General features: G+C 29.2%; 3 protein-coding genes across 3 annotated transcripts; 2 read left to right on the forward strand and 1 right to left on the reverse strand.

Annotated features, from left to right (window-relative positions):
* Positions 1 to 13,000: 13,000 nt before the first annotated feature.
* Positions 13,001 to 15,538, forward strand: LOC150030281 (cyclin-D4-1-like). Its single transcript, XM_090309865.1, has 6 exons — positions 13,001 to 13,511; positions 13,830 to 13,916; positions 14,013 to 14,111; positions 14,195 to 14,396; positions 14,509 to 14,630; positions 14,731 to 15,538. Exons 1-6 carry the CDS (start codon positions 13,218 to 13,220, stop codon positions 15,004 to 15,006), a joined length of 1,080 nt encoding a protein of 359 aa, XP_090165991.1. The 5' UTR covers positions 13,001 to 13,217; the 3' UTR covers positions 15,007 to 15,538.
* Positions 15,539 to 21,375: 5,837 nt separating this feature from the next.
* On the forward strand, positions 21,376 to 23,102 carry LOC150030282 (uncharacterized). The gene is made up of 3 exons (XM_090309866.1): positions 21,376 to 21,615; positions 21,836 to 21,897; positions 22,468 to 23,102. Exons 1-3 carry the CDS (start codon positions 21,576 to 21,578, stop codon positions 22,909 to 22,911), a joined length of 546 nt encoding a protein of 181 aa, XP_090165992.1. The 5' UTR covers positions 21,376 to 21,575; the 3' UTR covers positions 22,912 to 23,102.
* Positions 23,103 to 39,014: 15,912 nt separating this feature from the next.
* LOC120074200 (cyclin-D4-1-like) lies at positions 39,015 to 41,545 on the reverse strand. The gene is made up of 6 exons (XM_039027251.2): positions 41,030 to 41,545; positions 40,632 to 40,718; positions 40,437 to 40,535; positions 40,152 to 40,353; positions 39,918 to 40,039; positions 39,015 to 39,817 (listed from the first exon to the last, which is right to left on the reverse strand). The coding sequence occupies exons 1-6, from the start codon at positions 41,321 to 41,323 to the stop codon at positions 39,542 to 39,544; spliced, it is 1,080 nt and encodes a 359-aa protein (XP_038883179.1). The 5' UTR covers positions 41,324 to 41,545; the 3' UTR covers positions 39,015 to 39,541.
* Positions 41,546 to 54,589: the final 13,044 nt, after the last annotated feature.

A 54,589-nucleotide genomic window follows, 5' to 3' on the forward strand; every position in this document is an offset into this window, starting at 1 on the left:
AAAATTTGGGTTGACCCAACCCAACTCGAATTTTATATATATTTCTCTTTGTTTAAAGTTTGATTACTTTGTATTGATTAATTTGTGAATTTTAATATTTTTTTAAAAAAATGGTCATTATATTTGTATTTGTTGAAAGTTTGTAATAAATATCATAGATATTTGGTATTTAACATTTGAATTTTATGAGACTTTAGTTATTAGTCATGTATTTTATATAAATTACATATTTTTAATTAAAAGAAAAAAAAAAAGTTATAACCCAACAACCCAACCCAACTCAAATTTTAAGAGTTGGGTTGGAGATTTTATTTGGATTATTTGAGTTGTCAACCCAACCAACCTAAGATTTTCTGTTGATCCTAAAATCATCCTCAACCCAACCCAACCCAACCCAACTCATGAACACCCCTAGTTGGACTATGACTTTTTGTTCATTAGAGGGATCAATGGTACTTAAGGAGTTAGATGTAATTATAGGGACCAAGTTGTACTTATGAGCAATTTGTGATGGGTCATTGTGCTATTGACTGGTAATATCCAATGAACACAGAAATATATCTGTAGTGCGAAGAGTGCAGCTGTCAGTCTTTAGTGGAGTGACCGGCAGTTAATGGATGTTGGGTAATTTAATGAAAGAGTTTAGTTAATTATCTAAGTACCATTGGAATTTCAGTCTACAAGTCCATAAGATCCCCTTTGTAGTTTAAAATTAATTTTGGATTAATTTGAATTGTTCAAATTAATTGAGAGAATTAATTATATATAATTAATTAATTAATTAAATATATGTGATATAATGAATATAATGTATTCGATGGATTATAACATAAAGTTTATTTTGAGAGTAATATTTAAATATGGTTCAAATACTAATTATATGGATAAAGTTCATATAATTGAATTTAGTATAAATGTGATTTATATTAAATATCATGCATTATTGAGAGAATAGGTTATGTGTTATATATATATATATTTATTAATTAAATTAAATTAAATTTATTTTTAATTTAATTTTTAAATTAAAGGGAGGGAGTTACAACTCCCACCACTTAATTTTCTCTCCATCAATCATGTTTGCAATATGTTATTATTCAATTATATAATTTTTCATCTTCTCTCATAAGGTTAGGGATTTTCTCTCTGAAAAAAAAAACTACTACCAGAGAAGAAAATAGTTTTCTTGTTCCTCATAAAAGCCTCCCCTCCCTCTTCCAAAAAGAAGTACAGACCATACCTCTTGTCAATTCTATTCCCAAAAGAGAATACAAAAGGCTCCTTTTGGTGGTGTCTTCTTTGAGGAGTTCGTGATCAAATCGAGGGATTACATGAATACTTTTTGCCTTCAAGGATAAGTTAATTTCTTCCTTAATTCCCTCTTTAAAGCATGTCGTAATTTATTGTAATGCATAATTTTTCTTTGTTTTCAGTTATGTAATTCGGGATTTTGTGAAAAAACAAAAAATTGAGAACAATCTCTTTCCTTTATGGAACTTCACCGTTCCTTTCACCACTTTCACAAGGCATCCATGGATCTTATTGATGAAGAAGCTTTAGAGAGACGGAGAAACAAGATGACTTTCGGACTTCACTCAAAGCTTTCATTTCTCACACTAATCTCACTTATAGACAAAGAAAAACTTAAATGAAAGTAAGAGAGTTAACAAAGAAAAATAGGCCAAATTAGTAAGGACCAAGCTCACAACCTAACTTAGCTTCTACATAAGTCTATTGTATATCTGCCAAAAATTCATCACAAAACCAACCAAAACTAAAGCTAATAAAGATTACAACAGCAAAAATCCACCTCAGAAAACGGACGGATCCAAAGTAGAAAATCATCCCACCACATTTGAGATTGAACTTGTTAATTGTCCAAGCAGTCATCTGATCTTTGTGCTAACTCAACCATGATAGTCATCCATTCGAATTACATTTGAGCACACTGCTCATCTAAAGGCTCAACCACAAAAGGATACTCTGAACATGATTAATTGAGGATTTTTACTGATGGGACATGGCTCTAATACAAATTTGTTAGGAACGACGAAACTCCAGATATCTCCACAATGGTATGATATTGTCTATTTTGGGTATAAAGTCTCATGACTTTACTTTTGGAACCCATCCCAAAATGTCTCATACCATTGGAGATAGTTGTCCTCCCTAATAAACTCATGTTAATCCTCTTATTTAATTGATGTGGAACTTTGGTCGCATTCTCATCTAACAATAGATTCATCAAATATTTTTGTGAACAGTTAACGATATTGGATAGAGAACTCAAAGACTATCTCCAAAACAAACCCCATACAAGTTTCAAAGTGTTGCATCCAATAACATAAGTCGATAAAGTGACATTAAGTAAGATCATCAATATGTTGATAATTTGCTAGCCAATCATCATAAAATGGATCCATCAAACTAGTTGAAGAAGACAAAGACAATGTTCTCAAATGGGAGATTTCGGAGGAGAGGCATTCGAATTTTGAACCATCAACAAATCCAAAAAAAATTGTGCACCTTCAACATAGACAAAAATGTAAACTTTCAGAGAATGTAATTAGTAGAAGTCAAACAAATTGAAATTGGGATTACAAATATTAGTGAGGAAAAAATGGAAACGAAAAGCCTTTGGCAAAAGACCTTCATTAGTAGCCATAATGATGAGAAATTAGAAAGAGAACAAGGTTGAAAAAAGGATTATTTTTTATGCATTCCACTATCATCACACACATAGAAAAAATAAATTAAAATATTTGTTTAAAAAAAATGTATTTGTTATAGTATTAAATTATGATTGAATAATTTCGTTAGATACATAATTATAGATATTGTCCAATATTTTCTAAATCTTTTTCTTAAAATTAGTAAAAGTATACTCTCTCCATTAAGTTAGAACCTTGTATAAGGTGAGTATTTTTCTTTTTAGAAAAGATGAATTTTATAACGCCTCAAGGTAAGGATTAAACCAAACATCTTTACACCAATATCAACAACCCATTTAAGGAAACAATTACACCAAATACGAAACAATCTAAATCATCATACTCGAGTAGCAACCTCATGTGCAAAACGATTCAACTTTCTTTTCACACGAACAAGCATGATTTCCTCAAAAGACCATGTTAGGTCCATAATTTTCTCAATTAAATACTCCACTTCACAAATAGGCGAACTATTGACACCATTTAACAAATTGATCGCATCCAAACAATTTGATTCAACTAGAATTGTGTAGAAATCCATCTTCAATGATAAATCCAACGCCTTCAAGGATTGCCTTCATTTCAAACAAAGGAGGATCAAAAGCAAGGTCCAAGCAATCAAGGCCTAATGCTTTAAGTGTGCCATTTGAATCTCGACCAAACAATTCCTAGGCCAAGCTTAATTAACTATATCATAAAATATTTATAATAACTAAAGAAAATTATACCTTAGAAATAACAAACTCAACTGTAAAATATAATATTTATCACATGCACAAATAATACTATATATTATCAGAATTAAAAATTAAATCTATCACTTTAATTATTTAAAAAAAAAAAGTGAATTAAAAGTTAAAAAGAAAGTTGTTTAAGTTTATTAAAAAAAAAGAAAAGAAAAAAAACGACTATAGGTGCATTTTTTTTCAATAGCATGTTTGAACCAATGGGCTCCCAAAAGAATTGGGCCCATCCACGCAAGAAGAAGCCCAACGAAATAAGCCTATCAGCCCTCTAAGATAAGAGTGTCTCTGCACAACCCTTCTTTCATGGATTTCTTCTCTTTTCATCTTGTGTCCTTAAATTATGAGAAATAAATAGAAAAGATACTTTGTAGCTAGATTTTCTAATCACCGTCTAATGTTTATTAACCGCTGTTACATTGTGGTGGCTTTATTTAAAATATTTTTTTCAATTTTTTTTTTTTAAAGGAAATACTTTTTCCAATTATTATGTTAAGAGTTAAGAATCTATATATATATATATATATGATCATTTCAAACTACTAAAAACGGCTTATTTATAAATTTATTTTATTTTTGTATTAAATATATAATAATATATTAATCGATAAAAAAATATATTTTACCATATCTTCGACTATTTGTAGCCCATCAATTGTTAACCACAAACTTATATATACATTTACATACATTAGTTTTAACTCCAAAATACTCTCAGGTACTGCTCTTAATTAAGATTGATGTTCTATTGATGTCTAGTCCATTTTCATACATTATTCAAGTTTTTGGCAAATTTTTATTGTGTGTGTAACCATTTAACTTCAAATACAATTTATTTATTAAAAAAATGTATTGAAAGCGTATGTGGCGGTCAATTTTGAAATTATTGTTTGCTGTAAATCGTTAAATTCCCAAAAAGTTTGATGCATGTTTAAATTAATTATTTGAAAGTTTTACATTTAATCAACAGTAATTTCAACATTTATGTAAAACGAGAAGATTACTCCCTTAGTTAAAAGAAATGTAGGTGAAAAAGTCATACCCTTAGTAACCATTTGGTTTTTAACTTAGTTTTTTAAAATTAACATTCTTTCCATCGAACCAAGTTAAAAGTTTTAAGAATTAAAAGAAAAAAAAAATATATATATATATATAGCTAAAAATTCAATTTTTTTTATTTAAAAAATATGTAAAACATAATAAAAAATTAAACGAAAATAAACTTAATTTTGAAAGATAAAAAATTAAAACTTAAATGATTATCAAAAGTAAATTCAAACTTGAAGACTTTCGACATCAAATTATTCGTTTATTAACATAAAAAATTATTTATTTTTTCTTTTCTTCTTTCTAGTTTCTAACATAGGCAAACTCTATTTTTCCAAAACTTGAAGCCTAAAATATCATACAAAATTGCAATTCAAGACAGTATAGAAAAAAATGTAGGGACCATGAAAGAACACATGTAACATATTGAGTGAGACATCAAAATAAATTATTTAAAAGTATAAACACAAAAACAAAACATAAAATTAAGTTCTTTAACCTAGGAAATAAAAATAACAAACAATAAAACAAGACGCCAGCCATATATGCTATACATATAGTAACATTGATGTTGTTTTCTGTGTTTCTAAATTTGCAGAGTGCGAACAAGAATTTGTCTTGATAGGATATATATAATGACACTTATTAGCAAATCTGAAATAAGCGGATATATATAATGACACTTATTATTTAGCAAATCTGAAAGTCATTAGCCCATAATATATGCAAACAAAATTTTGTGGTCCAAAATACAGTCCCATGTTTCACATCTCTTCCCATCTTTCTCCACATGACTAGATAATGAAACAATAACAATGCTCTTAAAATTATTTATTCATACATAAATATTCAAAAAGAAAAAAAGAAATCAAGTGGGCTTGGAAGAGGGAGACAAAAGCATCCAGTCTGGATCTAAGAAAGAGAGAGAAATGGAGCATTTCATTTGAAAAATAAAAAATTAGTTGCATTCCACGTTATATCTATCTTTATGTATCCCATCATAATTTACATATAGTAAATTATCTTTTACTTTTCTCTTCGAATATTTTATTATTATTTTTAGAAAAATATCAATTATACCCTAAACTTTAAGAAATGTTACAATTTGAACCTTGGACTTTTGTAAGTGAATAAATTTATACCCTTTATTAAATTTTGTTTGAGAAAATCTTATATGAAACTTATGATTTTATCAATTAAGCCTCTAAACTTTTATAAATGCATTAATTTAGACTCTTATTCATAATTTCTTTTGATAATTGACAATACATTTACTCTAATCGTTTTTGTAAAACTAATATTTGAAGAAGTCTATACATGTTTGAGACAATACATGTATGATTTTCAAAAGTAATCATAATAAAGAATCTAAATTAATTGGCTTATGAAAATTTAAAAGTTCAATTGACTCATTATAATTTTCATCGATCAAAATCTGAAGGAGAGTGTAAATTACTTATGAAAATTCAGAGTTCAAATTAGAGTTTAAATTTTTAAAAGTCCAAAATTTAAAGGTGTAAATTGATATTTGATTGTGATAGAGTGAGATGATTTTAAGTGAAGAAGAGAGGAAGCACACAATGTTGAAGGAGAAAGAGCTCGAATCTCAAGTAAGTAAACGACTAGAAGACTGTGTTTTTAAAAATAATAATAATAATAATAAATAAAAAAAGACTTTTTTAAAAAACAATTTTGGGCTAGAGATTGGACCACACAAACAAAGAAAGTTTTATAGTATTATAAATGCAATTCCTTTATCCCTCCGAAAATAATAAACCTTAACAAATGGGTTTTGTGTTTATTATCTATAAGGCAAAAATAAGGCTGCTATTTTGAGTTTTTGAAGTACACGTGATTTGGGAATTGTTGTAGTAAAGTGTTGCAGTGTCGGCCCACCTGAGGTTTTTTTTTTTTCCTTACAAAAATAAAATAAAATTGAAAACCCAAAGGCAAAGGCCATAAAAGAGGTGGATCCCTGTGTAAAGCTGAATCTGATCAGCTTATATATTTGTAATTGCATTATGTATTATACTCTCTCTCTCTCTCTCTCTCTCTCTCATTCACAAATGAGATAATAGAGAAAAAGAGAGAGCATCTCTAGGACAAGAGATAAAAAAAAAGTTGTTTTTATAAAAAGAAAGAATGATAAGAGAAAAAAGGGTTTCTTTTTATGTAAATATATATATTTACAAATGTTATGTCTTTTATTTGAATTTTTGAAAATGTTAAGATTTGGAATCCTAAGTTAGTTTGGTGTTTTAAGTTTGTTATTCTAATTTTGATGCTCATTGTTCACATTTCTCGACAATTTTTTTTTGGGTGTGTGTGTATGTGTCTTTTTCAACCGCTGGTCGTGAGGAATTGTTATTATTATCAGTTTCTTTTCCTTCTGTTTTGGATTTCATTATCATGTTCTAAGACCTTTTTTTAATCTCTTCTCTCTCTCTCTCCCCATATTAATTATATCCAAAGTTTCATTTTAATTCATGGATTAATTTTTATTGATATTTTTATATTTCTCCTTTGACTTGATGCTCTTTCAGATTACCAGCTCATATACAGGGGAAAGGGAATATAAACAATCCGAAGATGGACATCAACTTTTTGATTATCATAGAAATTTGATAATGTTTTTAGTTTTTATTTTGATATCATTGATCTATATTAGTGCATGGTGTTGTCTAAATAATGAGATAAAGATGCATTAAATCACCATCTAGCACAACAATATTGATGGAGTTTAATAATTAAAGAGAAAAGTAGTTGACAAAAAGAAACCAATTATACGATAAAGAGAAGAATAAGGTATAAGATATGTAGCAGTGATAATAATTAATTACTAAGAAATAAATGAAAAAAATTATAAATATTGAAGCATGCTTGTTCTATAAGGTGTTAGCATGCTTCTCACATTAAGTTTATAAGAATATTATCGTTCGAATTTTAGTAGTCAGTATATCAACACAATGTATATCATTAATTAATACTTTAAGATTTAGGGGGGAAAAAAGATAAACCATAAAATAATTGTCTCAGTTAAGACAATGCACGTACATTTGGTTTGAATTTTTAATGACATAAAAGATACAATAGAAACTCATTTGAAAAATATCTCAAGAAAATGACACCACAAATCATGAAATGCTGTGAATTAAAAGATGTGGTTAATAATCTAAGTAGATGAACTTATTTAGACGAAAATGACACTGCAAATCATAAAATATGTTCTCTTTTGACAAAATTCAGCACATATATGTATTTTTGTAATAACTTCAAAAACTGCGATGTCATTTTAATTACATGTTTTAATTTTTATCATGGATGTCAAGAAATGTCAAAATCTAACTTTTATGGAAATGTCAATATAAAAATATCTATAAAATGTGGATGTGAAGAGTAACTTTTAGAAAAAAAAATATTTTAAAATATTTAAATTAATAAATAAACTTTTTGTGAATTTTAAATAAGTGAAAATGTTTATTATATATATATATATATATATATATATTTGGTTGTTTTTTTAATATTTCATAATTATTATTTTTAACTGGTAAAAACGTAAAAAAAATGATGATTTTTATGTTTTTTAGGGTAAACTTGGTAGGGGTAGCTAAAATTTTCATTTTTATTTGGAGAAAAAAGGGGAGTGGGTATTTTGGGAAAAATAATAATGTGAGAGAAGGGAGAGAGAAGGTAATGATGAGAATTGTGAAGGAAACGGTTAGAGTTTCGTCATCTTATTTAGAGAGGAGAAGCATTCGACCCACTGCTAACAAACAAAATCACAAACCCTAACTCTTATTGGTCCTTTTCTTTTTCTTTTGAAATAAACATTTTTTTCATTCTGACGCAAATACCCCTTTCATTTCACCGTATTTTCCGTATCTACCAAACCAACCACTGATTTTTCATTTCATTTTATTATTTTAATAATAATAATAATAATTTCAGGGAAAATCCACACAATTTCTACGGTCTGAGTGAAACATTGAGGACATTGAACAAAATTTTGATCTGCTGATTAGTGCGTGATGCAACTCAAGAATGGACTCTCTTGATGTGTCTCTCGTTGGTCCCTACCATAAAAACTATTTACTTCTCGTGGTTTCTTTTAGGTAAGTTCATTTTTACACCTCTTTAATTACTTATCTGATCAATATAAATTTACACATGACTAGGTATTAGAAAATATCCCAAAAATTAGTATTAGTATGGACTTTAAAATAAAACATTTAGCCTGGTCTACAATCAGCTCTTAAGTCATGCCTACATACGACATAAGAAAATGAGTAAAGAAGCACAATTTTTAAAATTAAAAAATCAATTTTTTATCAAACAGTATCTTCGTTTTTTGTTTTCCGTTATTGAAATTTGTGTTTGTTTTCTTATAACTTTTTCACGATGGTTACTAAACATTTGTATTCTTAATTAAATTTTAAAAATAAAAAATATTTTTTCTAGTTTATAGATTTTGGTTTAATTTTAAAAACTTTATAAGAATTTAATAATAAAATAAAGAAACCGTTAGGTTGAAGTTATGTTTATAAATCACCGACTCAATATGCCTAATCATTTTGGAGATTTGTCTGATTCGAGAGCTAGGAACACAACTACACAAGACGGAATTTACTCCTCCCCTAATATCTAAGTAGATAAATTGCTCTCTTAAGGGTTGATTTTGGGGATTGAACAATGTGGCATCACACCCTCTCTTGGCCCAAAAGGGGTCTGGTCATAGTTGGATTATGACTTATTGTTCATTAAAGGGATCAGTGGTACTTAAGGAGTTAAATGTAACTACAGGAGCAAAACAGTAATTTTGGCCCAGTTGTATTTACGAGCAATTTGTGAGATCATTGCATTTTTACTGGTCATATCCAATGGACACATAAATATATATGCAGTGCGAAGAGTACAGCTATCGGTCTTTAGTAGAGTGACAGATAATTAATGGAAGTTGGGTAATTTAATTAAAGGAGTTTGGTTAATTATCCAAATACTATTAGAGCTTCAATCTACAGGTCCATAAAGTCTTCTCTGTAGCTCAACTAGGATAATTGAGAATCAATTTAATTTTGGATTAATTTGAATTGTTCAAATTAATTGAGGAAATTAATTATACATATGATATAATTAATTTAAATTAATTATATGTGATATAATTAATATAAGGTATGTGATACATTATAAGATAAAGTTTTATTCAATAAGAAATAAATATTTGAATTTGATTGAAATATTATTTATATGAATTTGATTCATATAAAAACTATGGGAGTGTTTGGGGCAAGGATTATCGTCAAAATATAATAACCACATCTTGCTGTAATAAAAACTATTTCCAAATTTCTAATTAGCTACCGTCAACACTATTTCAAAACCTTCATTTGCTATAGTATTTACTATTTACTACCGTTTCTACTATTTTATATCATCATTTTTTATTATTTGCTATTGTGTTTACTATTTTCTTCTCAAACTAAAATAATTTACACCTCAAACACATACTATTACAACTCAAACTAAAATAATCTATACCCCAAACGCAAACTATCATAACCCAACTATAATAACTAACTCATTGTCCCAGATGCCCTCTATGAGTAAAATTTAATATGAATTTGATTCATATTAAATTCTATAGATTTTATGGGAGAAAAATAACCTTATGTTATGATATAATATAAAATTAAATGTCATAACTCTCTCCATCTTCTCTCTCATTATATGTCGTGAAATGGTTCACGATCTATTTAGTTTTTTGGAAGACATTTTTCTTTTTTCTCTTTTTCTAGGTTATCTTCTTCACAGAATTTTTTTCTGAAAAGTGACAGAGATCTCTCTCAAAAAGGTAAAAATAAATTCTCTTCTCTCATCTAAAATAATTCTCTCCCTCCCAAAATTATCAGAGCCCACACACTCTTGAGAATTCTCATACCCTATAAAGAATACAGAAGGCTCTTTTTGGTGTTGTCTATTTGGAGAAATTGCTATATTTTGGAGACCGAGATTCAAAGAGAAGGGTACGTCACCGGATCGAGAGGAATTTTACGTGAATAATTGATTCTTCAAGAGGTTAGTAATCCAAAAACCCAAATCATCTCTGTACTTTATGAAGCATGCTGTAATTTTCTTGGTAGAATGCATAATAGAGTTCTAAATTTCATCTTTCTATGTAAATTAAAATTTGAGAAACAATCTTGCTTCCGTCTAGGTTTTCAAAAACCTTCCGGACAAGTGGTAAACAAACAATTTTTTTAATGCTACGAAAGAAATTGAATTCGAATGAGAATTTTAAAATCAATTGAGCTTATCATTGAAATGTAAACATTTTATGTCTATCTTCATGAAAAAAAAATGGTTAGTTTTGCTCATAAGATTAAATTTTTGATGATATGTTGATACTTTCATCGATATTTTACGTTTTTATGATTTTAATATCGACACGAGTGTGAATCGATATTTCCATCATATCATAGAAAAATCCACAAGACATAATAATTAAGCAACAAACTATATCTAATATAAGTATAATATAAATAATAAACATGTTAACTTGTTTAAAAATTATTAAAAATTTATTTACTATTTTAAATTTATTTTTTGAATTTTTTGTTTTTATAATTTTTCTAGAAATATCTATCGGAATCGAAATTTTATCGATATTTCCACTAAAATTTTCGTAAAATTAAGGCCTCGATATTTCATCAACATTGGTTTTGCTAAAGATTTTATTTATTTTTATTTAGGTAATATATTTTGATCAAATAGTATTTATATTTCTACATTGGGAGGTCTAGACTCAAGTCTATTATCCCACTTATGAGTTGTTTTTTTTTCCTATTTACACTCTATTTTCTAATATGTTTTCAAAATCAAAATTAAGATTTAAAATAATATAATTTTTGAACCATGGTTTCGAAAGAGCCGCTCTAAGAATGGATATTGTGCTCCCAAAATGTAAGAGATCTACAAATCCTTCGTCACGTTGCCTTTTTCTTCTCTTTGAACGATATATTTTGAAAAGCCATTTGTTCCCATATACTAATTTTATTCAAAATTCTCTTTGGGTCTTTGTATCTATAACTTACCTAATTCATCCAAGTTTCTTTCTATATATTTTTATAATGTACTAATTTCTGTATAATTAAATAAAATAACATTCTACTTGCATCGCTAATATTTGGTAGTTTGTTGTGTGTAATTATTAAATGAATTCAATTAAAATAAAATTAATGTTTTTGGATCGAGTATCAATCAATGAATCTTAATAATAGAGATAAAGGATCAATTTTTACTAAGTTTATGATTATTTTTTCAAGATTGTCTGTCTTTTTCTAAATAAGAGGAAGAAAATGTGAAAAAATGAATGGCTAGATGATATTAGAGTATATTATTTCCTTTGAAAGCTTTCTATATATGGATAGTTGAAAAAGGATATGGAATATTTTTTATTTTATTTTATTTTTTTTAGTCTTGATAAAAACTCTAGATTTGATTTCAAAGTATATGATAAACTCTAAAATAGAAAGGATGTACTATGCTTTAAAAGAAGTTTGTTAGTACCAATATCTTTATGAAAAAAATTTCAATATTTATATCTTTTTTTTTTATAGAATATTACATCGTCACACCCGGTTAAGAAGTACAGGTCTTAAACTTCTTTGTCAAAGTAAAGATGCATTAACTTTTTAGTCATATTGCTAATGTGAGTTTCTTGCCTTAATGTGATAAAATTAGTCTAAATTTTCGTAAAACTTTTAATGTTATCAAATTGGACTTTGAACTTGAATAAGTATGGTATTTTCTACTATTTGTTAGGCTTTGATTACATTCACTACAAAACTCAACTAATAAAAATATCATCAAACCAATTTCAAACAAAAATAAGCCCTAAAAAACAAATACATAGAATCAAGTCATAACAAATTCAATATACAAAATTGGTAAATATGGAAAATAAGTCCTTCTAAACTCACCCATTTCAACAAAAGTAGTAGTCCATCAAATTTGATTGTTTTTTAATGACAATTCTTCCAATAAAAGTCGATTAAAAATAAAAGAGTGCAACATTTATACAAATTTACGAATTAATTAGAAGAAATGCAAAAATGAAGCTAAAAATTGACTTTGGAAAAATTTAGAAAATTGTTTTTTAAAACAAATTTATAAACAAACCATAGTCAAAGATTCAAAATTTAGAAACTGAAAAGGTGACTTTTTAATATTAAGTTTAAATATATGAAATTGGATTAGAATTATTTTTTCAAACTTGGAAATGCACTTTTCTTTAGAAGAAAACAAAACAAATAAAAAAAAAATGAAAAAAAACAACTTAAGTCATGAATCACATACGGCCCTTTTCTTTTCTTTTCTTTTCAATTTTTTTTTTTTTTTTTTTTTTTTTTTTTTTTTTTTTTTTCAGATGGAGAAATAAAGATTTTGATTTTGGAATAAGAAATGAAAAAAAAATGGTTTTTGAAATGGAAAATGTTTTGTTGTTGTGTATTTAGGAGTACAGAGCTTTACCCTAAACTTCGTATTCTCTCATCTTCTACATAAACAAACCTCTTCTTCTCTTCTCTTCCTCAAACCCCATTCTCTGTTCTTCCATTCCTTTTCTTTCACTCTCTCTTTTTAACTCATTTCTTAAGAAACATCAAATGCTGTTTTTATTTGTTTGATATTTCTTCTTCATATTTTGCAACATCCTTCAATGGCGGATAGTTTTTACTGTACAGAGAATGCCAATATTTGTTTTGATGATCAATTTGATTGTAATGCTACAAATAATGTGTTTGAACAATGCTCAATTTCTCTGCCCCACCGAAGAACCCGTGACCAGTATGTTGAAACTTTTCTGGGCTCTGCCTTAGAGAGTGAAGAGAGAGTTAGAAGAATGGTAGAGAAAGAGATTGAGCATTTGCCAACTCATGATTATCTTAAGAGAATGCTCTCTGGGGATTTGGATTTCAAGTTCAGAAAAGAGGCTGTTGATTGGATTTGGAAGGTTGGTTTTTTTCTTTTCAATCTTTTTTTGGTTACCTTTATCTCTTTGATTCATTTCTATGACGGGCTTTGATTTTTCTAAGGTCTTTTCCATCAATGGAAGTTTGAGTTCTTATCAAAAACAGGAATTTGGTCTCCCAATGCTTCATTTTTTCTTCTTTTTGTTTGGTTTGATTATTCATAATGATGGGGTCTGTTCTTTTTTTTTTTTTTTTTTTTTTTTTTTTGCTTTTCTTTTCCCAATTTCAACAGTTTATGGTCCCTCAGTACTTGTAATTCCTGGCAATCTTAGTTAGTTCATTATTTGATTCATGAACAGGCTCATGCCCATTACAGCTTTGGACCTCTGAGTCTTTGTTTATCTATGAACTACTTGGATCGTTTCCTCTCAGTGTATCATTTGCCTGTAAGTTCCAGAAATCAAACAAGATTTTTCTTTTTTTCTCTTTCTATATTTCTTGTCATGTTATGAAAATTTTTCTCATAATGTTTTATTATTTAGATGGATAAAAGCTGGACTGTGCAGCTTCTGTCAGTAGCTTGTATGTCTCTAGCAGCAAAAATGGAGGAGACAGAAGTTCCTCTTCCCATAGATTTACAGGTCAAATGAATTTGAATATTATTTTTATTATTTTCAATTTTTTTTTTCCTGTTTTGTTGATGGATTTCAATTTTGAACTACAGGTTGAGGAACCTAAGTTTGTGTTTGAAGCAAAAACTATACAAAGAATGGAGCTTTTAGTTCTAAGCAGGTTGAAATGGAAGATGCAAGCCATAACTCCATTTTCTTTCATTGATTATTTCCTCAGTAAGATCACTGTTGAGCAGCATATACCAAGCCTGTTTTTCTCTAAATCTTCACAACTCATTCTGAGCACAATTAAAGGTGTTTTAAAGCTTTTTCTTTCCATTTACTGACTGAAAAAATCAGTAGCATTCCCCCAGAAATTAATGTGTTTGATACAGTTTTGTGGGTGTGAAAAATTAAATGCATGCAGGCATTGACTTCTTGGAATTCAAGCCCTCTGAAATTGCTTTAGCTGTGGCAATTTCCATTTCAGGAGAATTTCAAGCACCGGATATGAATAAAGCAATCCTTTCTTTTCCATATATGGAGAAAGTAATACAAAAAGAACTTTGCTTTAACTCTTTAAAAAAACACATTTTTGCTAATTGGGTTACTTTATTTTAAACATTTGCTTTATGGGTTTGTTTTGCAGGAAAGAGTGATGAAGTGTATTGAATTGATTAGAGATTTGTCATTGATTAATAATGTGTATGGAAATGAATTGGATGGTAATGTTGTTGGTGGTTCAGTTCCTCAGAGCCCAGTTGGGGTTTTGGATGCAGCTTGTTTGAGTTACAAAACAGAGGAACTATTAACTGCAGGCTCATGTGGTAATTCTTCTTCTCATGACAGTGCAGACAGCAAAAGGAGGAGACAAGATAGACCATCATCAAATGATGATTCAAGTCCATCCAGTCCTGTCAAATGAAAGAAAACACACAAAAAAGAGAGAGAGAAAAAAAGAGGGTGAATAAAATTTAGGTAAGTGTCATCAGTTAGAGTGTTACTTAAAATGAAAATTTCCACAACATATCATATTCAAAACTTTGAGATAGATAGAAAAACACAGCAAAAAAGCAGGAAACTGTTGCTTCAATTCCTAAAATTCACTTTTGTAAACAGAATTTTACTGTAAAAGAAGCAGAGGAAGAAGAATATGCATAAGAAAGAGAGGAGATGTTTGCTGTGGTGTGTGTGATTTTGCAGTGAGTTTTTTTTTTTTTTTTTTTTTTGGATTTATTTTCCTTAGGGATTTAAATAATTGAGTTATTGTGTGGAGGGGGGGTGGTTTGTTTTTGGGGATTGAGAAAAGGGGGCCCCACTTGGTCAAACCCCCTCTGTGTTTTTGAGTGTATGACCAGTCAACATCTGGAATGTATTGCTCTGTAAAACCAACTCTCTATCTGTATGTATATAATGATTATTCAAAAACAAAGAAAAAAAAAAATGCATTGGAAGTATTGCAAATTTTGCACTGATTTTGATTTTTCCTTTCAACTGCACAAAAACAGAGGAGAGGTTTCAGGTCTTCAGCTGGCATTGCCATTTATGAAAGGGAAGCCATGAATTTCTTTCTTTTAAGGACTTTTAATTGAAGAAATAGTGTATTGTGGGAGGCAGGGTTTGGGTTGCCATGGTTGTCACTGACAAGTATCCACTTAAAAACATTGGCTTTGCAACAGACATTAAAGAACAATAAAGTTTCCTTAAACGACAGCTAAGCATGGTCAAGTCTCAAATGTTGTAAGTATCCACTTGAATTCACTCGTCCTTTCGAATATTTCTGTTTCTATCAAATTATTCAAATTCCATCTCTTAATTTACATTTACCATAATACCAGGTTCAATTCAATCGCATTTTTATTATATATACCTATATTATGTTTTTCTTTCCAAGGGTTTTAACAGCAATTTCATCTGAAAATGTTCAAAGAAATGATACCTTGTAAATCGTACGTTTTAGTCATAAATAATTTAAGAATGAAGAAAATGGTGATGAGTTTCTTGTAATTGAGATAAAAAGAGAGTTTTGTGAAAATGTAGAGTAGCATTAAGTTTAGAATATATTGATGAATGGGAAGTGCTTTAGTTTAATGTTATGATTAATAAATAATTTCAGAAAAGAATGAAGATATATTATAATTCTATATTATATATTCTGAATATGGGCGCCATTGTGGTACTAATTAGGAAGAGTTTAGGAAGTAAATAAAGTGGTGGGAGGTTTGTTTGCAGATTTAATGAAGGATTCCTTTTTGCCCCATAAAGTTGAAAGGAAAGGTCATCTCGTACTTCATGGAATTAATTTAGTTGTCCCATTGTCACGTGATAATGCAGGAGGTCCAACCTTAATTTGACCACCATATTCTAAATTTATAACTATTTACATTAAATAAAAGCTTATAAATTTTATTTTTTAAAATAAAAAACCTAAAGCAAGTAAAGGACATACGGATCTATTTCTGACTAGGAGGTTGGCGATTCAAATCCTCACACCTCTAGTGTACAAAGAAAAAGAAGAAAAAAAAAATCCTTCCTATAACGTGCGACAACATCTATGAAGCTCAACTAACATACTACTTCGGTAATTTTCAAAATGATTCTAAGAACATGTTTGAGATTCGTTTGAAAAGTGTTAAAATCAATTTCTATTGGCTCATTCAAAATGTGTTTGACACGTGTTTTTAGTTATTTTAAATCAATTTAGTGTTTGATTCTACAATTTTAAATATGATTTTGAACTACTCATAATAACATGAATAATTTTAACTATTTCAGTATCTCAATCCAAACATGTTAATAAATTCAATCAATTTGTTTGATTAAAAGATGAATAGTATATAATTTTAAGATTGTTAACATCCCTATCAAATGAGGTTAGATGGGATAAATGAAGTCAATTGAACTCTAGGTTAGTGAATAAGATATTTATTACCATCTAAAAAGTTGCCAGTTTCACATTCATGACCTAGCAATTTTTTATGTGAGTTAGTGCATACTTTGAAAAGGTTCAATGTACGACAAGTAGTTTTGTTTCAAATTGTCCCGATTAAAAATACTTTAAAGTTAGGTGTGATAACTCTAGTTAACTTATCCTTTTTTGTATTATCTAGTTTGAAAAGTAGTACAAAAACTTCGAGAGAGAGAGTACTCTGGTAAATGGAGATCTAGGGAGAGAACTTTGTGTGATTGTAATAAATTTGTAAATAATGGATTTCTTTTTTATGGACTATGGTCGTTTTTCATAGTAGTGGGAGGTATTGTAGGAATATGTGTGTAGTGATGAGAGAAGCATGAAGGGATAGTGAATTAAGGATATATTAAAACAGAAAAGGCAGAAGAGACGAAACCACGGTTTAAGCAGTTATTTTGATATAAATAGACCAAAACAAAAGTTATATTATATGATGCATTAATTAATGAGTATATGGTCCATATAATGTGAATGGTAGCAACTGCAAAACCTGGCCTTAACTTGCTGGAGATTCCAGTGTGTGTCAAAATTAATTAACAAAAAACCAATTCCCTTCTCTCTTTTTTTTAATTTTATTTAAACTCTCCCTTTATTTCTTTGCATGAACAAATTCTTTCTTTTTAGTTTATTAAAATGCTCGCTTGGCACTTGCACAGCACGTGACAGAGTCCCATAAGGCATAAAATAATACGTATATGGTATGAACCAGCTTTTTAGAAAGACAAACAGAGAGCGGGGTTTGAACTTTGAATATGGTTATGGTTTAAAACTGAATCTTTTTGCTTTTTGTTTTTTGTTTTAGCCAAAATTAAAAATCATGATTCCTTCTGATCTTAGTTTTAGTACTTAGTAGTTGGCCCTCAAACCTCACCCACAAAGCAGGAATATATTACTCCTTGAAATTCAAAAACCCACTAAATTAACTTATTTTCCCATTCTAATTATTCTCTATCTCTATTCTGCACATGCTCAGATGGATATCAGAATTGAATTTATTTTATCATTTTCCTTTATTAATCTCATTCCCTCCATTTACTAACTTAGTGTCTACTTTCAATGTTGTTTCAAGGTTGCTGAGTTTTTAACCTCACAAAAATGTCAATTGGAGTAAAACTCAGTACATAAATTGGATGCTTACAATCTGGTTGATATTCTATTCTTAAAAACACTTTTAGTCCCTAAATTATGTTTATAAAATTAATAATTTAGTCTTTTAAATTTTAATTAATAATGATTTAGTTGTCATACACTTCTAGATTTTCAAATTTATAAATATTTAATTCTTATAGTTTGAAATTTGTATCAATTTAATCTCTCGTCAAATTTAAGAGTCAATTTTTATTATGTAGCGCCTTAGTTTATATATATATATATATATATTGATGAGTTTATTGACACGCTTGTGTAAGAAATTTCATAAAACTTTAATAATATATTTTTTTACAATAAAAACAAAATCATTACTATTCACACGAGGTTTCCAAAGAAACTTAATTCATGGAATTTGAATTTTATATTTGTATCGATTTCAATATAGCAAATACAATCTCTAATACAATAATTTTTTGATGTGTTCAAAATAAACTTTATATTTAAACTGGTTGATTCTCTTGGATGATCGGCCTTTGGGTTTGTTGACCTTCTTAGATGATCGACTTTTGGGCTTGTTGATCGTCTTGGAGGATTAAAGTTTGCACGAGGCTTGCGGAGAAACTTATTTCATGGAGTTGAACTTGAGTTGGTGTTGATGTTGATGTTGATTTGATGCGACATGGTTCGGTATCTAGTACTTCATCCTCTGATTTTCTCTCATTCGAATGTGTATGCTTGATTTGAGAAGTGAAACGCGTGATGTTTTTAGGGTTGAAGTCTTTGAAGAATGTTTGTATCTCCGAAAGACTTCAGTCTTCGATTGTGATTAGCTTCAGAAGTCTGGGAGAATTCTCTTTGGGCTTCTGGAATATAGAATTGCTGACCCCTCCAAATGAGGAGAGCTTCTCTATTTATAGAGTTCACAGGTGGGCTTGAGCTTGACCTTTAGGTTTGAGGGGATTGAATCTTCAGCTTATAGGTTGTGAAGATATGGTCAGTTTGTTGAAATCTTCTAATCTTTAAAGCTTCAAATAGTTCAGATCTGCAGTTCTTCTGAATTTGAGAACTTTAGTCTTCGAAACTTGAGAAGCTTCAGTCTTCATCACTTAAAAGCTTAAGATCGTTGGTGTTCAAGAATTAGGAGCTTCAATATTTGGATCTTGAGAGCTTAAGCCTTGGATCTTGGGAGCTTAAATATTCAGAGTTTTAATATGACTTCTGATCTTCAGAGTTTTGGAGGAGTTACATTCTTTAGATCCTCGAGCTTCAGAACTTCTGAAGACTTCAGATCCTCGTAGCTTCAGAACTTCAAATCTTCAGAGAGCTTTGGCCTTCAATTCTTCCAACCTCCCCTAAATGAAGAGGTAAGGCTTCTATTTAGAGAGATTTCTCGTGGGCTTTACATGGACTTGGCCCAATTGCTTTATTGAGTCCAAATTGGGCTTGGGCTTAATCTTTAATTTGACTTGAAATTTTACCATGGACTTGAATTGAGTTGGGCCCGAGGGACTTTAATTACTCAACCCGATCCAACTTATAATTTTTTCAATAGGCTCGAGCTTTCGTTGATGATGTGGCAACTTGTGATTCGTCGAAATTTCTCATTCAACCATTACAAATCCTAAAGTACATAGACTATCTTACATATTAAACTTTAAAGAGTAAATTATTATAATTTTTTTTAAAAAAATATAGACTAAATCACCAACTAAGTCATAATCGTATAGAGTTTAAATACTAAATTATTTATTTTTATGAAAATTCTGGGACTAAAATGTTTTCTAAATAATAAAATAAACTAGGATTTATACGGTTTACCTGAAGTTTAAATGAGCTATGTTGTATTTTATTGCTGATGCATGATTGGGCTTCTTCTCTAGGTTCTCTGCCTAAAATCGGTCATTTTTGGCCCAGCCCAAAGATGTTATATATATATATATATATAATTTTTAAAATAATTGTTATTATTATCCCAAGTTCCATTTTAAAATGGATTTTAAATGGGTTCAAAATAGTCTTTTATCCTTTCAAATTCATCCAAAAGTTCATCCAATTCAACTTATCTTTCTCTAAAATTCAATTCATTGTAAAAGCTTGCTGGATATATTGTTTTTTTTTTTTTTTAGTTTCAGAAAATTTTATTATCCATAAATATTTTTAAATAATGTCTAGGCCAATTTCATAATCTCTTTTTTTTTTCTGTCAAGTTGGCTTTTTTTTTAATACAAAAATTATGAGATTAAGAAATTGAACTTTTGACTTCAAAGAAACGAATGCAGGTCAATTATGATAACCTAAGCTTCTCTAATGTCAGTTGTTAGGATGTCTTCTCCCCATATGTAGATGTTTGTATTAGTGTTACTTTACACAAATTAGGTCTAACAAAACAATGCTTTTCCAACAATTTATAATCTTTGGGCACCATAACCGATGGTTGTTTAGCTTGTCTCCTCCAATCCAACACTAATTGTTATTTCAAATTTCAAACTCAATGGTCAAACTACTATACTTCATCCTATTTAAGTTTTTCTCGAATGAACAATATCTAATTTGATTAAAAGATTTTTTTTTAAAGTTTTATACTTGAGTTCATTCTATTTAAATCTATATATTTTTAATAAATTTTAAATTTAGGTCAATTTATTTTCAATAAACTTTAAATATTATCTTTTAAATTTATTTTTAACAAATTTAGTTAAATAATAATAATTTATTTCATTAAAAAAAATACCAGATGAACATATATATAGCTTTACATTTTATAAAGGGCGGGAATATTGATAGAGACTAATTATTTTTTTAAGAAAAAATTAACAAATAAACTAACCATAGGGCGGATTAATTTTAAGATTGTTGAAAGTACATGAAACATAAGGAAAATAATAGTTTAACCTTGAAAAAAAAAAAGACAACTAATAGAGTTGTGCGCTATGGTTTTATTTGTTGTTTATTTTTGTCTTTGAAATCCAAAATTATCCCCCAACCATTATAAAGCGCCGGAAAGCCTGGAAATGGTGAGAGAGTTCACATCAAACACATCTGGAGAGGGTAGGCTATAAACTTGAAATGGATTTTGCTTTAAGGACAACCCAAAAACAACAGCCAAGCCTGAGGCCCTCCATGTAATCTCTTGCACGTAAAGCAGTTTTTCCTCCCCATGTCTTCTTTGATTTATATTATGATTATTATTATTATGTCCATACGTAAATGTAATGGAAAATTACAGCCAACTGCCGACACACACTTACAACTAAAATAACCTCCATAATCCAAACAAAAATATCACTAATTTCTCCAACTGTCCCACCACACACACACACACACACACACCAATTCCAATCACTTTTCAGCTCTTTAAAAAGACATGATCATCACTAACAGTAACAACGTCGATCGAAAGCCATATATTAAAGCCCTTCATTCTTCAACCCATGGACCAGCTCCACAATTGCTTCGACCCCAACATCCTAGGTTCCGTTCACTTTTTTCTTTCTTTTTCCCCCTCCTTTTCACTATCCTTTTTCTTTTGGGCGATATTTTATTTAATCACTTCAAAACACATGCTTCTTCTTCTTCTTCTTCTTCTTTTTAATTTCCGTTTTGTAATGATCATTCACCGATGATCCAGCTTGTAAGTTGATCAACTTTCTTTATTTCGTTTTTAAAATCACATTTTCTTTGGAATTTTTAGGGTTGGCTGATATGTCACTTTTGCCACCGAGTCCGTCTCCTCATAATACTCATGCAAAAGTGGTATGCAACATAACCCTTTTTTTTTTTTTTTTTACTTGTCTAATCTTTATTTGACTATTTTATTTTCTTAATTAACCAACTATAAAAATATTGGGTCTGCTAAATTCGAAATAAAACTTCAACCAAATATGCCTAGTTTTTGAGAGAGAAAAATACTTTCAATACATGTGACAATACAGTATTACGAATATACACATACATATACGTATATATATACCTTAATTACTATAACAATATTTAAGTTGGCTAGTACAAGCACATATATAAAGTTGGTAATGCAAATTAAGACATTATCAGCATTTTAGTACATTTCAAAATATAGTTAAAGCGAGACATTGCCAACATTACTATAATAATTTACATCCTCATTAATTTAAATTTTCATTTCACTAATTTTTCTTTAAAAGAAAAATATTAATAATGATCTTAATTTCAGGCAGGTTTGAAATAATTTTTTAAGTGCTGAAAATATACTTAATCTCATATATGTTTTGATGAGTACTTTGAATAATGATATTTTTTAATACATTCATTTGATGAAAAATGAGTAAAGAATTGAATTTTGAATAGGTAAGAGTGGAGAAGAAGGGTTTAGAGCATGCAATTTCAGAAGAAGAGATGAAGATCCGGCGAGAAATTGAGAATGAAATAGAGAGAGATTTGGAGGAAGAGATTAAAGGAGGGATATACCAACATGCCCTTCGCCTGAACCGCCTTTATCAGCACCGGAAAATTTCCGGTCATATTAAGCCGTTGAAAACCAAGAAAGACCTTTTGGAGGTAAATATCAGCATCAAAATGGATGGAGGGACAATGATGGAAATAAGAGAGACCAAAAAGGTGGCGCCACCGCCGGAAAGTCTCCGGCCGAGAACTTCCCGGTCCGACACCCTTGCTCCGGCAGTCCCGGAGATGAAAAGGTTGGATTGGGCGAAGTCTCTCCGGTCGAGTGCGGCGCCGCCGTTTGTCCGGAGAAATGTCAGATTTGATCGGAATAAAATGGCGGTGCCATAGATCTAATTATTTGTTTAAAAGTATATTTAATTTGTTAATTTGGATGTTGGGATGTAGCTGTGGTTTCATTTGTTGGTGGGGTGTGTTTTGTTTGTGTTAATAAAGCCGACATGTCGTTGCTTATTGGAAATAATCGAAACATTTTTGGATTTTTTAATTTCTTTTTCAAGGTTAATAGTAAAGTTTTATACAGCTAGGCTGATTTTGACATATTTAGTAGTAATCGAGTATTTGTATAAAATAGATGTTCATAATTACTCTTTATGCAACTTATTAATTCACTTGCATATATCCTTTCACCATCATTAATTATCATGCATGACGTTTTGGATATAATTCGTTAAGGTATTTGGGGTAAAAAATATTTTAAACTATAATAACCACCTCTTGTTACTATTGTGTAGTATCCAATTTGCTACAGTCAATACTATTTAAAACCTTTCATTTGCTACTGTTTTTATTATTTTACATTTATCAAGTTTTTATTATTTGTTATAGTATTTACTATGTTCTCTTCAAACTAAAATACTTTACACCTCAAACACATAGTATTGTATTCCAAACTAAAATTATCTACACCCCAAATACAAACTATTATAATCCAACTATAATAACTAACTCTTTGTCCCAAACATCCTCTTGCTATTTTAAAGGTTGATTATTCAGTCTATTTTTTCAATTGTCCATGGGCAACACTTTTACCATTTCATTGTAATGCTATGTGAATATGTTTCATAAATTAAACTTTTAAAAACGATATTTTTAAATAGGTTAAATTGTTATTTATCAAGTTTTATGGATTAATTATAAGTTTTTATCCCATCAAAAAGATTAAATTATGCTTTTAAAATTATAGGACTAAACTCTATTTTTTTTTCTAAATTATAAAGATCAAATTTATAATTTAACTTAGCTCTAAAAGTGGAGGAAGCCTACAAAATTTTATAGATAAATGAAGGATACGTAGTATAAGTTGAATTTTTTAAATTGATATTTATGATTTTGGCACTCTCTCATTATATTATTGATTTTATTATTCTTCTCTATCTAAAAAGTTCGAGATTCTCTCTGATTGAAATTTGCAAGTCTCTTTATAGGCTATATGAACAAAAGAAGCTCTACAAGAAAGCTACAAAGATAAATTGGGACTTCAGCTCATTGAGGACTAAAATTGTGGATATGTCTAAGACTCAAGAGAACTATCCTATCTCAAGATTAGGGTACATTATCTTATCAGATAAAATTATTATTTTTTTTTTTTAAAAAAAAAAAAAAAATCATGTGAGTTTATCATAAAAATGGACAATATAATATTATTATGAAATATATAAATGTATTATAGATGTGTTTGTTGTTTATAAATTATAACAAAATACAATAAAATTTTATTATCTCTTGACTTGTTCAACGATTTGTATGTTGTTCCATCTAATTTCAAAAGAGTTATCATGTGAAAGGTTTAAAAAGATTATTCGAGCTTTTAAATTGAATAAATTTCTTTGCGTAATTGAAAAGTTACATGTGTATATAAGATTCATAAAAGAAGAAGAAAATAATAATAATAATAAAGAAAGAAAGAGAAATAATGATTGGGCCTACTGCCGACATCCAGAAGAAAAAGCCCAAATTGAAGCAGTAGGCCCATTTCCATGAAAACTATTGGAATTTGGAACATAAATCTTATAGCCCTGTCCCACCCCCATTACCTGGTACACGTACACCCCACTTTTGATTTGACAAGAAAAAATATTATTATTATAAATCATAATTATAAGATAAAAAAAAGAAATTGAAATGAAACCCCAGGTTGCCAGAAGTCAGGCAATCTAATAAAATGGGCCAGGCAAAGATTCACCCAATGGTTGGGCCACTGACACGTCTTAATCAATCCACCTTAAAAGAAGAATCCACCGTCCCTTAATAATCTTAATCCCCGATTACTCATTTTCACTTTTCACACTAAATCTCTCATGTTCCTATACAATTAAATTTTGCACTCCCTTATAGCTTAGGAACAAATTCATAAAAGTTTCGTCTGAATTCAAAGTAGAGAATAATCTACGTATCCTCGTTCCTTTTATTTCACCTAAGAATTCTCTAGTTTGGGAGTTTGTTGAAAGATAGTCAAAATTAGTATTTTCAGCATATTTTTATTTTTCTTCTATGTGGTCCTTATTATTTTTCTTTCCCGTTAATATGATTCCAAATTATCAACAACTTTTTGTTTGAGTTAATGTACAATATTATTCATCGTGGAATACAAAAGCTTATCCGGCTTATTTCCCATCATTTTCTTTACTATATTATAAAATTCTTAAAAATAATTCCATTTCAACAAAAACCTATTATGATATATATTATCTAGAATGATTTGAGTAAAAAAAACATATTGAAAAGAATCGTGTTAGTATATAGATACAATTGTTATCCTCCAAACGCGATTTGAAACAAGCAAGTTGCAAAGGCATGATAAACATATTGGAGCTAAAGGTATGAAGAGCCAAATCATGTAGACATCAAACATAAAAACTCCTCCATAGGATATATTTGTCACAATGGTTGTTGATTTCAAATCATGTAGACATGAAACAAACATTATAGATTTTCAACATTTGAGGTATGAAGAGCCATGTGTCCTTTAAATAAAAGACAAAAAGGAAAAAGGACATAGATGAAGATGGATGACAAAGCAATTTGGCATATCGTATATTTTTGGAACCTCCTTTAGCACATTGTCGGAGGTAAATAGAGAAGACCTCACCCATGTCATTCATTTTACCGTTGTGGTTGTTCATTAAAATAAAATTCACATTTAGAATAACTGAAACCTTGCTTTTGAATCTCTCTCTTTCTCCAATTAACACAATTGCAATATGTATGAATATAGTTAATAAAAAGATATAGAATAGATTTGATTTGACTTAGTTGGCATTTAGTTAATGAATAAAGAAAACGTGTCGTGTCTTTACATGGAACTCATCTTCATTCATGTTATCTGGTCTCTTCTTTGTGGAATATGATGGAAAGGATGTTGGGCTGGTTCAAAAACTTCAGCAATATAAGAGATCTGTACGAAGGTATCAACCATCTAAAGGGTACCAACACCAAAGATATCATCATATATAACACCACCACTGTAATCCTCTGGACTCTATGAAACGAAAGAAACAAACGAACCTTCCAAGATCAAAGCAAGAATAGTATGCAACTATGGGAGGATGTATACTCTTTGGTAGGCTGCTGGTCTTATAGAAATAAACTTTTCAAGGATTACAGCCCTTCTGTGATTGCCATGAATCTTCATGCTTTTTGTAATTCTTAATATCTTTGCTTATATTTTATATGGTCTGGGGTTTACCTCTAGTCCTACAACTTTTGTAACTTCTCCATTGTGCTTAATGAAAATTCATTAGGAGACAATGAGAGTGCTAAGAAAGTGTCCACCTAGTGAAGATGTTCTAGTACACCCCAATCCACATATCCTTTTCCAAAAAAGAAAATGAATCCAATTATATCAATGAACTTTGGATAGTTTTAGGGTCACTCTTGATGTTTAAATTTGGTTTTAAAACAATCTTTGAAAGCTTGTGGCGTTAAATTTATGGACGAAAGAGTAGGTATCGTCTGTTTATATTAATAAATCTAAACAAATATGAATAATGTAAATTTAGGGGTTAAGATCAGGAAAATAAACAAATAATAACAATAATAATAATACTAGATATGTAGAGTTCGAAAGAAGGAAGACAACAATACTATTTATAGATATCGTGTAATTATTTATTTTCTTTTGTGTGTAGTTATATTTGTTCAAATAAGCAAACACAAACATTTTCGTTAAAAGTGTTAAATTCATTGATGGTTGAATTTTGTCCCTAAGAAAAATGTTTTGTTTTATTTTTCTTGATACTATTTCACCAATCGATCACACAGGTGTTCTAACGTATTCATATATGATTTTTTACAAAGTGGTGATGAAAGGTATAACTTGTGCAACTCTTTCTATTTTTCAATTCGATCCGATCCATTTGTTCATCGAGCTATTTATTCAATCAAATTTTTTTTTTAAATACCTCTAACAGAGGGACAAATAGTCAATTTTGAAAGAACTTATTGTCAACCTCTTTAAAATATGAATTTATATGATTAGAAAAGGAAGAACTTGCATTAGTATCTCAAAGTTTTTAAAAACTAAATTCAGTGTATGTTTGAGAGTGATTTTGAAATAATTAAACCTTGAAAACATGCTTTTAGTCATTCAAATATCAATTTTAATGATTTGAAAAAATTGCATTTGAATTATATATTAAAATTGTATTTGTGTGATGAAAGGCAAGTTTCGAAGTGAGTTTGAATATGATAGAAGTTTTTTTAATTATTTCAAAAATCAAACTCTCATAACATACAATGAATTTAAGTTTTTATAAACTTTGAGATTCTATTGCAAGTTCTTTCCTTTTCTAATCCTATAAATTCATATTTTAAAGAGGTTGACAGTAAGTTCTCTTTCAAACTCTAACCATAGAGGCGCTGTTAGAGTATTTAAAAAATATGTTTTGAAGAAATAGCTCGACGAACGAATGGATCGGATCGAATTGGATAATGGAAAGATTTGTACAAGTTATACCTTTCGTCACCACTTTGTGGAAAATCGTTAGGTATGAATATGTTAGATACCTGTGACTCGATTGGTGAAATAGTATCCAATAAAAAAATAAAACAAAACATTTTTCTTAGGGACAAAATTCAACCATCAATGAATTTACACTTTTAACGAAAATGTTTGTGTTTGCTTATTTGAACAAAAATATAACTACACACAAAAGAAAATAAATAATTACACGATATCTATAAATAGTATTGTTGTCTTCCTTCTTTCGAACTCCTACATATCTAGTATTATTATTATTGTTATTATTTGTTTATTTTCCTGATCTTAACCCCTAAATTTACATTATTCATATTTGTTTAGATTTTATTAATATAAACAGACGATACCTACTCCTTTCGTCCATAAATTTAACGCACAAGCTTTCAAAAGATTGTTTTAAAACCAAATTTAAAACATCAAGAGTGACCCTCAAAACTATCCAAAGTTCATTGATATAATTGGATTCATTTTCTTTTTGGAAAAGGATATGTGTGATTGGGGTGTACTAGAACTTCTTCACTAGGTGACACTTTCTTAGCACTCTCATTGTCTCCTAATGAATTTTCATTATAGCACAATGGAGAAGTTACAAAAGTTGTAGGACTAGAGGTAAACCCCAGACCATATAAAATATAAGCAAAGATATTAAGAATTACAAAAAGCATGAGAGATTCATGGCAATCACAGAAGGGCTGTAATCCTTGAAAAGTTTATTTCTATAAGACCAGCAGCCTACCAAAGAGTATACATCCTCCCATAGTTTGCATACTATTCTTGCTTTGATCTTGGAAGGTTCGTTTGTTTCTTTCGTTTTCATAGAGTCCAGAGGATTACAGTGGTGGTGTTATATATTATGAATATCTTGATATCTTTGGTGTTGGTACCCTTTAGATGGTTGATCCACCTTTGTACTTGGATCTCTTATATTGCTGAAGTTTTTGAACCAGCCAACATCCTTTCCATCATATTCCACAAAGAAGAGACCAGATAACATGAATGAAGATGAGTTCCATGTAAAGACACGACACGTTTTCTTTATTCATTAACTAAATGCCAACTAAGTCAAATCAAATCTATTCTATATCTTTTTATTAACTATATTCATACATATTGCAATTGTGTTAATTGGAGGAAGAGAGAGAGATTCAAAAGCAAGGTTTCAGTTATTCTAATGTGAATTTTATTTAATGAACAACCACAACGGTAAAATGAATGACATGGGTGAGGTCTTCTCTATTTACCTCCGACAATGTGCTAAAGGACGTTCCAAAAATATACGATATGCCAAATTGCTTTGTCATCCATCTTCATCTATGTCCTTTTTCCTTTTTGTCTTTTATTTAAAGGACACATGGCATCTTCATACCTCAAATGTTGAAAATCTATAATGTTTGTTTCATGTCTACATGATTTGAAAATCAAACAACCATTGTGACAAATATATCCTATGGAGGAGTTTTTATGTTTGATGTCTACATGATTTGGCTCTTTCATACCTTTAGCTCCAATATGTTTATCATGCCTTTGCAACTTGCTTGTTTCAAATCGCGTTTGGAGGATAACAATTGTATCTATATACTAACACGATTCTTTTCAATATGTTTATTTTTACTCAAATCATTCTAGATAATATATATCATAATAGGTTTTTGTTGAAATGAATTATTTTTAAGAATTTATATAATATAGTAAAGAAAATGATGGGAAATAAGCGGATAAGCTTTTGTATTCCACGATGAATAATATTGTACATTAACTCAAACAAAAAGTTGTTGATAATTTGGAATCATATTATCGGGAAAGAAAAATAATAAGGACCACATAGAAGAAAAATAAAAATGATGCTGAAAATACTAATTTTGACTATCTTTCAACAAACTCCCAAACTAGAGAATTCTTAGGTGAAATAAAAGGAACGAGGATACGTAGATTATTCTCTACTTTGAATTCAGACGAAACTTTTATGAATTTTGTTCCTAAGCTATAAGGGAGTGCAAAATTTTAATTGTATAGGAACATGAGAGATTAGTGTGAAAAGTGAAAATGAGTAATCGGGGATTAAGATTATTAAGGGACGGTGGATTCTTCTTTTAAGGTGGATTGATTAAGACGTGTCAGTGGCCAACCATTGGGTGAATCTTTGCCTGGCCCATTTTATTAGATTGCCTGACTTCTGGCAACCTGGGGTTTCATTTCAATTTCTTTTTTTTTATCTTATAATTATGATTTATTAAATAATATTTTTTCTTGTCAAATCAAAAGTGGGGTGTACGTGTACCAGGTAATGGGGGTGGGACAGGGCTATAAGATTTATGTTCCAAATTCCAATAGTTTTCATGGAAATGGGCCTACTGCTTCAATTTGGGCTTTTTCTTCTGGATGTCGGCAGTAGGCCAATCATTATTTCTCTTTTCTTTCTTTATTATTATTATTATTTTCTTTCTTCTTTTATGAATCTTATATACACATGTAACTTTTCAATTACGCAAAGAAATTTATTCAATTTAAAAGCTCGAATAATCTTTTTAAACCTTTCACATGATAACTCTTTTGAAATTAGATGGAACAACATACAAAAAAATCGTTGAACAAGTCAAGGATAATAAAAATTTTATTGTATTTGTTATAATTTTTAAAAACAAACACATCTATAATACATTTATATATTTCATAATAATATTATATTGTCCATTTTTATGATAAACCTCACATGATTTTTTTTTTTTTTTTAAAAAAAAAAAAATAATAATTTTATCTGATAAGATAATGTACCCTAATCTTGAGATAGGATAGTTCTCTTGTCTTAGACATCCACAATTTTAGTCCTCAATGAGCTGAAGTCCCAATTTATCTTTGTAGCTTTCTTGTAGAGCTTCTTTTGTTCATATAGCCTATAAAGAGACTTGCAAATTTCAATCAGAGAGAATCTCGAACTTTTTAGATAGAGAAGAATAATAAAATCAATAAATATAATGAGAGAGTGCCAAATCTTAATATCAATTAAAAAATTCAACTTATACTACGTATCCTTCATTTATCTATAAAATTTTGTAGGCTTCCTCTCCATTTTAGAGCTAAGTTAAATTATAAATTTGATCTTTATAATTTAGAAAAAAAAAAAATAGAGTTTAGTCCTATAATTTTAAAAATAGCCATAATTTAATTTTTGATGGGATAAAAACTTATAATTAATCCATAAAACTGATAAATAACAATTTAACCTATTTAAAAAATATCGTTTTAAAAGTTTAATTTATGAAACATATTCACATAGCATTACAATGAAATGGTAAAAGTGTTGCCCATGGACAATTGAAAAAATAGACTGAATAATCAACCTTTAAAATAGCAAGAGGATGTTTGGGACAAGAGTTTAGTTATTATAGTTGGATTATAATAGTTTGTGTTTGGGGGTTGTAGATATTTTAGTTTGTTTGGAATACAATACTATGTGTTTGAGGTGTAAAGTATTTTAGTTTGAAGAGAACATAGTAAATACTATAACAAAAATAAAAAACTTGACTAAATGTAAATATTAAAAAACAGTAGCAAATGAAAGGTTTTAAAATAGTATTGACTGTAGAAATTGGATACTACACAATAGTAACAAGAGGTGGTTATTATAGTTTAAAATATTTTTTACCCCAAATACCTTAACGAATTGATATCCAAAACGTCATGCATGACATTAATGATGGTGAAAGGTATATGCAAGTGAATTAATAAGTTGCATAAAGAGTAATTATGAACATCTATTTTATTACAAATACTCGATTACTACTAAATATGTCAAAATCAGCCTAGCTGTATAAAACTTTACTATTAACCTTGAAAAAGAAATTAAAAATCAAAATGTTGTTTTCGATTATTTCCAATAAGCAACGACATGTCGGCTTTATTAACACAAACAAAACACACCCCACCAACAAATGAAACCACAGCTACATCCCAACATCCAAATTAACAAAATTAAATATACTTTTTTAAACAAATAATTAGATCTATGGCACCGCCATTTTATTCCGATCAAATCTGACATTTCTCCGGACACAACGGCGGCGCCGCACTCGACCGGAGAGACTTCGCCCAATCCAACCTTTTCATCTCCGGGACTGCCGGAGCAAGGGTGTCGGACCGGGAAGTTCTCGGCCGGAGACTTTCCGGCGGTGGCGCCACCTTTTTGGTCTCTCTTATTTCCATCATTGTCCCTCCATCCATTTTGATGCTGATATTTACACTCCAAAAGGTCTTTCTTGGTTTTCAACGGCTTAATATGACCGGAAATTTTCGGTGCTGATAAAGGCGGTTCAGGCGAAGGGCATGTTGGTATATCCCTCCTTTAATCTCTTCCTCCAAATCTCTCTCTATTTTTCATTCTCAATTTCTCGCCGGATATTCATCTCTTCTTCTGAAATTGCATGCTCTAAACCCTTCTTCTCCACTATTAACCTATTCAAAATTCAATTCTTTACTCATTTTTCATCAAATGAATGTATTAAAAAATATCATTATTCAAGTACTCATCAAAACATATATGAGATTAAGTATATTTTCAGCACTTAAAAAAATTATTTCAAACCTGCCTGAAAATTAAGATCATTATTAATATTTTTCTTTTAAAGAAAAATTAGTGAAATGAAAATTTAAATTAATGAGGATGTAAAATTATTATAGTCAGTTGGCAATGTCTCGCTTTAACTATATTTTGAAAATGTACTAAAATGCTGATAATGTCTTAATTTGCATTACCAACTTTATATATGTGCTTTGTACTACGCCAACTTAAATATTGTAAGTAATTAGGTATATATGTATACGTATATATGTATGTGTATATTCGTAATACTGTATTGTCACATGTATTGAAAAGTATTTTTCTCTCTCAAAAACTAGGCATATTTGGTTGAAGTTTTATTTCGATTTAGCAGACCCAATATTTTTATAGTTGGTTATTAAGAAAATAAAATAGTAAAATAAAGATTAGACAAGTAAAAAAAAAAAAAAAAAAAGGGTTATGTTGCATACCACTTTTGCATGAGTATTATGAGAGACGGACTCGGTGCAAAAGTGACATATCACCCAACCCTAAAAAATTCCAAAAAAATGTGATTTTAAAAACGAATAAAGAAAGTTTGATCAACTTACAAGCTGGATCATCGGTGAATGATCATTACAAAAACGGAAAATTAAAAAGAAGAAGAAGAAGAAGAAGAAGCATGTGTTTTGACAAGTGATTAAATAAAATATCGCCCAAAAGAAAAAGGATAGTGAAAAGGAGGGGGAAAAAGAAGGAAAGAAAAAAGTGAACGGAACCTAGGATGTTGGGGTCGAAGCAATTGTGGAGCTGGTCCTGGGTTGAAGAATGAAGGGCTTTAATATATGGCTTTTCGATCGACGTTGTTACTGTTAGTGATGATCATGTCTTTTTAAAAGAGCTGAAAAGTGATTGGAATTGTGTGTGTGTGTGTGTGGTGGGACAGTTGGAGGAAATTAGTGATATTTTTGTTTGGATTATGGAGGTTATTTTAGTTGTAAGTGTGTGTCGGCAGTTGGCTGTAATTTTCCATTACATTTACGTATGGACATAATAATAATAATCATATAAATCAAAGAAGACATGGGAGGAAAAACTGCTTTACGTGCAAGAGATTACATGGAGGGCCTCAGGCTTGGCTTTTGTTTTTGGGTTGTCCTTAAAGCAAAATCCATTTCAAGTTTATAGCCTACCCTCTCCAGATGTGTTTGATGTGAACTCTCTCACCATTTCCAGGCTTTCCGGCGCTTTATAATGGTTGGGGGATAATTTTGGATTTCAAAGACAAAAATAAACAACAAATAAAACCATAGCGCACTGCAGAAAACTATTAGTTGTCTTTTTTTTTTTCAAGGTTAAACTATTATTTTCCTTTATGTTTCATGTACTTTCAACAATCTTAAAATTAAATCCGCCCTATGGTTAGTTTATTTGTTAATTTTTTCTTAAAAAAAATAATTAGTCTCTATCCAATATTCCCGCCCTTTATAAAATGTAAAGCTATATATATGTTCATCTGGTATTTTTTTTAATGAAATAAATTATTATTATTTAAACTAAATTTGTTAAAACAAAAATTTAAAAGTATATTTATTTAAAGTTTATTGAAAATAAATTGACCTAAATTTAAAATTTATTAAAAATCTACTATAGATTTAAATAGCAATGAACTCAAGTATAAAACTTTAAAAAAATAATCTTTTAATCAAATTAGATATTGTTTCATTCGAGAAAAACTTAAATAGGATGAAGTTTATAGGAGTTTGTGGACCATTGAGTTTGAAATTTGAAATAACAATTAGTGTTGGATTGGAGGAGACAAGCTAAACAACCATCGGTTATGGTGCCCAAAGATTATAAATTGTTGGAAAAGCATTTGTTTTGTTAGACCTAATTTGTGTAAAAAGTAAAACTATACAAACATCTACAATAGGGGGAGAAGACAAACTAACAACATTGAACATTAGAGAAGCTTAGGTTATCATAATTGACCTGCATTCGTTTCTTTTGAAGTCAAAAGGGTTCAATTTCTTAATCTCATAATTTTTGTATTAAAAAAAAAGCCAATTGACAGAAAAAAAAAGAGATTATGAAATTGGCCTAGACATTATTTAAAAATATTATGGATAATAAAATTTTCTGAAACTAAAAAAATAAAAAAAACATATATCCAGCAAGCTTTTACAATGAACTTGAATTTTAGAGAAAGATAAGTTTGAATTGGATGAACTTTGGATGAATTTGAAGGATAAAAGACTATTTTGAAACCCATTTTAAAATCCATTTTAACATGGAACTTGGGATAATAATAACAATTATTTTAAAAATTATATATATATATATATATAACATCTTTGGGCTGGGCCAAAAATGACCGATTTTAGGCAGAGAACCTAGAGAAGAAGCCCAATCATGCATCAGGCAATAAAATACAACATAGCTCATTTAAACTTCCCCAGGTAAACCGTATAAATCCTAGTTTTTTTTTTTTAATATTTAGAAAACATTTTAGTCCCAGAATTTTCATAAAAATAAATTAATTTAGTATTTAAACTCTATACGATTATGACTTAGTTGGTGATTTAGTCTATATTTTTTTAAAAAAAATTATAATAATTTACTCTTTAAAGTTTAATATGTAAGATAGTCTATGTACTTTATATTTGTAATGGTTGAATGAGAAATTTCGACGAATCACAAGTTGCCACATCATCAACGAAAGCTCGAGCCTATTGAAAAAATTATAAGTTGGATCGGGTTGAGTAATTAAAGTCCCTAGGGGCCCAACTCAATTCAGTCCATGGTAAAATTTCAAGTCAAATTAAAGATTAAGCCCAAGCCCAATTTGGACTCAATAAAGCAATTGGCCAAGTCCATGTAAAGCCCACGAGGAAATCTCTCTAAATAGAAGCCTTACCTCTTCATTTAGGGGAGGTTGGAAGAATTGAAGGCCAAAGCTCTCTTGAGATTTGAAGTTCTGAAGCTACGAGGATCTGAAGTCTTCAGAAGTTCTGAAGCTCGAGGATCTAAAGAATGTAACTCCTCCAAAACTCTGAAGATCAGAAGTCATATTAAAACTGATCTATAATTTAAGCTCCAAGATCCCAAGGCTAAGACTCTCAAGATCCAAATATTGAAGCTCCTAATTCTTGAACACCAACGATCTTAAGCTTTTAAGTGATGAAGACTGAAGCTTCTCAAGTTTCGAAGACTAAAGTTCTCAAAATTCAGAAGAACTGCAGATTCTGAAACTATTTGAAGCTTTAAAGATTAGAAGATTTCAACAAAACTGACCATATCTTCACAACCATAAGCTGAAGATTCAATCCCCTCAAACCCTAAAGGTCAAGCTCAAGAAGCCCACTGTGAACTCTATAAATAGAGAAGCTCTCCTCATTTGGGGGGTCAGCAATTCTATATTCCAGAAGCCCAAAGAGAATTTCCCAGACTTCTGAAGCTAATCACAATCGAAGACTGAAGTCTTTCGGAGATACAAACATTTCTTCAAAGACTTCAAACCCTAAAAACATCACGCGTTTCACTTCTCAAATCAAGCATACACATTCGAATGAGAGAAAATCAGAGGATGAAGTACTAGATACCGAACCATGTCGCATCAAAATCAACTCAACATCAAACACCAACTCAAGTTCAACTCCATGAAATAAGTTTCTCGCAAGCCTCGTGCAAACTTTAATCCCCAAGACGATCAACAAGCCCAAAAGTCGATCATCTAGAAGGTCAACAAACCCAAAGGCCGATCATCCAAGAGAATCAACCAGTTTAAATATAAAGTTTATTTTGAACACAGCCAAAAAATTATTGTATTAGAGATTGTATTTGCTATATTGAAATCGATACAAATATAAAATTTCAAATTCCATGAATTAAGTTTCTTTGGAAACCTCGTGTGAATAGTAATGATTTTGTTTTTATTGTTGTAAAAAAATATATTATTAAAGTTTTATGAAATTTCTTACACAAGCGTGTCAATAAACTCATCAAATATATATATATATATTATATAAAACTAAGGCGCTACATAATAAAAAATTGACTCTTAAATTTGACGAGGCGAGATTAAAATTGATACAAATTTCAAACTATAAGAATTAAATATTTATATATTTGAAAATCTAGAAGTGTATGACAACTAAATCATTATTAATTAAAATTTAAAAGACTAAATTATTAATTTTATAAACATAATTTAGGGACTTAAAAGTGTTTTTAAGAATAGAATATCAACCAGATTGTAAGCATCCAATTTATGTACTGATTTTTACTCCAATTGACATTTTTGTGAGGTTAAAAACTCAGCAACCTTGAAACAACATTGAAAGTAGACACTAAGTTAGTAAATGGAGGGAATGAGATTAATAAAGGAAAATGATAAAATAAATTCATTCTGATATCCATCTGAGCATGTGCAGAATAGAGATAGAGAATAATTAGAATGGGGAAAATAAGTTAATTTAGTGGGTTTTTGAATTTCAAGGAGTAATATATTCCTGCTTTGTGGGTGAGGTTTGAGGGCCAACTACTAAGTACTAAAACTAAGATCAGAAGGAAATCATGATTTTTAATTTTGGCTTTAAAACAAAAAACAAAAAGCAAAAAGATTCAGTTTTAAACCATAACCATATTCAAAGTTCAAACCCCGCTCTCTGTTTGTCTTTCTAAAAAGCTGGTTCATACCATATACGTATTATTTTATGCCTTATGGGACTCTTCAGTGCTGTGCAAGTGCCAGCGAGCATTTTAATAAACTAAAAAGAAAGAATTTGTTCATGCAAAAGAAATAAGGGAGAGTTTAAATAAAATTAAAAAAAAGAGAGAAGGGAATTGGTTTTTGTTAATTAATTTTGACACACACTGGAATCTCCAGCAAGTTAAGGCCAGGTTTTGCAGTTGCTACCATTCACATTATATGGACCATATACTCATTAATTAATGCAGCATCATATAATATAACTTTTGTTTTGGGTCTATTTATATCAAAATAACTTAAACCGTGGTTTCGTCTCTTCTGCCTTTCTGTTTTAATATATCATTAATTCACTATCCCTTCATGCTTCTCTCATCACTACACACATATTCCTACAATACCTCCCACTACTATAAAAAACGACCTTAGTCCATAAAAAAGAAATCCATTATTTACAAATTTATTACAATCACACAAAGTTCTCTCCCTAGATCTCCATTTACCAGAGTACTCTCTCTCTCGAAGTTTTTGTACTACTTTTCAAACTAGATAATACAAAAAAGGATAAGTTAACTAGAGTTATCACACCTAACTTTAAAGTATTTTTAATCGGGACAATTTGAAACAAAACTACTTTGAGTACATTGAACCTTTTCAAGTAGGTATGCAGCTAACTCACATAAAAAATTGCTGTCATGAATGTGAAACTGGCAACTTTTTAGATGGTAATTAAAATATCTTATTCACTAACCTAGAGTTCAATTGACTTCATTTATCCCATCTAACCTCATTTGATAGGGATGTTAACAATCTTAAAATTATATACTATTCATCTTTTAATCAAACAAATTGAATTGAATTTATTAACATGTTTGGATTGAGATACTGAAATAGTTAAAAAATTATTCATGTTATTATGAGTAGTTCAAAATCATATTTAAAATTGTAGAATCAAACACTAAATTGATTTAAAATAACTAAAAACACGTGTCAAACACATTTTGAATGAGCCAATAGAAATTGATTTTAACACTTTTCAAACGAATCTCAAACATGTTCTTAGAATCATTTTGAAAATTACCGAAGTAGTATGTTAGTTGAGCTTCATAGATGTTGTCGCACGTTATAGGAAGGATTTTTTTTTTTTTTTCTTCTTTTTCTTTGTACACTAGAGGTGTGAGGATTTGAATCGCCAACCTCCTAGTCAGAAATAGATCCGTATGTCCTTTACTTGCTTTAGGTTTTTTATTTTAAAAAATAAAATTTATAAGCTTTTATTTAATGTAAATAGTTATAAATTTAGAATATGGTGGTCAAATTAAGGTTGGACCTCCTGCATTATCACGTGACAATGGGACAACTAAATTAATTCCATGAAGTACGAGATGACCTTTCCTTTCAACTTTATGGGGCAAAAAGGAATCCTTCATTAAATCTGCAAACAAACCTCCCACCACTTTATTTACTTCCTAAACTCTTCCTAATTAGTACCACAATGGCGCCCATATTCAGAATATATAATATAGAATTATAATATATCTTCATTCTTTTCTGAAATTATTTATTAATCATAACATTAAACTAAAGCACTTCCCATTCATCAATATATTCTAAACTTAATGCTACTCTACATTTTCACAAAACTCTCTTTTTATCTCAATTACAAGAAACTCATCACCATTTTCTTCATTCTTAAATTATTTATGACTAAAACGTACGATTTACAAGGTATCATTTCTTTGAACATTTTCAGATGAAATTGCTGTTAAAACCCTTGGAAAGAAAAACATAATATAGGTATATATAATAAAAATGCGATTGAATTGAACCTGGTATTATGGTAAATGTAAATTAAGAGATGGAATTTGAATAATTTGATAGAAACAGAAATATTCGAAAGGACGAGTGAATTCAAGTGGATACTTACAACATTTGAGACTTGACCATGCTTAGCTGTCGTTTAAGGAAACTTTATTGTTCTTTAATGTCTGTTGCAAAGCCAATGTTTTTAAGTGGATACTTGTCAGTGACAACCATGGCAACCCAAACCCTGCCTCCCACAATACACTATTTCTTCAATTAAAAGTCCTTAAAAGAAAGAAATTCATGGCTTCCCTTTCATAAATGGCAATGCCAGCTGAAGACCTGAAACCTCTCCTCTGTTTTTGTGCAGTTGAAAGGAAAAATCAAAATCAGTGCAAAATTTGCAATACTTCCAATGCATTTTTTTTTTTCTTTGTTTTTGAATAATCATTATATACATACAGATAGAGAGTTGGTTTTACAGAGCAATACATTCCAGATGTTGACTGGTCATACACTCAAAAACACAGAGGGGGTTTGACCAAGTGGGGCCCCCTTTTCTCAATCCCCAAAAACAAACCACCCCCCCTCCACACAATAACTCAATTATTTAAATCCCTAAGGAAAATAAATCCAAAAAAAAAAAAAAAAACTCACTGCAAAATCACACACACCACAGCAAACATCTCCTCTCTTTCTTATGCATATTCTTCTTCCTCTGCTTCTTTTACAGTAAAATTCTGTTTACAAAAGTGAATTTTAGGAATTGAAGCAACAGTTTCCTGCTTTTTTGCTGTGTTTTTCTATCTATCTCAAAGTTTTGAATATGATATGTTGTGGAAATTTTCATTTTAAGTAACACTCTAACTGATGACACTTACCTAAATTTTATTCACCCTCTTTTTTTCTCTCTCTCTTTTTTGTGTGTTTTCTTTCATTTGACAGGACTGGATGGACTTGAATCATCATTTGATGATGGTCTATCTTGTCTCCTCCTTTTGCTGTCTGCACTGTCATGAGAAGAAGAATTACCACATGAGCCTGCAGTTAATAGTTCCTCTGTTTTGTAACTCAAACAAGCTGCATCCAAAACCCCAACTGGGCTCTGAGGAACTGAACCACCAACAACATTACCATCCAATTCATTTCCATACACATTATTAATCAATGACAAATCTCTAATCAATTCAATACACTTCATCACTCTTTCCTGCAAAACAAACCCATAAAGCAAATGTTTAAAATAAAGTAACCCAATTAGCAAAAATGTGTTTTTTTAAAGAGTTAAAGCAAAGTTCTTTTTGTATTACTTTCTCCATATATGGAAAAGAAAGGATTGCTTTATTCATATCCGGTGCTTGAAATTCTCCTGAAATGGAAATTGCCACAGCTAAAGCAATTTCAGAGGGCTTGAATTCCAAGAAGTCAATGCCTGCATGCATTTAATTTTTCACACCCACAAAACTGTATCAAACACATTAATTTCTGGGGGAATGCTACTGATTTTTTCAGTCAGTAAATGGAAAGAAAAAGCTTTAAAACACCTTTAATTGTGCTCAGAATGAGTTGTGAAGATTTAGAGAAAAACAGGCTTGGTATATGCTGCTCAACAGTGATCTTACTGAGGAAATAATCAATGAAAGAAAATGGAGTTATGGCTTGCATCTTCCATTTCAACCTGCTTAGAACTAAAAGCTCCATTCTTTGTATAGTTTTTGCTTCAAACACAAACTTAGGTTCCTCAACCTGTAGTTCAAAATTGAAATCCATCAACAAAACAGGAAAAAAAAAATTGAAAATAATAAAAATAATATTCAAATTCATTTGACCTGTAAATCTATGGGAAGAGGAACTTCTGTCTCCTCCATTTTTGCTGCTAGAGACATACAAGCTACTGACAGAAGCTGCACAGTCCAGCTTTTATCCATCTAAATAATAAAACATTATGAGAAAAATTTTCATAACATGACAAGAAATATAGAAAGAGAAAAAAAGAAAAATCTTGTTTGATTTCTGGAACTTACAGGCAAATGATACACTGAGAGGAAACGATCCAAGTAGTTCATAGATAAACAAAGACTCAGAGGTCCAAAGCTGTAATGGGCATGAGCCTGTTCATGAATCAAATAATGAACTAACTAAGATTGCCAGGAATTACAAGTACTGAGGGACCATAAACTGTTGAAATTGGGAAAAGAAAAGCAAAAAAAAAAAAAAAAAAAAAGAACAGACCCCATCATTATGAATAATCAAACCAAACAAAAAGAAGAAAAAATGAAGCATTGGGAGACCAAATTCCTGTTTTTGATAAGAACTCAAACTTCCATTGATGGAAAAGACCTTAGAAAAATCAAAGCCCGTCATAGAAATGAATCAAAGAGATAAAGGTAACCAAAAAAAGATTGAAAAGAAAAAAACCAACCTTCCAAATCCAATCAACAGCCTCTTTTCTGAACTTGAAATCCAAATCCCCAGAGAGCATTCTCTTAAGATAATCATGAGTTGGCAAATGCTCAATCTCTTTCTCTACCATTCTTCTAACTCTCTCTTCACTCTCTAAGGCAGAGCCCAGAAAAGTTTCAACATACTGGTCACGGGTTCTTCGGTGGGGCAGAGAAATTGAGCATTGTTCAAACACATTATTTGTAGCATTACAATCAAATTGATCATCAAAACAAATATTGGCATTCTCTGTACAGTAAAAACTATCCGCCATTGAAGGATGTTGCAAAATATGAAGAAGAAATATCAAACAAATAAAAACAGCATTTGATGTTTCTTAAGAAATGAGTTAAAAAGAGAGAGTGAAAGAAAAGGAATGGAAGAACAGAGAATGGGGTTTGAGGAAGAGAAGAGAAGAAGAGGTTTGTTTATGTAGAAGATGAGAGAATACGAAGTTTAGGGTAAAGCTCTGTACTCCTAAATACACAACAACAAAACATTTTCCATTTCAAAAACCATTTTTTTTTCATTTCTTATTCCAAAATCAAAATCTTTATTTCTCCATCTGAAATTTAAAAAAAAAAAAAAAAAAAAAAAAAAAAAAAAAAAAAAAATTGAAAGAAAAGAAAAAGAAATAGGGCCGTATGTGATGACATGACTTAAGTTGTTTTTTTTCATTTTTTTTTTATTTGTTTTGTTTTCTTCTAAAGAAAAGTGCATTTCCAAGTTTGAAAAAATAATTCTAATCCAATTTCAAATTAATTTAACTTACTTAATATTAAAAGTCACCTTTTCAGTTTCTAAATTTTGAATCTTTGACTATGGTTGTTTGTTATAAATTGTTTTTAAAAAACAATTTTCTAAATTTTTCCAAAGTCAATTTTTAGCTTCATTTTTGCATTTTCTTCTAATTAATTCTAAATTTGTATAAATGTTGCACTCTTTTTTTTTAATCGACTTTTATTGGAAGAATTGTCATAAAAACAATCAAATTTGATGGACTACTACTTTTGTTGAAATGGGTGAGTTTAGAAGGACTTATTTTCATATTTTACCAATTTTGTATATTTTGAATTTAGACATGACTTGATTCTATGTATTTGTTTTTTAGGGCTTATTTTTGTTTGAAATTGGTTTGTTTGATGATATTTTTATTAGTTGAGTTTGTAGTGATATGTAATCAACGACTAAACAATTAGGGTAGACATACCATACTTATTCAAGTTTCAATGTCCATTTGATAACATTAAAAAGTTTTACGAAATTTAGACTAAATTTATAAATTAGGCAAGAAAACTCACATTAGCAATATGACTAAAAAGTTAATGCATCTTTACTTTGACAAAGAAGTTTAAGACCTGTACTTCTTAACCGGGTGTGACGATGTAATATTCTATAAAAAATATTATAATACAAAAAAAAGATAAAATATTGAATATTTTTTCATAAAGATATTGGTACTAACAAACTTCTTTTAAAGCATAGTACATCCTTCAAATTTTAGTGATTTATCATATATTTATTAAATCAAATCTAGAGTTTTTATCAAGACTAAAAAAAATAATAAAATAAAATAATATTTTCATGATAATTTCACAACTATCCTTATAATAGAAATTCATTAAGGAAATAATATACTACTAATATCATTAGAAATTCTTTTTTTCATTTTCTTGCCTCTTATTTAGAAAAAGACAGACAATCTTGAAAAAATAATCATAAACTTAGTAAAAATTTGATCCTTTATCTCTTTTATTAAGATCATTGATTGATAATCGATCCAAAACATTAATTTTATTTTAATTGAATTCATTTAATAATTACACTAAACAAACTACCAAATATTAGCGATGCAAGTAGAATGTTATTTTATTTTAAAATCTAATTATACATGTGAAATTAATCATAAGACAATATAAAATAATAGACAAGAAAGAAACTTGGATGAATTAGGTAAGTTATAGATACAAAGACCCAAAGAGAATTTGAATAAAAATTAGTATATGGGAACAAATGGCTTTTCAAAATATATCGTTCAAAGAGAAGAAAAAAGCAACGTTGACGATGGATTTGTGTCTCTTAAATTTTGGGAGCACAATATAATTCTTAGAGCGCTTGCTTTCGAAACCATGCTTCAAAAATTATATTATTTTAAATCTTAATTTTGATTTTGGAAAAAAATATTAGAAATTTCCATGTATAAATAGGAAAAAAAACAACTCATAAGTGGGATAATAGACTTGAGTCTAGACCTCCCAATGTAGAAATATAAATACTATTGATCAGAAAAATATATTACCTAAATAAAAATAAAAATAAAATCTTTAGCAAAAACCAATGATTGATGAATATATGAGGCCTTATTATTACGAAATTTAGTGGAAATAATCGATAAAATTTCGATTCCGATAGATATTTCTAAGAAAAATTGATGAACAACAAAAAATTTCAAAAATAATTTAAAATAGTAAATAAATTTTACTAAATTTTTAAACAAGTTAACATGTTTATTATTTATATTATTACTTATATTAGATATAGGTTTGTTGCTTTAATTATTATGTCTTGTGGATTTTTCTATGACTCTGTTGGAACTATCGATTCACACCTCGTGTCGATATTAAAATCATAAAAAGTAAAATAGCGTGAAAGTATCAAACATATCAAAAAAGTCTATTATTTTATGAGCAAAACTAACCATTTTTTTTTCTTGATGATTGCATAATTGTTACATTTCAATGATTAAGCTCTTGGATTTGTAAAATTCTCAATTCTAATTAAATTTACGTTAGCTATATAGTTTAAGCATAAAAAAATTGTTTGTTTACCACTTGTCCGGAAGGTTTTTGAAAACCTAGCGGAAGCAGATTGTTTCTCAAATTTTAATTTACATAGAATTTGGATGAAATTTAGACTTTTTATGCATTTATCAAGATAAATTACAGCATGCTTTCATAAAGATACAGAGGATGATTTGGTTTTTGGATTTACTAACTCTTGAAGAATCATTATTCACGTAAAATTCCTCTGCGCATCGGTGACGTACCTTCTCTTTGAATCTCGGTCTCCAAAAGAAAGGCAATTTCTCCAAAATTAGACAACACCAAAAGAGCACTTCTGTATTCCTTTTATAGGGTATGAGAATTTCATGAGTGTGTGGGTCTGATAATTTCGGAGAGGGGAGAGCAATTATTTTAGATGAGGAGAAGAGAATTTATTTTTACCTTTTTGAGAGAGATCTCTGTCACTTTTCAGAAAAAAATTCTTGAAGAGATAACCTAGAAGAAAAGAGAAAATAAGTGTTCTCTAAATTTATGCAGGCTGGGTTTGCTGGTATTGGTGTCGGCGCTGCTTACCATGGTCTGAAGCCTGTTGTGGAGTTTATGACATTTAATTTCTTAATTTTATTTTATGTTCATGATATCATAACATAAGGTTATTTTTCTCCCATAAAATTCTAGAAATTTAATATGAATCAAATTCATATAAAAATTTTACTCAGTACGAGGGCATAGTGGGACAATGAGTTAGTTATTTTAGTTGGTTATGTTAGTTTGCGTTTGGGGGTATAGATTATTTTAGTTTGAGTTGTAATAGTATTGTTTGTTAGGTTTGTAAATTATTTTAGTTTGAGAAGAAAAATAGTAAACACTAATAGTCAAATAATTAAAAAAATGATGATATAAAATAGTAGAAACGGTAGTAAATAGTATAAACTACTATAGCAAATGAAGGTTTTTGGGAAAATAGTGTTGACGGTAGCTATTTAGAAATTGGAAATAGATTTTTATTACAGCAATGATGTGAGTATTATATTGTGACGATAATCCTTGCCCAAACACCTCCCATAGAATTTTTATATGAATCAAATTCATATTAAACAATATTTGATTCAATCAATTTCAAATATTTATTCTTAGCTCAAATTATAATTTATCTTATAATGTATCACATACCTTATATTAATTATATCACAATAATTAATTAAATTAATAATTATCATATATGATATTATTTTCCTCAATTAATTTGAACGAATTCAAATTAATCCAAAATTAAATTGTATTCTCAATTATCTAGTTTTGAGCTATCAGAGGGAACTTTATGACCTGTATATTGAAGCTCTAATAGTATTTGGATAATTAACCAAACCTTTAATTAAATTACCCAATTCATTAACTATCTGGTCACTCTATAAAGACCGATAGCTGTATCTTCGCACTGCATATATATAAATGTGTCCATTGGATATGACCAGTAAAAATGCAATGATCTCACAAATTGCTCGTAAATACAAACTGGGGCCAAAATTATGTTTTGCTTCCTGTAGTTACATCTAACTCCTTAAGTACCACTGATCCCTTTAATGAACAATAAGTCATAATCCAACTATGACCAGACCCCTTTTGCGAGGCCAAGAGAGGGTGTATGCCACATTGTTCAATCCCCAAAATCAACCTTAAGCTCTTAAGCAATTTATCTACTTAGATATTAGGGGAGGAGTAAATTCCGTCTTGTGTCGTTGTGTTCCTAGCTCCGTTGTGTTCCTAGCTCTCGAATCAGACAAATCTCCAAAATGATTTAGGCAATTGAGTCGGTGATTTATAAACATAACTTCAACCTAATCGGTTTCTTTATTTTATTATTACAATTATTATAAAGTTTTTAAATATTAAACCAAAAATCTATAAACTAGACTAGAAAAAATATTTTTTATTTTTAAAATTTAATTAAGAATACAAATGTTTTAGTAACCAATCGTGAAAAAGTTATAAGGAAAAAAACACAAATTTCAATAACGGAAAACAAAAAACGAAGATACTGTTTGATAAAAAATTGATTTTTTTAATTTTAAAAATTGTGCTTCTTTACTCATTTTCTTATGTCGTATGTAGGCATGACTTAAGAGCTGATTGTAGGACCCAGGCCTAAATGTTTTATTTTAGAAGTCCATACTATTACTAATTTTTGGGATAATTTTCTAATACCTAGTCATGTGTAAATTTATATTGATCAGATAAGTAATTAAAGAGGTGTAAAAATGAACTTACCTAAAAGAAACCACGAGAAGTAAATAGTTTTTATGGTAGGGACCAACGAGAGACACATCAAGAGAGTCCATTCTTGAGTTGCATCACGCACTAATCAGCAGATCAAAATTTTGTTCAATGTCCTCAATGTTTCACTCAGACCGTAGAAATTGTGTGGATTTTCCCTGAAATTATTATTATTATTATTAAAATAATAAAATGATAATGAAAATCCGTGGTTGGTTTGGTAGATACGGAAAATACGGTGAAATGAAAGGGGTATTTGCGTCAGAATGAAAAAATGTTTTATTTCAAGAAAAAGAAAAGGACCAATACAAGTGTTAGGGTTTGTGCTTTTGTTTGTTAGCAGTGGGTTCGAAGCTTCTCTCTTAAATAAAGGATGACGAAACTCTAACGTTTCCTTCACAAATTCTATCATTACTTCTTCTTCCATCTCTCACATATTATTTTTTAGACAAATTACCCTCTCCCCTTTTTTCTCCAAATAAAAAATGAAAATTTTAGCTACCCCTACCAAGTTTACCCTAAAAAACATAAAAATCATCATTTTTTTTACGTTTTTACCAGTTAAAAATAATAATATGAAATATTAAAAAAACAATCCATTTATATTATATATTATATAGTATATATATATAATAAACATTTTCACTTATTTAAAATTCACAAAAGGTTTATTTATTAATTAAATATTTTAAAATATTTTTTTTTCTAAAAGTTACTCTTCACATCCACATTATATTAGATATTTTTTTATGACAATTTTTTTTATTACATTTCCATAAAAGTTAGATTTTGACATTTCTTGACATCCATGATAAAAATTAACATGTAATTAATAAGACATCGCAGTTTGAAGTTATTTTACAAAAATACATATATGTGCTGAATTTTGTCAAAAGAGAACATATTGTTGATTTGCGTGTTCATTTTCGTCTAAATAAAGTTCACTCTACTTAGGATTATTAACCACATCTTTTAATTCATTTTTTTTCTATGATTTCATGTGTCTCCTAATGTGTCATTTTCTTGAGATATTTTTCAAATGAGTTTCTATTGTATCTTTTATGTCATTAAAAATTCAAACCAAATGTACGTGCATTGTCTTAACTGAGACAATTATTTTAAGGTTTATCCTTTTTTCCCCCCTAAATTCTTAAGTATTAAATAAATGATATACATTGTGCTTGATATACTGACTAATATTCGAACGCTATATTCTTATAAACTTAATGTGAGAAGCATGCTAACACCTTATAGAACAAGCATGCTTCAATATTTATAATTTTTTTAATTATTTACTTAGTAATTAATTATTATCACTGCTACATATCTTATAACCTTATTCTTATCTTTATCGTTATAATGGTTTTTCTTATTGTCAACTACTTTTTCTTTAATTTATTAAACTCCATCAATATTGTTGTGCTAGATGGTGATTTAATGCATCTTTATCTCATTATTTAGACAACACCATGCACTAATATAGATCAATGATATCAAAAAATAAAAAAACTAAAAACATTATCAAATTTCTATGATAATCAAAAAGTTGGATGGTCCTTCTTCGGATTGTTTATATTCCCTTTCCCCTGTATATGAAGCTGGTAATCTGATAAAGTGCATCATGTCAAAGGGAGTAATATAAAAACTACAATAAAAATTAATCCATGAATTAAAATGAAATTTGGATATATTTTATATGGTGAGAGAGAGTGAGAAGTGCAATAAAAAAAGGTCTTAGATCATGATTAGATGATATCCAATATACAGTAGGATAAAAGAAAACTGATAATAATAACAATTCCTCACGACCAGCGGTTGAAAAAGACACATCATACACACCACCAAAAAAAAAAATTGTCGAGAAATGTGAACAATGAGCATCAAAATTAGAATAACAAACTTAAAACACCAAACTAACTTTGGATTCAAATCTTAACATTTTCAAAAATTCAATAAAGACATAAACATTTGTAAAATATATATATTTTCGAAAAAGAGAAACCCATTTTTTCTCTTATCATTCTTTCTTTTTATAAAAACAACTTTTTTTTTAATCTCTTGTCCTAGAATGCTCTCCTCTTTTTCTTATTATTCTCATTAGTGATGAGAGAGAGAGAGACGAGAGAGAGAGTATGAATACATAATGCAATTTAAAAATTACAAATATATAAGCTGATCAGATTCAGCTTTACACAGGGATCCACCTCTTTTATGGCCTTTGCCTTTGGGTTTTCAATTTTATTTATTTGTGTAAGGAAAAAAAAAAAACCTAAGGTGGGCGACACGCAACACTTTACTACAACAATCTCCCAAATTCAGTGTATTCAAAAACTCAAAATAGCAGCCTTATTTTTGCCTTATTAGTAATAAACACACAAAAAACCATTTGTAAGGTTTATTATTTTCGGAGGGATAAAGGAATTGCATTTATAATACTATAAAAATCTATTAAACTTTCTTTGTTTGTGTGGTCCAATCTCTAGCCCAAAATTGTTTTTTAAAATGAAATATGATTAGCAAAATGTCTTTTTTATATTTATTATTATTATTATTATTTTTAAAAACACAGTCTTCTAGTCGTTTACTTACTTGAGATTCGAGCTCTTTCTCCTTCAACATTGTGTGCTTCCTCTCTTCTTCACTTAAAATCATCTCACTCTATTCACATCAAATATCAATTTACACCTTTAAATTTTGGACTTTTAAAAATTTAAACTCTAATTTGAACTCTGAATTTTATAAGTAATTTACACTCTCCTTCAGATTTTGATCGATGAAAATTATAATGAGTCAATTGAACTTTTAAATTTTCATATATAGCCAATTATTTAGGATTCTTTATTATGATTACTTTTGAAATATTCATACATGTGATTGTCTCAAAACATGTATAGACTTCTTAAATATTAGTTGTTACAAACGAATTAGAGTAAAATGTATTGTCAATTATCAAAAGAAATTATGAATAAGAGTCTAAATTAATGAATTTATAAAAGTTTAGAGGCTTAATTGATAAAATCATAAGTTTCAGTATAAGATTTTCTCAAAACAAAATTTTAAATTTAAAGGGTTATAAATTTATACTCTTCAAAAGTCCAAGGTTCAAATTGTAACATTTCTTAAAGTTTAAGGGTATAATTGATATTTTCTAAAAATAATAATAAAATATGTCGAAGTGAAAAAAGTAAAAGATAATTTGACTATAGGTAAATTATGATGGGAATACACATAAAGATAGATATAACGTGGAATGCAACTAATTTTTTATTTTTCAAATGAAATGCTCCATTTCTCTCTCTTTCTTAGATCCAGACTGGATGCTTTTGTCTCCCTCTTCCAAGCCCACTTGATTTCTTTTTTTCTTTTTGAATCTATTTATGTAGAATAAATAAATTTTAAGAGCATGTTATTGTTTCATTATCTAGTCATGTGGAGAAAGATGGGAAGAGATGTGAAACATGGGACTGTATTTTGGACCACAAAATTTTGTTTGCATATATTATGGGCTAATGACTTTCAGATTTGCTAAATAATAAACACACACATATGTGTCATTATATATATCCGCTTATTTCAGATTTGCTAATAAGTGTCATTATATTATATATCCTATCAAGACAAATTCTTGTTCGCACTCTGCAAATTTAGAAACACAGAAAACAACATCAATGTTACTATATGTATAGCATATATGGCTGGCGTCTTGTTTTATTGTTTGTTATTTTTTATTTTCCTAGGTTAAAGACGTAATTTTAATGTTTTGTTTTTGTGTTTATACTTTTTAAATAATTTATTTTGATGTCTCACTCAATATGTTACATGTGTTCTTTCATGCCCTACAAGTTTTCTATTACTGTCTTGAACTCCCTGAACGTTTGATATTTTAGGCTTCAAGTTTTGGAAAAATCGAGTTTGCCGATGTTAGAAGACTAGAAAGTAGAAAAAGAAAAAATTAAATAATTTTTTATGTTAATAAACGAATAAATTGATGTCGAAAGTCTTATAATTGAATTTACTTTTGTTAATTTTTTAAGATTTAATTTTTTATATTTCAAAATTAAAATTATTTCGTTTAATATTTTATTATGTTTTACTATTTTTTTTGTAAATAAAGGAAATTGAATTTTTTAGCATTAGATATTATTATATATATATTTTTTTCTTTTAATTCTTAAAACTTTTAACTTGGTTCGATGGAAAGAATGTTAATTTTAAAAAACTAAGTTAAAAACCAAATGGTTACTAAGGGTATGACTTTTTCACCTACATTTCTTTTAACTAAGGGAGTAATCTTCTCGTTTTACATAAATGTTGAAATTACTGTTGATTAAATGTAAAACTTTCAAATAATTAATTTAAACATGCATCAAACTTTTTGGGAATTTAACGATTTACAGCAAACAATAATTTCAAAATTGACCGCCACATACGCTTTCAATACATTTTTTTAATAAATAAATTGTATTTGAAGTTAAATGGTTACACACACAATAAAAATTTGCCAAAAACTTGAATAATGTATGAAAATGGACTAGACATCAATAGAACATCAATCTTAATTAAGAGCAGTACCTGAGAGTATTTTGGAGTTAAAACTAATGTATGTAAATGTATATATAAGTTTGTGGTTAACAATTGATGGGCTACAAATAGTCGAAGATATGGTAAAATATATTTTTTTATCGATTAATATATTATTATATATTTAATACAAAAATAAAATAAATTTATAAATAAGCCGTTTTTAGTAGTTTGAAATGATCATATATATATATATATATAGATTCTTAACTCTTAACATAATAATTGGAAAAAGTATTTCCTTTAAAAAAAAAAAATTGAAAAAAATATTTTAAATAAAGCCACCACAATGTAACAGCGGTTAATAAACATTAGACGGTGATTAGAAAATCTAGCTACAAAGTATCTTTTCTATTTATTTCTCATAATTTAAGGACACAAGATGAAAAGAGAAGAAATCCATGAAAGAAGGGTTGTGCAGAGACACTCTTATCTTAGAGGGCTGATAGGCTTATTTCGTTGGGCTTCTTCTTGCGTGGATGGGCCCAATTCTTTTGGGAGCCCATTGGTTCAAACATGCTATTGAAAAAAAATGCACCTATAGTCGTTTTTTTTCTTTTCTTTTTTTTTAATAAACTTAAACAACTTTCTTTTTAACTTTTAATTCACTTTTTTTTTTTAAATAATTAAAGTGATAGATTTAATTTTTAATTCTGATAATATATAGTATTATTTGTGCATGTGATAAATATTATATTTTACAGTTGAGTTTGTTATTTCTAAGGTATAATTTTCTTTAGTTATTATAAATATTTTATGATATAGTTAATTAAGCTTGGCCTAGGAATTGTTTGGTCGAGATTCAAATGGCACACTTAAAGCATTAGGCCTTGATTGCTTGGACCTTGCTTTTGATCCTCCTTTGTTTGAAATGAAGGCAATCCTTGAAGGCGTTGGATTTATCATTGAAGATGGATTTCTACACAATTCTAGTTGAATCAAATTGTTTGGATGCGATCAATTTGTTAAATGGTGTCAATAGTTCGCCTATTTGTGAAGTGGAGTATTTAATTGAGAAAATTATGGACCTAACATGGTCTTTTGAGGAAATCATGCTTGTTCGTGTGAAAAGAAAGTTGAATCGTTTTGCACATGAGGTTGCTACTCGAGTATGATGATTTAGATTGTTTCGTATTTGGTGTAATTGTTTCCTTAAATGGGTTGTTGATATTGGTGTAAAGATGTTTGGTTTAATCCTTACCTTGAGGCGTTATAAAATTCATCTTTTCTAAAAAGAAAAATACTCACCTTATACAAGGTTCTAACTTAATGGAGAGAGTATACTTTTACTAATTTTAAGAAAAAGATTTAGAAAATATTGGACAATATCTATAATTATGTATCTAACGAAATTATTCAATCATAATTTAATACTATAACAAATACATTTTTTTTAAACAAATATTTTAATTTATTTTTTCTATGTGTGTGATGATAGTGGAATGCATAAAAAATAATCCTTTTTTCAACCTTGTTCTCTTTCTAATTTCTCATCATTATGGCTACTAATGAAGGTCTTTTGCCAAAGGCTTTTCGTTTCCATTTTTTCCTCACTAATATTTGTAATCCCAATTTCAATTTGTTTGACTTCTACTAATTACATTCTCTGAAAGTTTACATTTTTGTCTATGTTGAAGGTGCACAATTTTTTTTGGATTTGTTGATGGTTCAAAATTCGAATGCCTCTCCTCCGAAATCTCCCATTTGAGAACATTGTCTTTGTCTTCTTCAACTAGTTTGATGGATCCATTTTATGATGATTGGCTAGCAAATTATCAACATATTGATGATCTTACTTAATGTCACTTTATCGACTTATGTTATTGGATGCAACACTTTGAAACTTGTATGGGGTTTGTTTTGGAGATAGTCTTTGAGTTCTCTATCCAATATCGTTAACTGTTCACAAAAATATTTGATGAATCTATTGTTAGATGAGAATGCGACCAAAGTTCCACATCAATTAAATAAGAGGATTAACATGAGTTTATTAGGGAGGACAACTATCTCCAATGGTATGAGACATTTTGGGATGGGTTCCAAAAGTAAAGTCATGAGACTTTATACCCAAAATAGACAATATCATACCATTGTGGAGATATCTGGAGTTTCGTCGTTCCTAACAAATTTGTATTAGAGCCATGTCCCATCAGTAAAAATCCTCAATTAATCATGTTCAGAGTATCCTTTTGTGGTTGAGCCTTTAGATGAGCAGTGTGCTCAAATGTAATTCGAATGGATGACTATCATGGTTGAGTTAGCACAAAGATCAGATGACTGCTTGGACAATTAACAAGTTCAATCTCAAATGTGGTGGGATGATTTTCTACTTTGGATCCGTCCGTTTTCTGAGGTGGATTTTTGCTGTTGTAATCTTTATTAGCTTTAGTTTTGGTTGGTTTTGTGATGAATTTTTGGCAGATATACAATAGACTTATGTAGAAGCTAAGTTAGGTTGTGAGCTTGGTCCTTACTAATTTGGCCTATTTTTCTTTGTTAACTCTCTTACTTTCATTTAAGTTTTTCTTTGTCTATAAGTGAGATTAGTGTGAGAAATGAAAGCTTTGAGTGAAGTCCGAAAGTCATCTTGTTTCTCCGTCTCTCTAAAGCTTCTTCATCAATAAGATCCATGGATGCCTTGTGAAAGTGGTGAAAGGAACGGTGAAGTTCCATAAAGGAAAGAGATTGTTCTCAATTTTTTGTTTTTTCACAAAATCCCGAATTACATAACTGAAAACAAAGAAAAATTATGCATTACAATAAATTACGACATGCTTTAAAGAGGGAATTAAGGAAGAAATTAACTTATCCTTGAAGGCAAAAAGTATTCATGTAATCCCTCGATTTGATCACGAACTCCTCAAAGAAGACACCACCAAAAGGAGCCTTTTGTATTCTCTTTTGGGAATAGAATTGACAAGAGGTATGGTCTGTACTTCTTTTTGGAAGAGGGAGGGGAGGCTTTTATGAGGAACAAGAAAACTATTTTCTTCTCTGGTAGTAGTTTTTTTTTTCAGAGAGAAAATCCCTAACCTTATGAGAGAAGATGAAAAATTATATAATTGAATAATAACATATTGCAAACATGATTGATGGAGAGAAAATTAAGTGGTGGGAGTTGTAACTCCCTCCCTTTAATTTAAAAATTAAATTAAAAATAAATTTAATTTAATTTAATTAATAAATATATATATATATAACACATAACCTATTCTCTCAATAATGCATGATATTTAATATAAATCACATTTATACTAAATTCAATTATATGAACTTTATCCATATAATTAGTATTTGAACCATATTTAAATATTACTCTCAAAATAAACTTTATGTTATAATCCATCGAATACATTATATTCATTATATCACATATATTTAATTAATTAATTAATTATATATAATTAATTCTCTCAATTAATTTGAACAATTCAAATTAATCCAAAATTAATTTTAAACTACAAAGGGGATCTTATGGACTTGTAGACTGAAATTCCAATGGTACTTAGATAATTAACTAAACTCTTTCATTAAATTACCCAACATCCATTAACTGCCGGTCACTCCACTAAAGACTGACAGCTGCACTCTTCGCACTACAGATATATTTCTGTGTTCATTGGATATTACCAGTCAATAGCACAATGACCCATCACAAATTGCTCATAAGTACAACTTGGTCCCTATAATTACATCTAACTCCTTAAGTACCATTGATCCCTCTAATGAACAAAAAGTCATAGTCCAACTAGGGGTGTTCATGAGTTGGGTTGGGTTGGGTTGGGTTGAGGATGATTTTAGGATCAACAGAAAATCTTAGGTTGGTTGGGTTGACAACTCAAATAATCCAAATAAAATCTCCAACCCAACTCTTAAAATTTGAGTTGGGTTGGGTTGTTGGG

Source organism: Benincasa hispida, unplaced genomic scaffold (genome assembly GCF_027475165.1).
Source record: "Benincasa hispida cultivar pf3 unplaced genomic scaffold, pf3_genome.v1.1 HicScf354, whole genome shotgun sequence".
Lineage (NCBI taxonomy): Eukaryota > Viridiplantae > Streptophyta > Magnoliopsida > Cucurbitales > Cucurbitaceae > Benincasa > Benincasa hispida.

Coding starts and splice junctions, on each gene's coding strand:
- LOC150030281 (XM_090309865.1), top strand. CDS start 13,218: ATGGCGGATAGTTTTTACTGTACAGAGAATGCCAATATTTGTTTTGAT. Junction 14,112..14,194: donor CTCTTCCCATAGATTTACAG/GTCAAATGAATT, acceptor TTTGAACTACAG/GTTGAGGAACCTAAGTTTGT. Junction 14,397..14,508: donor CATTCTGAGCACAATTAAAG/GTGTTTTAAAGC, acceptor AAATGCATGCAG/GCATTGACTTCTTGGAATTC.
- LOC150030282 (XM_090309866.1), top strand. CDS start 21,576: ATGGACCAGCTCCACAATTGCTTCGACCCCAACATCCTAG. Junction 21,616..21,835: donor CTTCGACCCCAACATCCTAG/GTTCCGTTCACT, acceptor TGGAATTTTTAG/GGTTGGCTGATATGTCACTT. Junction 21,898..22,467: donor ATAATACTCATGCAAAAGTG/GTATGCAACATA, acceptor AATTTTGAATAG/GTAAGAGTGGAGAAGAAGGG.
- LOC120074200 (XM_039027251.2), bottom strand. CDS start 41,323: ATGGCGGATAGTTTTTACTGTACAGAGAATGCCAATATTTGTTTTGAT. Junction 40,719..41,029: donor CTGTTGATTGGATTTGGAAG/GTTGGTTTTTTT, acceptor ATTCATGAACAG/GCTCATGCCCATTACAGCTT. Junction 40,040..40,151: donor CATTCTGAGCACAATTAAAG/GTGTTTTAAAGC, acceptor AAATGCATGCAG/GCATTGACTTCTTGGAATTC.